At 33.3% G+C, this 71,613-nt stretch overlaps 8 protein-coding genes across 13 annotated transcripts in view; 3 read left to right on the forward strand and 5 right to left on the reverse strand.

Annotated features, from left to right (window-relative positions):
• Nucleotides 1-1,221: 1,221 nt before the first annotated feature.
• LOC140880924 (allene oxide synthase 1, chloroplastic) lies at nucleotides 1,222-3,099 on the reverse strand. Its single transcript, XM_073285803.1, has one exon. It carries the CDS (start codon nucleotides 2,985-2,987, stop codon nucleotides 1,371-1,373), a length of 1,617 nt encoding a protein of 538 aa, XP_073141904.1. The 5' UTR covers nucleotides 2,988-3,099; the 3' UTR covers nucleotides 1,222-1,370.
• Nucleotides 3,100-20,523: 17,424 nt separating this feature from the next.
• On the forward strand, nucleotides 20,524-23,411 carry LOC140874924 (uncharacterized). Of its 4 annotated transcripts, XR_012148257.1 has the most exons (6): nucleotides 20,524-20,682; nucleotides 20,773-20,842; nucleotides 20,930-21,244; nucleotides 21,586-21,926; nucleotides 22,003-22,695; nucleotides 23,314-23,411. XR_012148257.1 is itself a non-coding variant. In XM_073278410.1 (5 exons), the coding sequence occupies exons 1-5, from the start codon at nucleotides 20,605-20,607 to the stop codon at nucleotides 22,222-22,224; spliced, it is 1,026 nt and encodes a 341-aa protein (XP_073134511.1). In that variant the 5' UTR covers nucleotides 20,524-20,604; the 3' UTR covers nucleotides 22,225-22,810. The 4 variants fall into 4 exon arrangements, 3 of the variants coding, with proteins under 3 accessions (XP_073134511.1, XP_073134512.1, XP_073134513.1); XM_073278410.1 differs by lacking the exon at nucleotides 23,314-23,411 and having other exon boundaries at nucleotides 22,003-22,810; XM_073278411.1 differs by lacking the exon at nucleotides 23,314-23,411 and having other exon boundaries at nucleotides 20,933-21,244; nucleotides 22,003-22,810.
• LOC140874925 (pterocarpan synthase 1) lies at nucleotides 22,945-24,040 on the reverse strand. Its single transcript, XM_073278414.1, has one exon. The coding sequence runs from the start codon at nucleotides 23,750-23,752 to the stop codon at nucleotides 23,243-23,245; it is 510 nt and encodes a 169-aa protein (XP_073134515.1). The 5' UTR covers nucleotides 23,753-24,040; the 3' UTR covers nucleotides 22,945-23,242.
• Nucleotides 24,041-24,369: 329 nt separating this feature from the next.
• On the reverse strand, nucleotides 24,370-27,822 carry LOC140874758 (probable hexosyltransferase MUCI70). Of its 2 annotated transcripts, none has more exons than XM_073278140.1 (6): nucleotides 27,395-27,822; nucleotides 26,625-26,842; nucleotides 26,299-26,475; nucleotides 26,061-26,216; nucleotides 25,157-25,433; nucleotides 24,370-24,997 (listed from the first exon to the last, which is right to left on the reverse strand). In XM_073278140.1, exons 1-6 carry the CDS (start codon nucleotides 27,741-27,743, stop codon nucleotides 24,765-24,767), a joined length of 1,410 nt encoding a protein of 469 aa, XP_073134241.1. In that variant the 5' UTR covers nucleotides 27,744-27,822; the 3' UTR covers nucleotides 24,370-24,764. The 2 variants fall into 2 exon arrangements, with proteins under 2 accessions (XP_073134241.1, XP_073134242.1); XM_073278141.1 differs by having other exon boundaries at nucleotides 24,955-25,080.
• Nucleotides 27,823-45,136: 17,314 nt separating this feature from the next.
• LOC140874651 (chaperone protein dnaJ C76, chloroplastic-like) lies at nucleotides 45,137-47,385 on the forward strand. The gene is made up of 4 exons (XM_073278006.1): nucleotides 45,137-45,585; nucleotides 46,033-46,289; nucleotides 46,439-46,607; nucleotides 46,696-47,385. The coding sequence occupies exons 1-4, from the start codon at nucleotides 45,214-45,216 to the stop codon at nucleotides 47,299-47,301; spliced, it is 1,404 nt and encodes a 467-aa protein (XP_073134107.1). The 5' UTR covers nucleotides 45,137-45,213; the 3' UTR covers nucleotides 47,302-47,385.
• A 1,204-nt stretch (nucleotides 47,386-48,589) lies between these two features.
• Nucleotides 48,590-50,073, forward strand: LOC140880549 (malonyl-coenzyme:anthocyanin 5-O-glucoside-6'''-O-malonyltransferase-like). The gene has a single exon (XM_073285104.1). It carries the CDS (start codon nucleotides 48,686-48,688, stop codon nucleotides 50,063-50,065), a length of 1,380 nt encoding a protein of 459 aa, XP_073141205.1. The 5' UTR covers nucleotides 48,590-48,685; the 3' UTR covers nucleotides 50,066-50,073.
• Nucleotides 50,074-50,174: 101 nt separating this feature from the next.
• On the reverse strand, nucleotides 50,175-54,586 carry LOC140880543 (protein DETOXIFICATION 33). The gene is made up of 9 exons (XM_073285090.1): nucleotides 54,007-54,586; nucleotides 53,076-53,271; nucleotides 52,612-52,957; nucleotides 52,427-52,513; nucleotides 52,276-52,332; nucleotides 51,932-52,170; nucleotides 50,840-50,958; nucleotides 50,539-50,625; nucleotides 50,175-50,393 (listed from the first exon to the last, which is right to left on the reverse strand). The coding sequence occupies exons 1-9, from the start codon at nucleotides 54,259-54,261 to the stop codon at nucleotides 50,337-50,339; spliced, it is 1,443 nt and encodes a 480-aa protein (XP_073141191.1). The 5' UTR covers nucleotides 54,262-54,586; the 3' UTR covers nucleotides 50,175-50,336.
• A 7,087-nt stretch (nucleotides 54,587-61,673) lies between these two features.
• The window catches only part of LOC140891008 (F-box/FBD/LRR-repeat protein At1g13570-like), an 11,515-nt gene continuing 1,575 nt past the window's right edge, over nucleotides 61,674-71,613 (reverse strand). The window contains exons 3-6 of one of the 2 annotated variants that reach the window (XM_073299222.1): nucleotides 70,428-71,273; nucleotides 69,991-70,146; nucleotides 69,537-69,826; nucleotides 61,674-61,834 (exon numbers count right to left, since the gene is read on the reverse strand). In XM_073299222.1, coding sequence (XP_073155323.1) covers nucleotides 69,551-69,826; nucleotides 69,991-70,146; nucleotides 70,428-71,273 — 1,278 coding nt within the window. In that variant the 3' untranslated portion in view covers nucleotides 61,674-61,834; nucleotides 69,537-69,550. Of the gene's footprint in view, nucleotides 61,835-69,342; nucleotides 69,827-69,990; nucleotides 70,147-70,427; nucleotides 71,274-71,613 lie in introns of those variants that run through there. The other variant, XM_073299215.1, reaches the window with a different exon arrangement.

Genomic DNA, 71,613 nt, shown 5'->3' on the forward strand with positions numbered 1-71,613 from the left:
GGTCGGTGAATGAAGTGGATCTATTAGCAATTTTTGGTTTTGCATCTTTTTGGACTCTTTGCAAGCCAGTTAACCATCATGTTGAGACTTAATTTGGGTCCAATCTTTAATTCTTATAAATTTGGATTTGGATTTGGATTTGGATTTGAGTTCGGGTGTACTACTGCTAGTGCTTGGCTTATGAGCATTATATCTCCTGATGTTAACTCTTAATTTATAATAAATGGTGATACCCTGAGAATATCCCAAATTATCATCGAACTCAAGTCGAGGTGAGAGGCTCGGATAGGGAGGAGGAAGAACCCGGATCGAGGTGAGAAACCCGAGTAGAGAGGATGGAGAATCCGGGCCACCAAGCAACCTGTGTAGGGGAGGCAAGGGCTAGAGGGTGGATACCTGATCTAAGGGATTTATAAACAGGGAAGGAGGTGATCAGACAGCCCACGGAGATCCTAAGACTTAGTCAAAATATCGTGAACAAGTATATCACCGATAATTCAAGAACATGTCCTCCCCACGTCGCCACGCTTCCAATCAATACAACTGTAGTACAAGCCAAGATCCACGATCGTGAACACTATCCAGGAATTTCAGAGGAGCCCTCCATTCCAGGATCTTATTAATACCGTACAGCCAGGTATAACAGGGCCCAGGGGGTATGTTCACTAATTCCAGAATTCATTATTACTCTCTACATTTTTCTTGATTTTCTCGCATACTCGTTCCAGAAAAATCTTCCGGTGTCCGACTAACATGCTTTTGTTTGAATGTGTGCATAATTCATATATACAAAAAATAGTCATCGTCCGATTGTTCGGTTATCATTTATCCAGATTCTCTTATTGTTTGCACGAGCAGTCGTTCACCCGACTACCCGATTGTTTCCGGGCATCGTCAAATGGTTTTTTTAAAAAATAAAATAAAATTACAAAGGATCTTATTTCATTGTCATTACATTAAATAATACCACTGTATATTTATTTAATTCAATGTAAAGAATATCTTAGTCAAAGCAACTTATTCAATGTCGATCACGATTCACGAAAGATGGGTTGTGCTTCCTACTCCGTGATGTTATGATGCATTCATGTTAGATTTTTATTTTAGAAATTTTTATTTATTAATGTTCGATTACTGCGAATAATATATTAATATCTCTCTTATTTATACATATATGAAAAAAATTTCTGATCTTTTTTTTTTTTTTTTCTAAAAAAAATATGGCTTAATAGATTATAAATTAAACCACGTGAAAATAGTGGGGCAGGTGATTCACCAATGGCAACAACCAAACAAATCAAAACATTTTGTACCTACCGTTAATATACAACAATAGTATGAAGACTGGAGAAGGAAGACCGAAAACCGGTCTAAAAAGTAGCCGGTTTCAACGACGTTACAGTGACGGAGGAGCCCAGCGGCGACACCGCCGCCTCAATACCAAACGAATCGTAACGGCGGAAGAGCTCCACCAGCAGCAACCTGGAGGCCAGAACGACGAAATTCTTCCCGGCGCACTGTTTGTTGTTGACCGTGGGGTTCTCCGTCTCCGGTCCATTAGACCACAGCACGTGTTTCAGCAGCTTCTCCCCTTCTTCTCCAACGAACCGGGTCGGAACAAACTCCTCCGGCCGGTCGAATATAACCGGGTCCCTGGTGGCGAAAGGCTGGTACCCGAACAGCATTTCTCCTTCTTTCACCTGAAACGCAGCGTCGTGTGACTCGATCACCAAGTCGCGCTTGGCCTTGCCGTACTGGAGCGAAACCGGCGGCTCGATGCGTAGCGCCTCGTAAACCACCGACTTCATCAGCGGCATGTTTTCCATCGCCGCCATCGTGACGTTTCCGCCGCTGGATTTGATCGCGGATCGGATTTCTCGAGCTAGTTCAGCATGGAGCTTGGCTCCAGCTCGGCCCACCCGTTTGAGAATGTTCGGGAAGAGGATTCTCATGCCGCCGAACGAATTGAAGCACGTGGAGTACAATAGATTGTGGCTAGCTTCGTCTTTGGTGAGGCCCAGCTTTTCTGCTTGGTCGAGAATTGGGGCAGAGTTCTGGTAGAAGAATTCGTACAATCTTTGATAATCTTTCTTGATCAAAAATGGCGGCAAGCGAAACGTGTGTAGAATACTGTCTTCTAAACCTTTAGGCAAACCTAAGGTCAGCAATGGGTGAAGCTGGAACAGAACCCATTTTCCGATGAGCGTTGGCCCGTCGGATCCGAGCTTGGTGTCGTTGGGGTTGGCGCCGAAGAACGATCTGGCCAAGAAATTGAACGCCGCCTGTTCATTGGCGGCTCCGAACTCTGCTTTCCCTTTGGTGGACAATTCCTTTTCCAATCCCTCAAAAGCTTCCGTGTAGCTGCTCTGGAATTCCGGGATCACATTCTCCCGCCGATGAGAGAGCATGAAAAACATCAAAGTTTTCAGCTTTGCGTGGTTGGGTTCGGAGGGGTCGAGGTACGAGAGGGTTCTGTACCCGCCGGAGAGATCGGTGGAAGGCATGTAAGTGCCGGTGAAAAGATCCCTCTTTTCCACCTTGTCGGTGTCGAAAAGCACCGGAAAACTCTTCCCATCCAGCAAGACCACGACTTTCGACGCCAATGAGATGAAGGGACCCGGCGGCATGTTGGTTCTGAACACCGTCGAATTATACTTCCGGATTCTTGATTTGAAGAACTCGTCCCGGCCTTGATTGTAGAAATAGTCTTGCCTGTCTTTCCACGGGCCGATCAACGGCAGCCCGTGGTCTCCGGGGATTTTCCGTGCCGGAAGTTTCGAGGGGGCCGCCGCCGCCGCCTCAGTGTGCGGAGGCGGCGGAGAAAGGGATGATTTCTCCGACAAGGCTGAAGCTACGATGCTCGGCTGATCAGGAAACGATCGCTGGATGGAGAGCTGCGATGGTGATTTGGCGGCCGATGAATACTGGAAAGAGAATGAAATTTGTGAAGAAGAGAAAGATGATCCATAATAAGTGGCAGAAGCCATAGCTGAGTGAAGAATCAAGCTTTTGACAGTGAATGAATTATTCGCAGTGGTGGAATGCAAATGTATAAATAGATCGATTATGGAGTGTGAATGTTTTGTACAGGATGCAAATAGATACTTGTCAACTACACAAAAGGAAATGAACTTGAGTGGGAAAATAAAAAATAAAAATGACCCCCTTTTCTTTTCTTAATTATTTCAATAATGTTACTCGAGTGCAAATAATTTTTTATAGAGTGATTGTTTGTTTCCAGTCCAATTTAAAGCCAGTAATAAAAAGAAAAAAAAAAAAGAGAAAGAAAGTTAATACAGAGTAGATTTTTTTTTTAAAATGGTAAAGAGTAGATTATTAATATAATCGCGCACACAAACTAGTGGAGGCATAATTAATGTGATGTACCCCTTATTTTTTAAACATATAATATAAAGCTGGCACGTGATGTAAATTATTAAGATAATTTAATACAGCTTCTCCGTGGTAGTATCCTAAAAATTTATCTAACGGTCAATATTAATTGAGACAATGGATAACATGAAGCATTACAATTTACCAATAACAAAGCTTAAAATTTATTTTTCTCACACCGATCAATATAACAATTTAAAAAATATAACCATTTAAAAACTCTTGTAAGATAGTTTTATTTGAGTCATATATAAAAAAATATTATTTTTATATTTTAAAAAATTAATTTTTATTATAAATATAAACAAGATTGATTCCTCGTAACGAAATACTTAATCATTGATTAATTAACTACTGTGTCGTGATATAAATTACATAGAAAACTTATTTTTATATTTAAAAAATGAATTTGATATATATTTTATCTTAGTTTTATGGTGCGTAAAACATTTCCGTCCAATGAAGGTGTTACACACTCCCCAATAATGTTGAATCGATTTGACCAAACAAAATTGGGCCCATTCGGGGCATTGTATTATTGTATATGCGAAGTTTGAATCTATATTTCCCTAGAAACTCTTCCAATAAAATGGTCGGAAATAAATAACGTCATAACCAAATTCGGAGGTCAAACAAAAGAACCTGTACAAATATATTAGCTTTATTTTACATATATATAAATAAATAAATATTGGTTATTAATAATGGATTTCCGACCAAATTCACACGACCGACCATCGTATCAACCCCGTGTGCATGGCTACTTTATTCGGTTCATACGAGGAGAGATTCTAATCATTTTTAATTACGTTCCGATAAAAATACTTATCAGCATCAAAAACTCCATGTTACAATTATAAAGAAAAATTGCAAATTTAGTTTTGTATGCTTGTTATTTTGCGATTTTTGTTCTCTATATTTTCACATTTCAGTTTTAGTCCTACATGTTCTGATTTTTGGCTATTTTGGTCTTTTTTATTCGAAAATGTTTACGTGACATTGTCCACGTCAGGTCCACATCAGCACTGAATTGATGTCACGTTAGCGCCACGTCGGAAAAATGACTAAAATTACCAAAAAAATAAAGATAGTAGACTACAATTAAAATCTAAAAATATAAAGGACTGAAATCGCAAATTGACAAACATACAGGACCAAAAAAACAATTTTTCCCAATTATAATTGTTGGGATATCAACCAAAGTCCCACATTGGTATATCAAGAAAATGACCATGGGTTAATAAATGGAATGATATCTTCATTGGTATGAGGTCTTTTGGGTGGTTCCAAAAGCAAAACCATGAGGGCTTGTGCCCAAAGTGGACAATATTATACCAATATGATATATCGGGTTCCGTTGTTCCAACAAGTGGTATCAGAGTTATGGTCTGATCAAGCCAATGTGGGTGGAATCCTCGAAATTAAACGAAGGAGGTGAGGCTCCTGGTGAGATCCGTGTTAAGCTCTCGAGGGGTGATGCTTCCGGGAATTCATGTAAGGTGTGTGCCTCAACGTAGTGAAGTGGAGTAAGCCTCGATTGGAGGACGAATTGGGAGGCTCGGACCATGTGAATAATGATGTGACTTCGTTTGAGAGGAGGATTGGTGGTCCCGGAAATTCATGTAAGGCGTGTGCCTCAACGCAGTGAAGTGGAGTAGCCTCGATTGGAGGACGGATTGGGAGGCCTGGACCATGTGAATAATGGTGTGACTTTGTTTGAGGGGAGGATTGTTGGGATATCAAACAAAGTCCCACATTGGTAGATCAAGAAAATGATCATGAGTTAATAAATAAAATGATATCTCCATTGATATGAGATCTTTTGGGTGATTCCAAAAGCAAAACAATGAGGGCTTTTGCTCAAATTGGACAATATTATACCAATGTGAGATATCGAGTTTCGTTGTTCCAACAATAATGTTACACACATGTATGCGCACACATATTAAATCTCTCATGCACTGGTATCACATATATAATATTTATGAAACAAGTCGATTTGATTTATATTTATAGTGAAAGAATATTTTTAACATAAAAATAATTTTTTTCATTCATATCGTCATATATTAAACAATATTTCTTCGTAATATGACTAACAAAAAAATGATGTTTTTGCGGTAAAAAATAATAATTTGAACATAAAAATAATCTTTTCATAAATCGAATCAGCATATATATATATATATATTAAATAATATTTGTTATAACATAAATAACAAAAATAATAATAATTTTGAAGTCAATAAAATAATATTTGGTAATAAAAATAATATTTTTCATTGATCGGATCATATATTTATCTTAAGAATCTCGTTCGTGAGATAAATTCACAAGAGTTTTTGTTATGTATGTGTTGCCAAATTGACTAATATTAATGGATTAATAGTGAAAGATAAGGCACAAATTAATGAGATTCGTAAGATAAATTCAAATCAGTTTTTGTTATGTGTGTGTTGCCAAATTGACTAATATTAATGGATTAATAGTGAAAGATAAGGCACAAATTAATTACGTATTATTGTTTTATTCAATGTTTCAGATTATTTAAAATATATTAAAATTACAAATCATTATATCATTCTCATAAGGATTTATCATTAATAAATTATGCAAAATTCATCCTTTGATTTTTTCAAAGTATTTTAAAGAACTTCGCACTTAACATTCAATAAATGGTACATCTAGCCCATAGGAGCATAGGCGAATTGACAATGCCTAAAGTGACGTGGAAAGAGATTCTCCAACGTTAAGTGTTCGATTCTCGTGTGGAGCATATTTTCTGCTGAAATATTATGGGGGTATGCTCTGAGGGTTGAGTCATGTTGCTATCTCCTTTAGGTTCCCGCCGTTTGTGCACATCCCTCGATTTAACCTATATATGAGCCAATAAACCTCTAACTCATATAAAATGAAATTTCTTTCGGAATCAACCCCTTTTCAAATAAATGGTACATCTACTGTGACCACAATGTCACTTCCACAAAAAGATCAATCGACCATCATGCCACTTGTTTTAGTAGTGCGGCCACACCAAACAAGTTCGATTTATCTAAATAGAAAATAAAAAATAAAAATAAAAAATTCCCAGTTTTCACTGAAATTTTTAGGTATAAAAAGGAAAAAATTCAGATCAATCATCAAGGTTGAAAAATACTTTGACGACAATTTGATTAAATTTGAATCAAATATGCATTTATATAAACTAATTTAAAGCTTTTATTTGTTTTCCAATGGAAAATGCCGAAAGATTCACAAAATAAAATAATTATAAGTATAGAATAATTTTCGCCATATCGCAAATGCTTTCATGTTTTTCTCAACAATTAGTTTCAAAGACGCAAATTATGATATAATGGAGCTTAAGGATATATAACTAACATAACAGAAATCGAAACCAACCAGCTTCGTTATGATTTTTTGTTAAAAATATTACGTTTTGCTTATGATTCTAGCTAACGTGTACTAAAATTGGAATTTCCGATTTTAAAGACTTGAGCAATTAACTTACATGTGACGTTCCAATTAATTGTTGTATATAACAATAAAGATGACCTTATTACTAACTTATGTGTATCTAAATTGATGAAGCAGTTTTGTGTTTGACCAATTACGAGTTCGATTTTTTTTACCAATCATTTTTTAAATAAGTTTGTGACATAAAATTTTTTTGATGTGGCTTATCTAATTATCATAGTCCGTAGTTTGCAGTTTGTAGTTCCAAGATTTATCTAATATGTATCGAATTGAAAGAGTCGCAGTTATGTGTGACGTCATGTCATAACAAATAATAATAATAAAGAAGGAGATAGTCTTGTGGTGGGTACTTTTATTGGGAAATTTGAGTTGATTTTCGGCCCGCAACTCACCTATCAAAGCCCCAAATCTAGATACGAGTTAAGTAAATATTGCTTTCATTGGAGTATCTTTTTCCCTTTCGTATCAAATTACGATCGGAAAGATTTAAAAATACGATGTAATGGTTATTTTTTGAGTCAATTATGAATAAATTCCCAAACCCAAACCTTTCTTTCTCCCAACTTTCTTCCTTAAAGATTCTTTCTTTGCACTCCCTAAAGACCACAAAACTTGATTATTTTAATATTTAATTCTTGTACTCAATATGGATTATTTTGTGCTTAGATCTGAAGGTTTTATACTTATATCTAAAGATCTCTGTGCTTATATCTCATGTTTTAATGCTTATTTTAGAACAAAGAACTATGTGCAAAAAATGGTATCAGAGCTTTAGGTTAAATATTCAGACTTAATATTATTCGTTAACTCATACTTTTCTTTGTTGAGGAGAAGATTTTTTACAAAAGATGACTTCAAACGAAGGTTTGAATCAAGAGGATTTTATTTATATGAAATCCTATAAACAAGTTAATCTGTTCATAATAGATTACTTACGACAGAAAGATGATTTCTAACTCTCAATTTTTAGAAATTACCCCAGATTCCTCTAAACTCTCCGGAGATCTTAGAGAAATTCAAAAGACGGTACAATATTACAGCAATCAGCTGTATGAAATATCTCGGCAGATTGAAGGAATCCTTAAGAAACAAGAAGAAATTCTTGTAACCCTAAAGGTTCTTCAAACTAAAATCACAAATCTAGAACAAACTTCAGGTTCTAGAAAAGGAAATACAGGAGGAAGGTTACCACTCTCGTTTGGTACCGAACCGTTGTTACATCAGAAAGGTAAAACCAAAATGGTTCAAAAACCTTTAACTGATGATGAAAGGATGATTAATCTTATAAAAGCAGTATCAGAGAAAAACACTATCTGATGACTACTTTAGAGAGATTAAATCTCGAGGATCTACAAGATCTCGCGGATTCTTTTGCGAATCTCAAAGTAGTAGATCTAAAAATAAACTCCCCTGAGGGTGAACAACCCATAGGGAATCCCCCAAGATATGTGGTTAAAACAAAAGAACCACATAATGAGTTTCAGGTTGGAGAAAATTCACATCCAGCAGGAACCAGATCAAGAAGGAGTAAAATCCCACTCCATCAAACTCCTTACGGAAAAATTGTTTTAGATCCAATACATCCTTACGGGGTTATGTTAAACCTTGATGTTTTGGACTTCAAAAATAGAGAAGATCTTATAGATGATTGGACGTCAGCTATGAGAATTGCAGCAGGGACATTAGATCTCAATAAAGAAGGATTCATTAAACTTCTAGAAATGAGTCTAATGGGATCTGTCAAGATTGCTTGGGAGATGACTATGCCAGATACAAAGGAATCAATCTTAGCAGGAGAATCCCTCAGCGAAATTGGAGAAAGAATGGCCACCCTATTTAAAGCACAATTCATAGGGGTACACTATTTCAACAATCAAGATACAGAGAAAAAGAGAAGATATACTCAAGCTCTGTATAGCCTCGAGTTACATGATATCTGTTTAGTTGATGAATACATTATGTTATTCACTAAATACAGATGGAATTCAGGAGTCGAGAAAAATGTATCTATTCAGCTATTTTTCACAAAAATGCCAAGTCCCTGGAGAGAAATGCTGATTAAAGAATACATTCCAGGTCATCTTGATACTTTGGAAAGACGCGTGTCCTTTTTGAAAGGAAAATTAGCAGAATGGTGCCATATGACAGCATTACAGAAGAACTACAAGAAAATAAGGAATATAAATAAACGTACACCTTTATGTTGTAAAGATAATAATCTTCCAACGATCATTGGAAACATATCACAGGGATTTAAAAGGAAGAAATTCAGAAGTAATCCCTACAATAAAAGAATGAGAAGTTCTTGAAAACCAAGAACATTTTGGTCCAAACAAAAGGCCAGATCTTATAGGTCAGGAAGAAGAAGTGGACCTACAAGAACATCCCTAGTAACAAGCTCATCACAAAGCAGGGAAAGAACATCATCAAGAAGAACTTTCAGAAGAACTCATACAAGAGAAAGTGAAAGTTTCAAGGATTGCAACTGCTGTACATGTGGAGCAAGAGGACATATATCTACAAATTGTCCAGAAAACGAAAAAAAAGGAGTTAAACTCTTTGAAGCAACACCAGATATGGATGATGCGGTCTTCTTTCAAGATCTAGTCCAAGTATATCAATTTGAGGATATCCCCTCAGATGAAAGCATATACGAAGAAAAGATATTGTTTAGTCAAGAAGATTCTGAGGATGGATCAGAATCAGAATCAGAATAAAAAAGAAGTGTTTCGGCATGAAACACATGAAAGTTTGGCTGGATTCTTTAGCCAAACCACGATATCTCATAATATGGTCCAAAGGATTATGAGAGAAAATCCAACGTTACAAAAGTACCAGGGATTTTCGGCAGGACAAGTAGAAAGAGTCTTAGGCAACCTAGGGCTTAGACAAAGAAGACATAATTTGATTTACAAAGTATCCAGAAGGGAAATGGCAATCCCCATGGAGTTAACAAGTAATCAAATAGAGATGCAGTTAATTCCTTTTGAAGAAATAAGAGAGGAATTTCAAAAGTTGAAAGGTGAGGTAGCAAGGACGATGTCTTGGATTCATATTGGAGCAATCCAAATAATGATCAAGGCAACTTTTAAAGAAGAAATAGATTCACCCATAGATATCGTAGTATGCGATAAAAAAATGGGGAATATTCAAGATGCTGTCCTGGGTACTATCTCGGGAAATCTTTGTGCAGGAAAAATTGTAGGAGTTATCTATCCAAGAATAGCCTACAATTTAGCTGACAGGGACTTTAGTCGAGCCTTGACGTTGCATCAAAACTTCAAGGAAAAGAGACTAATGAAGGAAGGTAATAGACCATATTCTATTACATATCAAATTTCATATGCTCTTTCTAATACTCATCATTCTGAATTATTTATTAGAAATGAGTTCATTGAAATTCCAGAGATCTTTGGGAAAGTTGCTCATGCAATATACCCAGAAAGAATCGAGTTTCCTTTAATTCAGGAAACAGACATTCAAATCCAAGACAGACCGGTTCTATACAAAGACCTTAAAATAGAACCTCGAAGGTTATCTTTTCAAGGAAACCGAATAACAAGTAGGAGATGGGACAAATCTCCTATTCAAAAAATTCCACCAAAAGAAAAAGAGTTTTCTATAATAGGAAAACTTAGATCTCCAGAAGGATGGAAAGAAGTGAAAATAGTATTTGATATTACAAGTCATCGGAACTAGTTCCCTTGTAACTCGATTTACTATTTGGAACAACATGAAAAAGGAACTTACCAAGGATTGATAAATATTGAAGAATTGGAAGTTCAAATATGTGGAATTTCAGGAAAAGAAGTGGATCAACTCATTTTTGGCCTAGAGTTTCTGGAGGACCATAAACCATGGAAACGCCTTGAAAAAGGAATAGAGTTCATGGCAAAAGAAAAGACTTGGAGGATTCAATAAGAATTCTACGAAATGGAAAACCAAGAGAATTGGATAAGAGACAATCCCTTAATCAGATTCGAGAACTCTGTTTACAAACAGAGGAAGAAGCAGCTGTTGAAATTAGTAAGTCATGAACATGATTTACTAGATCACATTGAAGAAGTAGAAAGGAGTAACCATACTCTACCTTCTGAAGCCTTAGGAAGACTAAAGGTGAATAGTCTTAATCGGATTAGTGAGTTACAACACAGTCTGTTAAAAATGACAGGGCCATTTAGTAATCCCTTTAAAAAATGACAACAAGTTCTTTCTCCATATACATTCCGATAGGGATGTTGTATGAACAATATAAGGCTGAATACTTTGCAGCTTATATTGATTCGGGAGCAGGAATTTGTACAGCAAAAAGAGGAGTCTTCCCTGAAAAATGTGAAGAATATTTGCCAAAAATTGCTGGACGAGATTTCTCTCGAAGAATTTTAATTCTTTGCAAAGGAATAAAACAAGCAGAGATCCTTATAGGAGGAGCAGGTCAGACACCTTGGTACAAGGTAAAGACACCACCAATCTATTTCCATGATACAGGAGCTGATATCCTGTTAGGAAATAACTTCTTACAAATGTTTAAGAAGTACACACAAGACAATGAGTCAAGAAGACTTATGTTCACTACAATTTGTGATCATAAAATTATCGTTCAAAGACTCAAAGTTGCTTTTTATCGACAATTGCCGATAATATTTCGTAGCCAGCGTGGTGATAAAGGACAACTTTTTCACCCAAAAATGAAAGATCCAAGAAGGTTTGGAGAAACCATGTTGAAAATAACAACAGAACAAGAACTCCAAACAGAGGATATGAAGCTTCTCAAGGTAACTCTAAATCATAGAGATATAGAGTTAGAAAATAAGGTATCTCTTGAAGATGTCAAAAAAAGGCTCAAAGAAAGTTATAATGAGCATCCTTTGGCATGGTGGGATAAAAATCAACTCAAAGCCAGTCTTACTCTAAAGGAAGGCAAAGAGTATGAATTCGTCAGATATAAGCCTATCCCGATGAACATAACAGATCAAAGGGATATGAGAATGATTATCAAGGAACATTTAGACCTTGGTCTAATCAAAGAAGGAGTTTCACCATATAGTAGCCCAGGTTTTCTGGTCAGAAATCATGGTGAAATAAAAAAAGGGAAACCCAGGTTAGTTATTAACTACCAAGGTATTAATAAAATCTTGGAGTTTGATGGGTACTTCATACCTAGTAGAGAACATCTAATTAGTTGTGTACGAAATGCTAGAGTGTTCTCAAAATTTGATTGTAAGTCTGGATTCTACCAGATAAGAATGGAAGAAGGCAGTAAAAAATTCACAACCTTCTCTACTCCACAAGGACACTATATTTGGGAAGTTATGCCTATGGGATTGGCTAATGCACCCCAGATATTTCAAAGAAAGATGGATAACATTTTTAAAGATTATTTCAACTTTATGTTTTTTTATATTGATGATATTCTTATAGCATCAAAAAATATAGACGAACACGTTAAACACTTAGAGATTTTCTCTAAAATTTGTAAACAAGAAGGACTGGTGTTATCTGAAAAGAAAGCAGTCATAGCAACAAGGAAAATTGAATTCCTCGGTATTGAGATTGATGAAACTAGAATAATTCTACAACCCCATATTGTGGAAAAGGTAAAGAATTTTCCAGATAAACTCAAAGATGTAAAACAACTCCAGAGTTTTCTTGGAGTAGTTAATTTTGCAGGGATGTTCATTAACAATCTAGCAATGTACAGAAAGGTGTTCAGTCCTTTGTTAAAAAAGGATGCTAGGTTTATATGGACCGATGACCATACTAAAGGGGTAAACCAATTAAAAGAGATATGTAAGAATCTCCCAAAAATGGCTATACTCGTAGATGAAGATGATCTGGTATTATTTACGGATGCCAGCGACGATTGGTGGGCGGCAGTCCTTACCAAAATCACTCCATGGGAAATACCATGCAAATACTGTAGCGGTATTTTTTCAGAATCTGAGGCCATTAGATGGCATATCAACGAGAAGGAATTTTATGCGGTTAAAAGGGCTTTTGAAAAATGGTCATTATTTTTACTTGCTAAAAAATTCACTCTGAAGGTTGATAACACCCAGGTAAAAGCTTTCCTAAAGAATAAGATTGAATCTAAACCTGAGAAAGCTAGGTTATTAAGATGGCAAGCATTATGTCAAAATTATATTTTTGATATTGTTATTATTAAATCTCATGAAAATATTCTTGCAGATTTTTTAACAAGAGATGGAAGGCAGTGACGTGAATTCCATCCTGAAAATGCAGAGGCATCTCAGGGAACACCTTGGGTTGCTTCAAAACGAGTTCAACCAGTTAGCCATTAATCCTGAAATGGCCGGCAGGTTACAACAAGCTGATCGGATCAAAGTATCTAATCGAATTACAGGATGTATGCAAGCTCAAACACAACTATGGGCTGCTATTCAAGGGCCAATTGTGAAGGCTATAGAGAAACCATTGGTTTCTCATAAACAAGATATACTAAAACCATTGGTTTTACAAGAACAAGAAATACAACCACCGATTATGAAACAAGATGTTGAGGAATCTAAAACTCAAGAAACAAGAGCTAATCTATCATCAGCCTTTGATGATCTGGATGAAGCAACAATTGATGAGGATAACTCATCAAGTCAACCCTCCGCCTCTGGGATAAAAGAGGAAGAGATCAATCTTAGGCCCAACACTGACAAGGGCAAATCTAAGATTGATACTAATCCATCTATTATTTCTCCATTCTAGGTTTATCAACAGAAGTGGGAGAAATTGAATACAAGGAATGAAATCAACCCGAACACTTGCAGGGTTGATGTTGCAGGAATATATCCAAGGGTTTGGCTAAAAAAACAATGTCAATCCTAAAGATTTAAAACTCTTGTATGAATTTGGGGCTTTGGCCTCAGTTTATACAACATCACCAAGCTTTCTGGAGATATCACAGTTACCAAAATAGATTCAGGAAACAGTCCAAGAAACATGGGCAAATAATGATCATTTGTCCAGAGGAGATGTGCTTGAGTTATATTTTTTCAGTGCAGCTCCAGAACCAACAGTGAAAGGATCACACGAACCCTTTTATTTTATCAAGCTGAGGAGACCTGATATAAACAGTCATAAATTTATCAAGGATCCTAAAACTGAAGAAATACCCTTGGTGTCCACTTTCGGGGAAAATGAGATCTCAACCAGAAGGGCATGGGGTATTTGGGTCTGTCTTACTGAGATGGACAAAGTCAAGTTTTCATTCAAATTTTATCAGAATTCTGTGAACGGATCGTTCCTGTTGAACACAATGATAGGAAAAACTACAGCATTTGCGGAAAACTCTTCGAAAAGAAGAGAAATCTTTTGTGAAACAACAAGCTGCCGGGGAGTAAAGAAACTCGCCAAAAATTTTGTAACATGGCTCATATTGGACGATGGTCAGAGAATATTTGCCCAGAATGCCCAAATCAGAAGGAGCCAGAATTTGAAAAAACCTTTAGACCCCGAACGGATCGAAAGGATTTTTCCGAGACAAGCAAAGGTGGACAAGGACCACCAAAGATGCGTTTTCACAGGGGTCTACTTCAAAAGCAAAAGATGCCCCGACAACAATAATGCAGGCATGTGAGGAGAATAAAGCCAAAAGAAAGTGGCATGCATGTGATTCCTCCACTAGTAAAAGATGCCATCAATAATGGCATAAAAAATTCAAGACAGCTGCCTCCTCCACTAGTAAAAGATGTCATCAATAATGGCATAAAGAAATACAAGACAGCTGTAAGATTCCCTGATATTTCTCGGTGAAACGAGTGGAACTACAGCTATAAATACAGGCATTTGAGGAAGCTGAAGACATCGACCATTTCCTTCAGTTTTCTTACGAATAAAATTGTTGTAATATTTCTCTTTCTATTGTAATAAGTTTTCGTTTATGTATTTCAAGAACGAGGCTACTATGAGTAGCTAAACAAGTTGTCTTCTCCTCTTCAAAGGAGTTGATTTATGTAATAATATTATGTCTGAATAATTTTTCTAAAGTCTCTTGTTCTTTCATGTTCATATTTTATAATTAAATTTATATATCATACGCCTTAAGGTAGAAAACGAATTAAGGCTGTGCTGGGTGTCGTTGAAGAAGCTTGCGCAGAAACCATATGTTGCGACTGCGTGGTTGGAGTGTGAGGAGCACTTCGTAAAACTCGGCAGGTATGACCCGACGACATTATGGTCAAAGAGGTATTTAAATTTGATTTATTTTACGGAAGCATGTTGGACCCTAATCTAAAGTATACAGGCTGGAAACCTTGCGCAACCAATAGTTCTTCACGACATAAACTGGTTCGATAGGTAAAACAAAGCCAAAGTACAAAAGATTAGTTGAATACTTGTTTAATCAAAATTGGGGACCACTAGGAAGTGCAAACTAAAAAATTTGAATGTAGGGAGTTAGGAAAAATTTATGTTTAGGTTTAGGGATTTTAAAATAATTACCCCTTATTTTTTTCTATCAATTTGGATCCATCATTTTTTATAATATCTTGGATCGATTATTTTTCATAAAATATCATGGAGTTTTTTAAAAATAATATAAAATATGATAAGATCTAGCAGTGTAAATTTTTTGACTGGAATCTAGCAGTGTAAATTATCATCAAACAAACACATATGATAGACAGGTAAAACTTCATTTTCCGTAAACATTAATAATAATGCCCATATTTTATTTTCCAAAAAAAATTTATATTTTATATTTGGATTTGGATCCGAAGAATTCCTCGGATTCTCATAGTTTTAAATTTTTTTTTGTCTATTTGTTATATTTGGTAATTTTTTTAAAATTTTATAATATTTTATTTAAAAAAACCCTAGAAATTTATTATTTAAAAACTCATTTATGGAATTTAGATGTTCGGAACCCCATCGTTATTTATAATTATCCTCAACGTAATAAGCATTTTTGAACTATTTTCAAACACGCATGTCCGTTATATTATATTTTATTGTGTATTGTTGGGTCCAAAAATGCAAATAGTTTTTATTTTGATTATAACAAAACTTATTATTATGTTTCTAACATATTTACTTAATTGTGTAGTTGATATATCAAAATTTAAAGTGCTGATATGTTAAAATATAATTTCAACACAACTTAGTGCAGCTGTTTGTTTCAAGCATATCTCACAACTCGATGATCCAAATGACCAGGCACCAACTGCCAAAACCATTGAACAACCAACTCAAAAATCTTCAAGTCATATTTCAGATCAATTGGGATCAAGTGGATCATAAATGGATCATTTTGAACATGATTCGTTAATATTTGAGCAAATAGATGAAAAAAAAATTGTAGCTCTTTGTTTTGGTTTTCTATAAAATCAAGAATAATTCGATTTCGAGTTTGTACGAGAGAGATGTGCTCAAAATACTCAGTTGTGCCAGAATTTCAACTCAACCGAATTTGAGTGCAAATAACTTCTATGAGACGGTCTCACAAGCCAATTTTATGAGAATAGTCTCTGAGGATTTCTGCACAACTGAGTATTTTGAGCACATCTCTCTCGTACGAACTCGAAATCGAATTATTCTTGATTCTATAGAAAACCAAAACAAAGAGCTACAATTTTTATTTCATCTATTTGCTCAAATATTAATGAATCGTGTTCAAAATGATCCATTTATGATCCACTTGAGTGCAAATAACTTCTATGAGACGGTCTCACGAGTCAATTTTATGAAAATAGTTTCTGACCGAGCTAACTAATAAAAAATATATTTATTTTATATAAAAAAATTTATTTTTTACTACATATATAAATTGATCGAGGAATCTCATAAGATATCTAATTCTTTGTTATAATATCAAAACTAGCTAGTATTTAAGTAGGGAAATATTAAGTAATTAACCTCCATTTGAGTCTCACTTAAAAAAATAACCTCCTGTTTTTTTATTACTTATTTTTACTGTTTTGTCCTTTTTTAAACATGACTCTCATTATTAAGTATTAGATTTTTGACCTCTCAATTTGATGACAATTTAAAATATATTAGATTTTTGACCTTCTTAATTTGATGGCAATTTAAATATGCCGATTTGCCAAAGTAAAGAGTTATAAAATTTAATGATTTGTGCTATAATTACATATATAATTAAAATTTAATAATTTTAATTTATTAATATGACTCTTCTCCTTACCAAATCCACTAATTAAGGTATTTCACCAACAATATTATTTTTAATTGAAAATGTTTAATTTATCGATAATTTATATACACATAAAAAAATTAATTAAAATTTTTTTTCTTATAATTTATGTCTGCGTTCTGGAAGAGTCTACATACAGCATTGGGGACTCGACTACTGTTCAGCACAGCTTTTCATCCCCAGACAGATGGTCAGTATGAGAGGGTGATACAGATTCTTGAGGACTTACTGAGAGCCCGTGTCATCGATTTTCAGGGCTCATGGGAGATGAGATTGCCATTAGTGGAGTTTACCTATAACAACAGCTTTCAGGCGTCTATAGGTATGGCTCCTTATGCAGCTTTGTATGGGAGGAGATGCAGATCTCCTATTCATTGGGATGATGTTGGAGAGAGGATTCTATTGGGTCCTGAGATTGTACAGCAGACTGCCGATATTGTGACACAGATACGGGATCGTATGAGGACAGCTCAGAGTAGGCAGAAAAGTTATGCTGATACCCGACGACGAGATCTTGAGTTTGCAGTGGGTGATCATGTGTTTCTGAAAGTATCACCTATGAAAGGGGTGATGAGATTTGGACGCAGAGGCAAGTTGAATCCTAGATATATAGGGTCATTTGAGATCTTAGAGAGAGTGGGCACGTTGGCCTACCGTATAGCTCTACCACCAGGGCTAGCGGCAGTGCACAATGTATTCTATGTATCCATGCTTCGAAGATACATCTCGAACCCGTCACATGTGTTGGATTTTGAGCCTCTTCAGTTGACATCGGAGTTAGCATTTGAGGAGAGGCCTATACGGATTTTGGCTAGGGAGGAGCGCAGATTGAGGATGCGGATCATACCGATGGTCAGAGTCCAGTGGCTGAATCACTCAGAGAAGAAAGCTACTTGGGAGACCGAGGCAGACATGAGGACTCGCTACCCGGAGTTGTTTGGGTAAGTACTTTAATTTCGAGGACGAAATTCAAATTAAGAGGGGGGGAGGGGGGGGAGGGGGAGACGGGTAAGGGGGGGATCGGGTTAGTGTTTAGGGTGGATCCGGGTCGGGTTTTTGGGTCCGGATCGAGTCTGGAAAGTCATGGGTTATGTTAGTTGGGTCCGGGTCCGAGTTAAGTGAGTCGGGCTCGGGTATTTTTATTTTTAAGTTTTAAGTTTAATTAAGTGTTAAATGGGCCTAATTAAATCCAAAAATTTAATTGGGTTTCATTTAATTATTTGAGTTGAATTTAATTGTTATTGGGCTTAATTAAGTTAAATTAAGTTAGCCCGATAATTTTTATGGGCTTGGGAGCCCATGGAAGTTATTGGGCCAGTCTTTGGGCTTTTGGGCACATTGGGCTAGATTAAGTTGTTATTGGGCCAAGTATGTGCTAATGGGCTTTAATTGATTTATTGGGCTTAGAAATGTGATAATGGGCTTAAGTATGTTAATGGTCCAGTCTCAGTGTTAATGAGCCAAAATGTAAGAAAATGGGCTTGAGTGTTAGGGCCAGCAGTTCAGTTAAAACCATGAGAAATTGCATGTGTCCTAATTATATATTTAATTATTTTATGCATGAAAGTTATTTTAGTATTTATATGTTAGTATAAAAATTAAATTAAATATATATGAAGGACACATATTTTTATTTAAGTACATGCATTTATGAAATAATTTTTATGGCATGATTTAATGTTTAAGGTTGAGCAAGAAAATAATTTTATGTTGGAAGTTGAAGTAGTGTGACAATTTAAGGGGGCAAACCCCCACATGTTAAGGACAGTTTACTGTCAATTTAAGGGTAGTTTACTACCAGCAAGAGGTGATTCGTCACCGCCGCGTACGTTGGTTTTAAGAGACTGATCAGTCGAACCTTTTAAGTTTAAGGTTACACTATGGATATGACCATGCGATGTTAGAAAAATGTTATGCTCAACAATGTTTATGTATGTATTATATGATTATATTTAAGATCAAGTTTAAGTAAGATTTTAAGTTATGATTCATGATTTTTAAGCATGCTCATTCATGTATATGTTATGTATTAGTATTTCAGTGATTTAAATTATTTTAAATCATTGTTATGTTAGCATGTTGGGCCTCTAGGCTCACTACACTTATATGGTACAGGTGAGTACGTAAAGGAAGATGTAGTACCTACCGACGGCGAGGACGTATGAGCAGACAGGCAGTGATCCCTCGCAGCCGTCGTTTGAGTCAATATGAATATTTTTAAGAATTTTTAAACCTTGTTATTTATTTATTTGTTTTAAGTCATTTCATTGGCGAATTTTTATACTATTTTTATTAAGTAATTTATTGCATGCAAACTTTTAAGTTAATTGTTTTGACAGTATTTTATTTAAGTTTGACTCAGATATTTAAGTATAAAATGTTGCATTTTATTTAAGTTATTTTTAAATCTGTTTATTGTTGTGCATATATGTATGGGCATGTATGTACATTTATTTTACTTAGGATAAAAAAAAAATTCCGCATATATTATTTTAGAAAATTTGGTCGTTTCATGAACTCACTAGCAGCAAGTAGCTAATGCATCTACCGAATCAGCTTCAAGACAGTAGCAGATACACATTTATTTTTTAAAATTATTTTATTGATTACAATTATAAACATAAATTTATATTATTTGAATTTTATATTATAATAAAGTGCTCGTACTAATTGTATGAATACATTATAAATATTAATTAATATAAACATACACACATGCATATAATAAATGATAACTTATATATTCATCAATAATATATATTAAAAATATTAATGATTATATAATAAAATAATGTTTTTTTTTCTTTATTTATGTTATAATATTATCATTTATATTAATAAAATTATAATTTATCAATAAATCAAAATATAAAGAGTAAAATATAATTTATTATATTTATAAAATATAATAAAATAAATATTTTTATATTTAACTATTTAATTAAAATAGAGTTAAAAATCATGTAATTCGTCAAAAGTGTCTAAACAACATATAAATTTTTTTGGAAATCATAATTGAACAAATCGAGATAATAAGCAAGATTCACATGATATTGTGTTGTTGCTTCAACCTTTATAGGATACCTTTTTTTCTAATGATATATGTATGTGTGTGTGCGTATGTGTTTTTTTTTTTTTTGTCCATTTATGATAACCAAATTTCATGTTAAATACTTTTTTATTGCATGATATACAACTTTCATTTAATAGTATAGTAAATATGAATTTATTTTTACAATTTAATCATTAAAATAATTTTAAAAAACTGGATATGTATTTAGTTGAATTTAATAAAAATATTTAACTTAAATGCAATTTAATAAAGAACAACATTGACTTTTGAGTTTGATCATGTATCAATTAAATTATTTTCAATAATTGTATTAATTTGATATTTTATAAATAGTGGTGTATCAATTTTTTTTTTAATATCAATTTCGAAAAAATAAAAGAGAATTGAGAAATGATATCAATGTGCTGAACATAAACCGAGTCGCGAATTAGGGGTTTAAGGATAACACAGGACTGTGTAAAACTAAAACCCCACTGAAATTTTGCTCAAACGCGAAATGGAGTTGCAATCTGCCTCTGTTTTCCTTCAAAATTGTCTTCCACGCACCCGTCTTTTGCTTCCACAGCTTCACGCTGTAAGATCTCTCTTTGAAATTTTCAATCTTGTTTACTGTTTTATCAATGTCTGAAATCTTGAATTATTCTTTGAAAAATGTGTTTATTAGGTCAAAAGACAGTTTAGAGACCACACTTCCGTTAAAAAATGGATGCCCAGATGTCAAATTGAGCTCAAATGTACGTTTTCTCGCTTTTTATCTTCCTATCTTGGTGTATCACTGGGAGTTCTCAGTTATTTCCTTGCCTTTATACCCCTATCTGTAGCAACTCTCTCGGTATCTTTAAGGAGTGGAGTGGTTGTGTGTGCTGCAGATAATAATTCGTCCAGGATTCCGGCTTTTCGAGTGTGTGCAATCAAAGGGTCGGAACCATTTCGTGGAAAACCAGGCTCTGTTTCTTTTGGTGGATTGAGTCACCAATCGGTTGAGGAAAGCAAATTGGTGTCAGCGCCCTTTGATGAGAATACTGGCTCCTTTTTGTGGATTTTGGCTCCTGTAGCTTTAATTTCCTCCTTGATTGTTCCACAGTTCTTTATCGTTGGCGCTATCGAGGATCTCTTCAAAAATGAGGTTCTTGCAGGTATTGGAACTTCTTCACGAGTTAAAAAATTTTGAGATTGAATTTGGTGTTCTGCCCTCCCGTTTCTGAATTTTTCATTTGCGTCTATGCTGGCTGTTTTTGTTGATGAACTGGCCGAATCTGAAAGGTATGCTATGATTTCGTTGTACATGACATAAAGAAGGGGTTTTGCATGGTGATGCTTCCATGATGTGCGAACGGGTCACCACTTCCATTAGTTTTTCTATTTGGAATTTCAACCTTTCATGTGATCTTGTGTTGGTTCTTATACACATTTTTTCCAGATAATTTTCTTCATTGTGTACTGGACAACCATTTATTTTTTCTTGATCTTGATGCAGAAATTGTTTCTTCATTTACTACTGAAATCATATTTTATGCGGGACTTGCCATATTTCTACTTGTTACTGAGCACATTCAAAGGCCATATCTGCAGTTTACCTCAAAGAGATGGAGTCTCATCACTGGCCTACGAGGATATTTATCGTCTGCCTTTTTCACCATGGGATTTAAAGTTTTTGCTCCGCTATTTGCCGTTTATGTCACCTGGCCTATTCTTGGTTTACCTGCATTGATTTCTGTTGCTCCTTTCTTATTTGGCTGCTTGGCTCAATTTGCATTTGAGAGACGCCTGGACCAGGATGGATCTTCTTGCTGGCCTCTTTTGCCAATTATCTTTGAGGTTAGAATCATGAAATTAGCTTTTGCCCCCCAGTTAAAAGGCAACATATGTTTTATGAGATTTGTACTTTCCGCAGATATATAGGATATATCAGTTGACCAGGGCTGCAGGATTTATTGAGAAGTTAATGTTTGCAATGAATGGTGTATCCATAACCCCTGCAGCAGCAGCAGATCGGATGGGGGCATATGTTTCGTTGGTAATAACATTTCGTATACTAGGCGTTGCTTGTCTATGGTCGTTACTAACGTTTCTTCTGAGGCTCTTTCCATCCAGACCAGTCGCCGAGAACTATTAATGTAAATAGAGGATTCCAGTACAATTGCTTGCCTCGTATTAATCCTTCTTGTTTTTCTTTGGCTCGCCTTAAAACGTTTTATTTATTCGGTTCTTGAAATCGTGCTCCATTTTCTGACATAACTGACACATTGAAAATTAGTGTGAAAAGGAACAATAGTGATATTCAACTCTTAATTGCTCGATCACATACAACCATCAGACCTTGGCTTCACAGAAGCTATACTATTATATGCTTAGTACAGAACATCATTCTACCAGAATCACTGCAGGAGCATTCTCCATCTCTTAGATGTTGAAAATCTGTTACTATCTCTTACAATACAATCTTGTTTATCCGAAAATGGGCAAGATTCAGATGAAATTGTGACATCCTCGACAGATTCTCAGTTTCCTGATGATTCTCAAATTCGGGTGCCTGGAGATGTGCTAATAAGCCTATTGCCATGGGGTAGTCTGTCACTGTGATAAGGTAAGGTCGTAAGGCCTTCTCTCTTGCTTGCTGATTCCAACCAGCCTTTCAACAAAAAGTGAGAATATTTTTTATTTGTGTGTACTTTATCGGTTATAAATGCTTCAAGTTTTATATATAGTATAGATTGTCCTGAACGAAGATTGATAGAGAAGAAGATTACCCAGTCTAATAAAATCATGAAATTTTTGGTGCAATGTGGGCATGACTATTTTGCATCGTTGTACTTGACCAAATTGCTAATCCAAGTTGAAAAGGTATTATTTTAGTCATTACATATTTGTGTATACAAAATATGTATGTCATACACTACTGTCATATATATTGTTACAACATTGAGCTACTTCGAGCTATTCATGAACACCAATTGGAGTTTATAACTTACAATCAGTGAAAACCAAAAGTCAGAAGATTGATCTCTTTGACTGAAATTATTATTCAAGAGATACTATTCTTATAAATCCTGTCAAAGCTGTAAAATTAGAGGGAAAGAGTCGAGAAAAACGGGGCACTTTTCCGCAATAACTTTTGCCTTATCCAAGATTGCTTAGGAGCCATTAGAAAATTTCAAGTGCAATTTTATATGATAAATTGCCTCATCCATTTGCGCAAACACAGCTAGGCCACGCACAAAAGCAAAGGACCCTATGCCACCCACAATACTCAAAACTTCTGTTTCTTTGTGGGATAAGCTCTTGCCCTGGACACTGATGCTACCGGAATACTCATTTGTATGTATGGTAAGATAAATGATGTTGAATGCCGAATGCGCAAAGCTCTCCACAGGGATTATAAAACCTTGTGCTTTCCCGACCACTTGAGACGTGTTTTCGGGTCCTTCTGTTAGTGTGTGGTTGAATATGAGAGCTACGGCAGCTGGTGGTGGTGCCACCGGATGGGCGTCGGGGCCAGCGACTTGAGGTTGTCGAATGTAGAATGACAGGGCTACAAAGGGTGTCGGGTTCTTTCTATAGGGCTGTGGTGAGAATAAAGCAAGTAGTATGACTGCGATTGTGGCTAAAAGGACAGCAGTGCAATATATGATTCTTGACAGCATTATGGTGGTTATGAATTGGGTTCAAATCTTTTAGGGTTCTTTTAAAACAATATCTCTTAGTGTGTTTGTTCATGTCTAAGTTCTGGCAACTTAATCCACCTTTAGATCTTTACCTAATCCTCTATTCGTTCTTTGCGTATTTTAGTTCTTTCAAGAATGATCAAGAATGGTCCCTAACATCGTTCGGACCCAAGTCACCCAACTCAGTGACTTCAAATATAGCATGTGCTGGCCAACAGACTTGTGTAACTTTTGGTACCACAATATGTGTCCCCTCCTATAATTATTAGCACAGATAATTTTATGTGGAGTTGTTATTTTGTGTCATTATTGTGGAGCTGTTGGTATGTTAAAGTAATTAAACCGTCTCTATTTGTGAACTTTCAATAAGCATACGAGATGTTATTCTATGAACATTGTTTTAAGAGTGCATCAAAAGATTAATATATATCGATACACGTGGGTCCATAGTTTTCAGTGGACTTCATAATTGAGAAGAAGTATCTCCCTTCTGATGCATCATCGAGATATTACTCAAAGAACATCAAATTTCCCCTTTGAATATAAGAACACACTTTCAAATCTTTGGCAAATTCAACTTTAAATGAAGATAACCGTGAAAAATTCTTCAGTAAAAACATTACAATAGCGCAGATCAAAATGGGGACTCACAGGAGATACAACTCCTGGAGTTGATAATCAAAAAATACATTTAAACATTTAGTCTGGTTCCCAAGGGATCTAATGAACAATTTACAACCAAGTGAACTCTAATATCCTATCCTAAACCACCCGCACATCAAATAAAAAACTTGCCTTCATGTGTAACACACAAAGGAAGAACGGAGAAGTATTCATCCCGACAAAATTCGGCACAAAATTTATGGTAGAAAGCGCTGATTTGATGAAGGAATTTTGAGTTCTACTCGAGCAACTCAGTAGCCGTCATTCATGAACACATGTAGAAGCCAGATTAGGTTGGCGAACATTTGCAGCGAAAAATGCATAGAAATCAATTTGTGAGAGGCTTTGCCTTGCGTATATGACCCATGCTATTCACAAGATCCTTTCTAGTGCAGACAGGGAACAAATTGATCTTCAATAACCCTTTGAGCCGCCAGAGAACATATGGAAAACTTAGTTGATCACGTGAAGTGAAGCGAACAACCTCATTAAACCAAAGGCACATGAACAAATTAGTGGCCGGAGTGTGCTTCCTCACAATTATGGATGCCTCAGCTAGAGCTGCTTGCCAATTACAAGGATTGTAGACATTAATATCTCATTCTCATTGTATCCCATATTTGTGCAAATTCAATAATTCATAACTGCAATGAGATAGTATCCATCACATTGTTTAACAGTACAATTTCAGAACAGGTTGCATGGGAAATGCAAGCATACCTTTCTTTCCGTCAAACCTCTTATCCTCTGGAAGCCTATCCCGGCGATACTGTGTCAATTGGACCTCTACTTCCTCTGGAGTTGCTTTATTTTTCCTGACGACGGCCTTTGCCTCATCATACACACTACTGCGTGCCCCATGTTCAGAAATTGCAAGCTCATAATTCGAACGCCAAAGCAAGGTTTCCCACACACCAAGAGGATCCCTCCTTAGTTGAGACTTGGAATCCACCCAAATAGAAAATCTAGCATTTGGAAAAAGACGATGGGGAAGCATCTGCCAAAAACTTAAAAAAATGTCAGCACTCAGCATGCATATGTGGCATATGTAGAAGAATATAGAACATGTATGTGCCTGATTAACAACCTTCCCATGATAGGTAAATTCAATAACCGCCATTCAGGTATATTAAGATAGTGGCCTGGTTTTGTCATTTTTCCAGTTATATACTCGTGGGAAAAAGCAGATCAACACATCCAAGTATAAAAAGTAATCATGCATGCCAAAAAAACGGGGGCGCGGGTGCAATCTGTGACAAAATCAAGCTAACCAGGAATACTGCTATAAAACAACTTATGCAATTGGAAAACAATTGTGATGTATCTAAGAGCTTGGGAAATAGGTAAACAACTTGGTTAGTAATGCTGAATGCAAAATTCACTCATGATATATTCAATATTTTTCCGGATTAAGAAAATAAGAATACTTAATGGACACCAAGCAAGATATAAATGTTGTATCTAAATTAAAAATTGAAAACTTTTATCCTATTAAGTATATATATTAAAGATAGCAATATCTGCATCTGCATTCTTCCAGTTACAATGCACCAGCCACGTGAGTTATTCTTGTTCCAAAATAATTTGCACAGAAAATGAATGAGGGAAACTGAGAGTTCTATACCTTGGGTATTTTACCATTTAATCTCTGATCTCTGAAAGGTAAATGCCTGACTACTATAACACGCCATTTTCCAATAAAATGGTTTTCATTGATTTTTTTCCCCTCTGATTCCTGAGTTGCAAGTGTAATCTCATCCCAGAATGCCACATAGCAAACCTGCAGGAACTTTTAATACCATAAACTCAAGGCAAAAAATTACAATTTCCACAAGATTTACATATTGATAACAATGGACGACCTTCTGAAGTGATGTCTCTGACATTCCTATAGGTTGATAAAGATCATCTCCACCACCAAATGCACAGGTGGAAACCACAGCTTTGCAAGTATCCATATAACTTTTATCTTCATCAGAAATTCTAAACCCTCCGTCTTCACTGTAGAAACCACAGTGGACCTCAGGTGTTTCAGTCACCTATGACATTATAAAACTTGTGCCTCATTGTTTCCATGTAAAGTGGGAAATAAACAACAACAAAGCATTAGCATGCCAACTAACGGCATACAATAGTTCAATGTTAGTGAAAAATTGAAATTTAAGGACAACAAGAAGGACCTAATTACCTTAAAACTTTGCTCTCTTTGTTCAAGAGTCTGGTTCCCAGTGAATAAATTAAATCTTGTTCCCTCCAAATATCCTACAGATAAGTTTGATTTATCTTCTTTATTGGTTCTATCGATCTCTGTAAAGTATATCAACTTTTTGACTGGATTACTATAGTCTGCATCTTTCGGAAGATCTAAAAGCTCGAGTTCTTCAGGAGGTAGGAGACTCAAACACCCTAACATAATTCAAAAGAGAGAATCACAAACTCGAAACATGATCTGTCATAACTCATAAGCTAGCCCCCCGGATCGAAAAAATCAGTGACAATAACCCCTTGGTTCAACCGAAAACTGCTAAAGGTGCATGGATATTTTAAGAGAATCAATTTATTGCATGTTACCAAATGCTCAAGGGTATCTAACTTCTCAAACATGCAAGAAGTCAAATGAAAATTCCTAGGCCAAAATAACTTACCAACCAAGTCCAATCATGTTTTTTGACACAAAGTAACCAAAATGGTGTATATCAATTCTTTCCCAATAAAACTAACACAAGAAATATGGAAACAGGAGATTCTTCATACAAAAACAATGAGTAAATAACTCAGGAAAAGCTGGTAGAAGAAAAAGGGACAGTTCCCACTAACCAACCAACCAAATCAATCAGGATTCAGTAACATTTCTACACCCGTGCCAACACCAAAACCAATGCATACAAAACCAGCCAATCAAGATTCAAATTATGCCAAAAGAAAAATCCTTGAAAAGGAAAAGAAGAAGCAACTTACGCTGTCGAGCGCCCCCAACAATCCGGGTTGTGGGATCGAGCCTGTTGAAGTTCCCCCGAGAGTTATTACTACTCCGATGAGTTACATTTCCCGGATTCCTGAGCCGATGAGGATCCGTGTCCGGGACTCTACCGATTTTAAGAGCTTCGTAAATGAGAAGCACGACGGCGAATAGGAGGACAACGGCGGGCCACCACCTGAGGAGTATAGAGATGAATTTTCGAGTGAAATCGGGTCTCGCCCTCGGACCCGGTTTCTTGCGCTTACGGTGGACCCGGACCCGCAAGCGACCCGAGGGCTCGTCGGGTTCCTCGTCGGAGACGGCAATGGAGACGCTGCTGTTCAGCATTCCAAAGATTGCATCGAAATCCTTACGACGTCGTTCAATTTTCCTCGCATAAAGCGCTAAAGACAGAAAATCGTGTATTCAATTCATGCGACTTATCAAAAGGAATAAACGCCAATTCAGTGAGGATTTTTTTTTTTGGACAAGAATAAGATATTTAAGGGTCGAGCTTGAGCACAATCTGATAAAGTCATTCGCTTTAGGACTCAAGATTGAAAGGTGTCTAAAAATCAGTTCTATTATATATATTATATATATATATAGATATATAAAGGTACTGTTAGGTTTAAAATCACATTAATATTTTGAATGTTCTAATTTTTTTGAATATTATATACAAATAATGACCCCTAAAATTTGTATGTTTTATTTTATATTTTATAGTTTTAATTGATAAAATTCACAGTTCATTTTAAAGAGATCTATGTTCAAAAAATTTGATTCAAGCCAAAAAAATCTCAAATAAGACATTGGGATATTTGTATTAAACTACCACGGATACAATCGTACATATACATCAATAAATGACAAACTTTTGAATTCGGAAAAATGTGTATTTTAAGAGTAAAAGCTATTGTTCAAAGTATTTCATTTCACATAAATGACAAACTTTTGAATTCGGAAAAATGTGTATTTTAAGAGTAAAAGCTATTGTTCAAAGTATTTCATTTCACGAAAACTTCTATGAGACATTTTATGGTTAATTTTATAAAGCAGATATCTCATCCGATAATCAGAGACGGATCTAAGAATTAGAGTTGAGATGAGCTTGAATTTAATGTGATAAATTATATATTTTTTTTTTTTGAAGAAGATAAATTATATATTTTTACAAGAAAATGTCACATATATATGACTAAAAAAATCACAACATTATACTATTAAAAAAATGAAAAATTTGTTTTTGATCTTATATGTTTGTCTCTTTATAATTTTAGTCATCTATGTTGTCATATTTTAATTTAATCTGATAGCTTTTTTTTTTTTTTTTTGCAATTTTAGTCATTTTTTGACTTTGTCATGACATTAAAACAACACAGTGTTATGTGTATAGTGTCTCATCAACACTTTCCATAAAAAAAAACTAAAATTGCCAAAAAAAAACTCTCATATAAAAAGGTGAAATTTAATAACATGAGGACCAAAATCGCAAATGACAAATTTACAAGATTACCAATACAATTTTTTCTCCCAAAAAAATGAAATTGTACGCTAGAATTAAGATGGGCCGGGCTTCGGGTGTGGAAATGGTGAGTTTTTGTGGACTAAGTAAAAAACATACATAGTTAACAACAAAAATTTGGGTTGGCCTTCAGCCTAGGACCAGCCTAAGCTAAATCCGTCCTTGCCAATAATGAAAAATGTATTAATTTTTTACGTCAAAACTATTATTTTTCACTGCAAATATAGATCGAATCGACCTACCTTGTGTATATAAATCAATAAGACCATATCACAAAATATTTACTCAAAACCTAGTTTACACGCGAAAATAATATTTATTGTCCCAATGAAAAAAAAAACACACACACATAACTCTTTATAATACTAAATAGATTATCTTTTAAAATATAGGCTCTGCTTGGACAAGTATTTACAAAATATTTTTATAAAAATGTTTTTTAAAAAATTTTTATTTTAAAAGTTGTTTTAAAAATAAATATGTGTTTAAAAAATTATTCTATAAAAATATTTTAACATTTCAAAAGTAATGTTGTTCATTTTTGCCTAGTTGTCTTCCACAGTTTCATTTCTAAAAAATCTCTCATTTGTTTTTTAAAAACTATACTTGGAGAACATTTTTTTAAAAAAAATATCAAAAATATTTTACAAAATTCTTATCCAAACACATATTTTAAGTTTTTTTTTTATTTATAAAACACTAAAAATATTTTTAGAGTACATATACAAATGAAACCCTAGTATTTTAAAAAATCGACGGCATCTCGATGATGAAAAATGTATTTGATTCTTGACACGAGATTGTAAAAGACATTTTATTTTATATGGAGTTTTCTATTCACATGATATTCTATGTTACATTAGCAATTAATGTTAACATGTTGAGTTTTCATTGAGGTGTCCGTCTTTTAAATGCATTAAATAAATTAAGGGGAAATTGGAGAAAATCCCTACACACAAACTAAACTTGAAGATCAGTACCCATGTAAAAGATTTTTATTCTGCACTCCCTGCTGCACATAAACACTTTTTTCTCACTCCCTATTTCATATTTTTATTCATTTTTTAAATTTATTTTTTATCCATTATTATATAATACTATTTTTCCATTAAACGTTATTTTATATCCCCTTCGTTTCTCTTTCCTCTCCCCTTCCTCATTCTCACGCTCTTCCCCTCCTCTTTCGCCGTCGAAGACAGACAGAAATCCCTACCCCAAATCATTCACCGCCCGACTTTGCCAAATTTGCTCCATTTGATTTCCTTTGTGTCGCTTCAAACTCAGCATAGATTCTCCCTTCTCTCCTCCTACCTGCACTGCTCTCGATCCGATCCCTAACAGCTAACATAGCTCATCGCCGGCGCCGCCGTATTCAATCGCCATTAATCGCTTTCAACCCGGTTTTCTCTATTTCTGATTTTTTATGTTGTTATGTGCTTTGTGTGCTTATTAATTTGTAAAGTAGGATTTTGGATATTGAAATTTGGTGTAGAAAATGGGATCTAGGGTTACGATATTGGATTTTGAAATATGTGTGTGTATAGTTGTGCATATGGATATGTGGCTTGTTTTGGGATTATTATTCCCTGCTGATTCTTCTTGCTTGAATAAGTACGATGTTTTATCGAAATGACTCAAAACAAAGAACTTTGACTGATGCAAACAATAAAAAAAAATTACCAGAAAACAAAACTGCCAAATTAAGGACAAAAGAAGCTTGGAAAATATTGGAGGGGGAGTTGAGGATAAACGCCTACAACCAATCTTACCTTTATTTTTCTTCATGAAGCCGATTTTGTTTTTCCTTTTCCCTTCTTCTAATAGTTAATATTAATGCTGCAATTTTTAATGGGTTCTTGTTATTTTTTTTTGAAATCGACTACGATGGCGTGTGTTTTATGGTTACTGCTATATAGATAATCGCGTTGCTCATTGGGGCGGTGATTTGCATTTTAATTGATTGGTATTTGGCGAATATGACTGTAATTTTTGAATCAAATTGGGGGTTTGCGCCATTGAAGATGAGCACTTATTTAATGAAGGGGATGAAAGAAGTTTGAATTTTCATTAAACAGTGTATTATATATACTCGGATGAAATCTAAATTATTCCTTGAAATTAGAATCAAAATCATATAAATAAAATATTTGTCAAAATTTTGTTTGTTTTTGCGCTTGTTCGTTCACTTTGTGCCGAATTCTATTCGGCATATGTTGGTTTCTTCTATTTATGGCGGGGTTTTCCTCAGATATTTATTGTTTTTAATGAAATTGTGATGATCTGTTTTCGAAACGTACTGATTTTGTTTTTTGAATTATGCTGATTTTTTTTAATTATGCTGATTTTGAAGCAGTGCATGATAATCCGATGAAATCTATTAAATTATGTTGCTTTTTATTATGACTTATTGCACACTGTTTTATCTTTTTTTTTTCGAAATGGTTCGAAAACGAGTAGGATCTTAGGTGAAAGCTAGTACCCGGATGCCATAGGAGACACCAAGTCGTTGCTCTGCTTCAGTATTTCGGGAAGGACTAAGGGAAATGAGAATGGAGTGAACAATTTTGTTGGTGTATTTTGTACTGTACTTTGATCGTATGGATAACTATGTTGATGAAGTTAGTACTGTATTTTGGTAGAATTGATGTTTAATTTTTATTTATAACTATGTTAATGAAGTTGGATGTTTAATTATGGTAGAATGAACTTTTAATTCTCATACTACAATTAGATGTATCATTATACTTCATTTTCAAGCAAATATACTGCGTATCATTATAAATGGTACTGCGTTTCTGACCAAGCACCAACACCACAATGTAAAATATGTATGAAAGATGTACCAAATTTAACAAATTCTCATACCACAATTAGACGTTATTATACTTTATTTTCAAGCAAAAGTACTACGTTTCGTTACAAATAGTACTGTGTTTTTTATCACGCACCAACACCACAATGTAAAATATGTATGAAAGATGTACCAAATTTAACAACTTCTCATATCACAATTAGACGTTATTATACTTAATTTTCAAGCAAAATTACTACGCATCCTTACAAATGGTACTGTGTTTCTGATCACGCACCAACACCACGATGTAAAACATGTATGAAAGATGTACCAAATTTAACAAATTTTCATACCACAATTAGATGTTATTATACTTCATTTTCAAGAAAAAGTACTATGTATCGTTACAAATGGTACTACATTTCTGATCACGCACCAACACCACAATGTAAAACGTGTACGGAAGATATACCAAATTTAACAGATTCTCATACCACGATTAGAGTTTATTATACTTCATTTTCAAATAAACGTACTACGTATCAATACAAATGATACTGCGTTTTTAACCACGCACCAACACCACAATGTAAAACATGTATGGAGATGTTGAAAATTTAACAAATTTTCATACCACAATTAGAGGTTGTTATACTTCATTTTCAAGCAATGGTACTATGTATTAATACAAATGGTACTTCATTTCTGAACACGCAACAATACCAAAATGTAAAACATGTATGGAAAATGTACCAAATATAACAAAATCTCATACCACCATTTGACGTTATTATACTTTATTTGATAGCTAAAGTACTACGTATAGATATAAATGGTACTGCGTTTCTGACCACGCACCAACACCACAATGTAAAACATGTATGGAATATGTACCAAATATAACAAATACGCATACCACAATTAGACGTTATTATACTTTATTTTTAAGCAAAGGTACTAAGTATCAATACAAATGGTACTGTATTTCTGACCACACACCAACACCACGATATAAAATATGTATGGAAGATGTACTAAATTTAACACATTATCGTACCACAATTAGACGTTATTATACTTTATTTGCTAGCTAAAGTACTACGTATAGATATAAATGGTACTGCGTTGATGACCACTTCATTTTCAAGCTAAAGTATTTTGATTTATACTACAAAATTAGACATTTGATGTGTAAATATGTGTTAATCACCATCGATGATACAAAATTAGGACATTGGATGCATATATAGAGTTGTTTTAACCATATATGTTTAAACAAACACATGTATATGTATCCATTGTATATGTTTGTAACATATATGGTTAAACAACTCTATCCATGCATCCAATGTCCTAATTTTGTATCATCAATGGTGATTAACACATGTTTACACATCAAATGCATAAACATGTTAATCATGATTGATTAACATATTTATGAATTCTAATATCTAATTTAGTAGCAACTATGGTGATTAACAAACACATGTATATGTATCCATTGTATATGTTTGTAATATATATGGTTAAAACAACTCTATCTATGCATCCAATGTCCTAATTTTGTATCATCAATGGTGATTAACACATGTTTACACATCAAATGTCTAATTTTGTAGTATAAATCAAAATACTTTAGCTTGAAAATGAAGTGGTCATCAACGCAGTACCATTTATATCTATACATAGTACTTTAGCTAGCAAATAAAGTATAATAACTTCTAATTGTGGTTTGAGAATGTTTTAAATTTGGTACATATTTCATACATATTTTAGATTGTGGTGTTGGTGCGTGGTCAGAAACACAGTACCATTTGTATTGATACTTAGTACTTTTGCTTAAAAATAAAGTATAATGATGTCTAATTGTGGTATGAAAATTTTTTATATTTGGTACATCTTCCATACATGTTGTTAGAACCTAATTTGGGGGGAATTAGGGGGGGGGGGGGGGGGAGAATTTAGGTTCTATTGGCAACTTTAGCAATTTAAAGCGATTATGCAAATACGCAAGCGGAAGACTTAAAGCAATTAATAATAAGTGCGGTAAATAAATGCGTAATGTAAATAAAGCAGTAAAAGGGATAAGAGATGTTTATGGAAGTTCGACGATAAATCGTCTATGTCTCCCCTTCTTGGTTAAGATCGATTAACCAAGGATCCCCTAGCACTTCGAACGACTTGACTTTGATGGCTCCAAGGATAGCCTTACAACTTGACACGATCACCGCGCCGATACAACTCAACACTTGGCCTTAAGGGCTCCAAGGACAGCCTCAACAATCACACAACACTTGGCTTCATACTCAAGTGTTTACACCAACGATTTTCACAACCCCGGATACAACTCGATATATTAATATATTTTGAAAGCTCAAATGGGCTACAAATTGCTCAACAAATAGCTCAAATAATATTTAAGAGGATTGAGAGACTTGAAGATATTGAGATACTTGAAATGGTCTCAGAATGCCTCTATTTATAGCTGAAAATTCGGCATCGATCGGAACTTCTGTTCCCAGCATCGAAGCTTCCGAAATTTGAATTCTGAGTCACGCGGTTTGTACAGGATCGGAACTTCCGATCCCACTTCAGAGCTTCCGATCGGCGCATTAAATATGTTGTCGGGCAAAAGTCTTTCGGACAAGATTATCAGGCCACCGTTGCAGATCGGAACTTCCGATCTATGATCGGTGCTTCCGATCTCGTCACTTCGTAGCTTCCTTTCTGCTTTCGAACAATATAAAATTCCTTGAAAATAGATCGGAGCTTTCGAAACTTGATCGGAACGTCCGATCGTCCCTTAGCTTCCGAAGGTCCTTCTGATCCTGATCGGAGGTTCCGAACTCCAATCGGAGCTTCCGAACTCATAGCAGTATAAGTCTTTGAATTTTGTTTCTGATCTTGAATAAACTTGTACGCAATTGAGCCTTGAAAATTTTAACTCTGTAATAAGCTCATTGTAAACATTAGTAACATTTTAACCTAGTTTTGTTAATCATCAAAACATAGACAAAAGGGCCTTGTTAATGTATTAAAAACATTAATCTCACAATCGAGATTTATATGCGTTTAAGGCGTAACAATCTTCCTCTTTTTGATGATAACAAAACTTGGTTAAAAATAGAAAATAAAAATAGACAGTAAAAAGCATATAAGTATTTAAATTGCATTTAAAAACTCCCCCTGAAATAAGCAACAAAGTTTTTAACAAATAAATAGTTTTTACTCAATTTAACTGATTAACCAATTAATTCTCCCCCTTTTTGTGATAAGCAAAAAGTAATAATAAGTGAATAAAAGAGAATGAATATAAACTATTTTATTCCAATAGAATTTAAATTTTACATAAGACCAAATACAACTTAAAATGCAAAATAAAAATCTAAGAGTCATCATCGCGAGTCGGCGGAGGATAGCGAGAGGTGAACTCATCAAATCGGGTCTCCAAATAAGCAACTCTAGCAGTCAACTCGGAAAAGTTAGTGTGCATGCTCGTCTCCATACGATGAAGTGTCTCGAATAGACGGTCGCTAGGGAATTGGTTTGCTGGGGTTGCAGGGACCTCAGGAGTTTGGAAAGGAACATCTTCAAGGTTGGCCGCAAAGGCCTCAAAACCGGAAGAGGATGGAATATCAGAGTTAGGAGGACCATTCGGAAAATCTTTGATTTGGATAGAGTGGGGAAGAGAGGAATATGGTAAATGAAAGGCAGAAATAGGTGAAAATATAGAAAATACTCTTTCTCGATCTTCAACCCATCGAGAGTACACAGGATTCCAGGATAAATCCATCCTGGTGATAGACTGATGGTTAAAGATGTGACTTGGTGGGATTTCAATAGAAGGTATCCCCTCAAATTCAACATCAAAATGACTCAAAATCCGGTTGATAAACCGGGCATAAGGAAAAGAAACCTTTTTCACCGTCTTTGCCGTGTGATGCATAGTCTGCATAACAAGGCGCGGAAGGTTAAAAGGTCGAAATGAAATGATATGAAATAGAATGTATAAATCTAAATATTTGCAAGTGGAGAGGTCTCCACTGCGAGGAACGATAAAAGTGGTAATGAGTTTTTGAATGATTTGAAAATCAGGACAAAGACTCTTGAGGTGGATACGATCATCAGCAGCAGTAGCTGGACGACCAAGAATGGTAGAAAGTAACAACTCGCGATCAAAAGAAGGATCATTTTGAGGCCAGTTTTGCGAGAAGTATTCACCGGGTCCATTCCTGGAAAGATCAAACCAAGAGAACAAATCAGCAGAAGAAAAACGAATATGCCTGTTTTGAACAATCGTGGCAATGGTGATCTCACCATGACCTAATTCGAGTTCAAGATTGACATAGAACTCGTGAATGAGAGAAATGTAGATGGAGTCAGGGACAGATGGAAGAAAAAAAGATTCCCACTGTTGAGCCTTGATAAGGTCCAACAGAAGGAGATGAGACTGGGCCAAATAGACGGAATCTAAGATACGACCAAGATGAATAGTACGGTCCTGATAGTCTTCGGGAATGGGCCTAGAGATAGCAGGCTGGGTCGGATCATGGGATTGGGCTTGGCTTGTAGTGGCTAAAAGCACGACGGTGTTTGGATGCCATTTAGAGAGGTTTGGATCGGATTAAAGGGAGAAAAGAAGATGATTTCTAGGTGTGAAAAATCGGAATGAGCGATCTGATATTTATAGGGACGGAATCGATCGGAAGCTCCGATCTGCGATCGGACGTTTCGTTCGTGCGGTCGACTTAAATCAAGACACGTGTCGATCGGAAGCTCCGAACGTTCTTCGGACGTTCCGATCCTGAAGCGGTAATTAATTTTAAGGTGGTGAAAATAATTCAAAAAGCCGGATAAGATGTGGATCGGAAGTTCCGATTTGTGATCGGAGGTTCCGATCTATGTCTTGGAGGGAAAAATTACCGCGTAGAATAGGAAATGGCGGGATAGGGATCGGAAGTTCCGATTCTCAATCGGTGTTTCCGATCCGGAATCGGTGGTTCCGATCCACCTGAGGTAAAATTGCGATTTTTGACTCTTTAATTTTAAATTTTGCAAATTAATTCTTAAACAGATAAACCATAAAAAATGTGAGCTTTATAATATTGAAAAATACAATTAATTTGTATTATCCAACATTAATTTGCTCGAATTTTAATATTAAGCTCCCCCTTAATATGACATTAATTTTAACTTATGTCTACAAGCGATTACAACTCAATCATGTCAAGTTCACCACGCAAATGAATAAAAGTTTTTCATCTAGTGGTTTTGTAAAAATATCAGCAATTTGATTTGATGTGTCAACATATTGAAGTTCAACTTCATTTTGTTCGATGTGGTCACGAATAAAATGATGACGAATGTCAATATGTTTGGTGCGCGAATGTTGAATCGGATTCTTTGTAAGACATATGGCGATAGTGTTGTCACAGAAAATAGGGATTTTTGAAAAAGATACACCATAGTCAAGCAATTGATGCTTCATCCAAAGAATTTGCGCACAAAAACTACCAGCAGCCATATATTCGGCTTCGGTAGTTGACAACGCAACACAGTTTTGCTTTTTGGAAAACCAAGAAACTAAACAGTTTCCTAAAAAGAAACAGGTTCCACTAGTGCTTTTCCTGTCCAACTTATATCCACCAAAGTCAGCATCACAGTATGCTTTTAAATCAAAGAAAGAATTTTTTGAATACCACAAGCCGAGATTTGGAGTATTTGAAAGATATTTGAAAATGCGTTTTAAGGCGAACAAATGTGATTCCTTTGGACATGATTGAAATCGTGCACACAAGCAAACACTAAACATAATGTCCGGTCTACTAGCAGTAGCATAAAGTAAGGAGCCAATCATACTACGAAAGGAAGATTGATCTACAGTTTTACCATTTTCATCCTTGTCGAGTCTGATTGCTGTCCTCATCGGTGTGGATGATGATTTTGTGTTCTCCATCCCAAACTTCTTTAGAATCTCCTTGATGTATTTGCTTTGGTTCACAAAGAACCCATCCTTGCACTGTTTGATTTGCAATCCGAGGAAATAGTTAAGTTCCCCCATCATGCTCATCTCAAAGTGTTCCTGCATAAGCTTGGAGAAATCTTGACAGAGAGTTTCGTCAGTAGAACCAAATATTATATCATCAACATAAATTTGCACAATCAAAAGATCATTTTTGACATTCTTAGTGAATAAAGTAATGTCGATCTTTCCTCTTGAAAAACCATTTGAAAGCAAGAAAGTAGACAGTTTATCATACCAAGATCTAGGAGCTTGTTTCAATCCATACAAAGCTTTGTTTAATCTATACACATGATCAGGCAGTAAAGCATCAACAAAGCCATCAGGTTGTTCAATATAAACTTTTTCTTTCAATTCACCATTCAGGAAAGCACTCTTAACATCCATTTTAAATAACTTAAAATTTCTATAGCAAGCAAAAGCAAGTAGCATGCGAATGGATTCTAGTCTAGCAAAAGACGCATATGTCTTATCATAATCAATGCCTTCTTCTTGACTATAACTTTTCGCTACAAGCCTAGCTTTATTTCTAGTGATAGTGCCATGCTCATCAAGTTTATTCCTAAACACCCATTTAGTTCCAATAATAGATCTATCATGCGGCCTAGGAACAAGATTCCAAACATCATTACGTTTAAACTCATTCAATTCATCTTGCATAGCAATAATCCAAGAATCATCTAATAAAGCATCATCAATGCACTTAGGTTCAACATGTGAAACAAAAGCAAGATGATTGCAAATATTATTAAAAGAAGAACGAGTGGTTACTCCATTCGAAGGACTACCAATGATAAGATCTATAGGATGATCTTTGTGAAGCGTCCAATCCTTTGAAAGTGGTGTTTCCTCAACAGAAACATCTAAATCATTTAGACTTGATGAAGTCATCTCTTCTTCAAGTAATTCTACATCATCGTTAGTAGTACGAGAAACTATAGATTCATCAAAGATAACATGCATGGATTCTTCAACAAGTAAAGTGCGTTTATTAAATACTCGAAAAGCCTTACTTGTGGTAGAATATCCGAGAAAAATACCTTTGTCGGATTTGGCATCAAATTTGCCAAGGTTGTCCTTACCGTTATTATGAATATAGCATTTGGAACCGAAAGCTCGAAAGTATGAAATGTTAGGTTTTTTCCCTCTCCATAATTCATATGGAGTTTTCTTGAGAATTGGCCTTATTGATACACGATTGATGATGTAACAAGCAGTGTTCATTGCTTCAGCCCAAAAATATTTTGGTAGAGAATGCTCACATATCATGGTCCTCGCAATCTCCACAAGTGTTCTATTTTTCCTCTCAACGACCCCGTTTTGTTGAGGAGTCCTAAGACAAGAAAAATTGTGACCGATGCCTTTCTCTTCACAAAAGTTTGAAAAACTCTCATTTTGAAATTCAGTTTCGTGGTCACTACGGATCTGTTTTATAGAAAGATTTTTCTCATTCTCAACTCGTTTGACAAAAGTTTTAAAATAATCAAAGACATCATTTTTGTGGGCTAAAAACAATGTCCACGTGTAACGTGAAAAATCATCCACAATGACAAATGCATAAAGCTTCCCTCCTAGGCTAGCGTTCCTCGAGGGACCACATAGATCTAGGTGGAGAAGTTCAAGGGGCATAGAAGTTGATACAAAATTTTTGCTTTTAAAAGATTCTCTTGTATGTTTGCCAAGTTGACATGCATCACAAACAGAATCTAATTTTAAATTGAGTTTTGGCATACCAACAACTAAATCAAGTTTAAAAAGTTTTTCTATGGTACTAGGACCAACATGACCTAGTCGTCTATGCCAAAGAATGTTGTCATCAACATTCAAGGATACAAGGCTTTTAATATTTGATAAAGATAAATTATTTAAAGAAACCTTGTATACATTTTCACCTCTATATCCTTTGAAATTTATGGATTTGTCAGTCATGAGTGATATAGTGCAGTGTTGGGGAGTGAATTTGACTTCATAACCTCTATCGCACAATTGACTTATGCTTAGTAAGTTATGCTTAAGCCCTTTCACTAGGAGTACATCATCAATCAAGCAGGATTCAGATATACCTATTGAGCCGATTCCTTCGATAACTCCTTTGTTGCTGTCTCCAAATGTGACAGTTCCTTTCTCCTTTGGTTTGATGGATTGGAGTAGCTCCTTGTTCCCGGTCATATGTCTAGAACATCCACTGTCTAGATACCATATGCTTGGAAGAACAGCTTTCCTATTTCCCTGCAAAAATTTATTTTGGTACCCTTTAGTTCTTTTGGGTCCACAGAGTTAGAAAAGAGAAATACAAAATAGATTTCTAAGAGTTCAGTCTCTCATAGCGACATCATCGCCACTTTCCAAGAGTGCTCCCAGTAATAGGTAGGGCTATGGCCTCTTTAAAAACCTATTTTCTTGGACAGAGCAGCGTTCATCAGGAAGACCAGTCGCAAGTCAAGGCAGTTTAAACTGGTCTATGATGAACTCCCTTGGATCATGATCTCATAATGCCGACTAATGAGTTGTTAAGTACTCTTAGGCCTCCATTTCATATAGCTCTTTTGATCATATTGAAATTTTAAAGATCTACATTTATGTCTAACATGACCTATTTTACAACAATAAGAACATGTAGGGGGTAATCTCATTTTTGCCTTAGCAATTAGACTAGTAAAGTCAATTAATTTATTACCATACCCTAGTCCACCTTTATCAAAACTACATTTCTGCATGCTAAGTAAATTATTCAAATTATTACTACTAACATTGAACTTATCAAAAGATTTTTCTAAGTGAGTAATGTCATCCTTTAATCATAGGTTTTCATGTTCCTTAGTCTCTAATTCATGTTTGAGCTTTCTATTTTTTTTTCTAAGAGATTTAGCCATATCAAACATGTTTTTATATGCATGTAGTAGTTCGTCATAGGAAGGTACCTCGTCATCTTCGTCGGAGACGATGTCATCACTTTTAGCCATGAGGCATATGTTTGATGTCTCCTCGTCATCGTCGCTATCACTCCAAGTGGCTATGAGTGCTTTCTTCTTTCCTTTGTCAACTTTCTTCTTGAGAGGACACTCATTTGCATAGTGGCCTTGTTGTTGATAGTTGTAGCAGGTAACTTCTTTGTCCGTCTTCTTTTTGAAGTTGTTTCCTCGCATAAATCTTTTGAATTTTCTTGCAAAGAGTGCCATATCATCATCTTCATCTTCTTTGGATTGGCTAGATAGAGCAATCCCCTTTGCCTTGATATCTTTTTTTCTTTATTTCCTTCCTTGTTGACAGTTCCAACTCATGGGTTTTTAGAGTCCCATGAAGTTGATCAAGGTCATAGGAAGAGGTGTCGCCTTTGTTGGATTCTATGATAGCCGTCCTCTTGGCATCCCACTCCTTGGGTAAGGCGCGTAAAGCTCTCCTCCACACTTGTTTGGTTGGATATTGTTCCTCGAGTTGGGCTAGCTCATTGATAATTTGAGTAAGCCTTCGGAACATAGTATCTACATCTTCATTTGATTCCATCTCGAATGTTTCGTATTTGAGTTGAATTAGATCGATCTTCGTTTCTTTGACTTGATTAGTCCCTTCATGACATATCTCCAACTTGTCCCATATCTCTTTAGCGGATGAGCACATTGAGATCCGCTTGTACTCATTCATATCTAAGGAACAATGAAGAATATTCATGGCTTTAGCATTTTGAGATATAAGTTTCATGGCTTCCGATTGGCGCATTAAATATGTTGTCGAGCAAAACTCTTCCGGACAAGATTATCAGGCCGCCGTTGCAGATCAGAACTTCCGATCTATGATCGGTGCTTCCGATCTCGTCACTTCGTAGCTTCCGTTCTGCTTCCGAACAATATAAAATTCCTTGAAAATAGATCGGAGCTTCTGAACCTTGATCGGAACGTCCGATCGTCCCTTAGCTTCCGAAGCTCCTTCTGATCCTGATCGGAGGTTCCGAACTCCAATCGAAGCTTCCGAACTCGTAGCAGTATAAGTCTTTGAATTTTGTTTCTGATCTTGAATAAACTTGTACGCAATTGAGTCTTGAAAATTTTAACTCTGTAATAAGCTCATTGTAAACATTAGTAACATTTTAACCTAGTTTTGTTAATCATCAAAACATAGACAAAAGGGCCTTGTTAATGCATTAAAAACATTAATCTCACAATCGAGATTTATATGCGTTTAAGACGTAACACATGTTTTACATTGTGGTGTTGGTGCGTGGTCAGAAACGCGGTACTGTTTCGTTTCGGGTCAATCCCTTGGTTTCGGGATACGTAGTACTTTAACTAGAAAATAAAGTATAATAACTTCAAATTGTGGTATGATAATTTTTTATATTTGGTATATCTTCCATACATGTTTTACATTGTGGTATTGGTGTGTGGTCAAAAACACAGTACCATTTATATCTATACGTAGTCATTTAGCTAGCAAATAAAGTATAATAAGGTCAAATGGTGGTATGTGATTTTGTTATATTTGGTACATCTTTCAGACATGTTTTACATTTTGGTATTTTTGCGTGGTCAGAAATGTAGTACCATTTGTATTGATACGTAGTACCTTTGCTTGAAAATAAAGTATAACAACCTCTGATTATGGTATGAGAATATGTTAAATTTGGTACATCTTTCATACATGTTTTACATTGTGGTGTTGGTACGTGGTTCAAAAACGTAGTATCATTTGTATTGATACGTAGTACGTTTACTTGAAAATGAAGTATAATAACCTCTAATCGCGGTATGAGAATCTGTTAAATTTGGTATATCTTTCGTACATGTTTTACATTGTGGTGTTGGTGCGTGATCAGAAACGTAGTACCATTTATAACGAAACATAGTACTTTTTCTTGAAAATGAAGTTTAATAACGTTTAATTGTGGTATGAGAATATGTTAAATTTGGTACATCTTCCATACATGTTTTACATTGTGGCATTGGTGCGTGATCAGAAACACAGTACTATTTGTAACGATGCGTAGTACTTTTGCTTGAAAATGAAGTATAATAACGTCTAATTATGGTATGAGAATTTGTTAAATTTGGTACATCTTCCATACATATTTTACATTGTGGTGTTGGTGCGTGATAAAAAATACAGTACCATTTGTAACGATACGTAATACTTTTGCTTGAAAATAAAGTATAATAACGTCTAATTGTGGTATGAGAATTTGTTAAATTTGGTACATCTTCCATACATATTTTACATTGTGGTGTTGGTGCTTGGTCAGAAACGCAGTACCATTTATAATGATACGCAGTACATTTGCTTGAAAATGAAGTATAACGATACGACTAATTGTAGTATAAGAATTAAAAATCCATTCTACCAAAATTAAACATCCAACTTCATCAACATAGTTATAAATAAAAATTAAACACCCATTTCACCAAAATACAGTACCACCTTCATTAACATAGTTATAAATAGAAATTAAACATCAATTCTACCAAAATACAGTACCAACTTCATCAACATAGTTATCCATACGATCAAAGTACAGTATAAAATACACCAACAAAATTGTTCACTCCATTCTTATTTCCCTTAGTCCTTCCCAAAATACTGAGGCAGAGCAATGACTTGTTGTCTCATATGGCCTCCGGGTACTATCTTTCATCTCAGATCCTACTCGTTTTCGAACCATTCCTAAATAAAAAGATAAAACAGTGCGCAATAAGTCATAACGAAAAGAAACATAATTTAATAGATTTCATCGGATTATCATGCAATGCTTCAAAATAAGCAAAATTAAAAAAAAATCAGCATGATTCAAAAAACAAAATCAGTACGTGTCGAAAACAGATCATCACAATTTCATTAAAAACAATAAATATCTGAGGAAGTAACCAGCATAAATAGAAGAAACCAACATATGCAAAATAGAATTCGGCACAAAGTGCACGAACAAGTGCAAAAAAAAAATAAAAAAAATTGACAAATATTTTATTTATATGATTTTGATTCTAATTTCAAGGAAAATTTTAGATTTCATCCAAGTATATATAATACACTTTTTTAATGGAAATTCAAACTTCTTTCATCACCTTCATTAAATAAGTGCTCATCTTCAATAGCGCAACCCCCAATTTGATTCAAAAATCACAGTCACATTCGCCAAACACCAATCAACTAAAATTCAAATCACCGCCCCAATGACCAACACGACTATCAATATAGCAGTACCATAAAAAACACGCCGTCGTAGTCGATTTCAAACAAAAATAACAAGAACCCATTAAAAATTGCAGCAATAATAACTGTCAGAATAAGGGAAAAAGAAAAACAAAATGAATTTCATGAAGGAAAATAAAGGTAAGATTGGTTTATCCCCAACTCCCCCTCCAATATTTTCCAAGCTTTTTTTGTCCTTAATTTGACAGTTTTGTTTTCTGGAAATTTTTGTTTATTGTTTGCATCAGTCAAAGTTCCTTGTTTTGAGCCATTTCGATAAAACATCGTACTCATTCAAGCAAGAAGAATCAGCAGTGCATAATAATCCCAAAGCAAGACACATATCCATATGCACAACTATACACACACATATTTCAAAATCCAATATCGTAACCCTAGATCCCATTTTCTCACCAAATTTCAATATCCAAATCATATTTTACAAATTAATAAGCACACAAAGCACATAACAACATAAAAAATCAGAAATAGAGCAAACCGTGTTGAAAGCGATTAATGGCGATTGAATACGGCGGCGCTGGCGAGGAGCTATGGTAGCTGTTAGGGATCAAATCGAGAGCAGTGCAGGTAGGAAGAGAGAAGGGAGAATCTATGCTGAGTTTGAAGCAACGCAAAGGAAATCAAATGGAGCAGATTTGGCAAAGTCGGGCGGTGGATGATTTGGGAGAGGGATTTCTATCTGTCTTCGACGGCGAAAGAGGAGGGGAAGAGCGTGAGAATGAGGAAAGGGAGATGAAAGAGAAACGAAGGAGATATAAAATAACGTTTAATGGGAAAAATAGTACATTATATTTAAAATATGAATAAAAGTATGAAATAGGGAGTGAGAAAAAAATGTTTATATGCAGCAGGGAGTGCAGAATAAAAATTTCTTACATGGGTACTGATCTTCAAGATTAATTTGTGTGCAGAGATTTTTTCCCAATTTCCCCTTAAATTAACCATACGTTGATTAATTTAAAATCAAATGCGACATAGATTGTTGCGACTTGCGCCGATGGATTGGACAAAGTTTTGCTCATATGGACATTATCATGGAATTCCAAATCAAATTGAAAATTAACTCAAAGTAGAAGAATATATTATCTATTTTCCACGATTATTAAAAAACTCAAAGCCAAACTTTAATATTAAATAAAAAAAATCAAATTTCAGAAAAATCTCCCAGTCTTCATAAATATCTTCCCCGAAGTAGGGAAGAAAAGTGAGATACGTGTAGCATTGGCCATTTCACCTCCCGCTTCTCTCATCTTCTTCCTCCTTCCTCTGCCGAAATATGCAGGCAGCTGCGGCACTTCTCTCTTTGCACGCACCTTCACTGACCATCACAAAATCAACAGCGTTAGCCTCCAACTACCCGCCAAGCGCCAAGCGATCATCCCACCAGAAAGCCAGTAGAAACAATGTTTCGGCTTGCAGAGCTTCTGGGTCTTCGCAGTCTGGTTCCGCGATCACCGATTTCAATCTTTACGAGCTTCTTGGGGTAGAAGATTTTTCCGATCGGTCTCAGATCAAGGAAGCGTACCGGGCGCTGCAGAAGCGGTGTCACCCGGATATAGCGGGGCCGGCGGGGCATGACATGGCTATTGTTCTTAATGAAGCTTATGCTCTTCTTTCTGACCCTCTTTCACGCGTTGCTTACGATAAGGTTGATGATTATGAGTTCCCCGTGTTCCTTTGTTGTTTGTTTGCTTCTGAAATTATGGCTCCTTGCTTTCGTATTTATTGTATTGGAGCTTTTTACTTGCCGAATCGACGGGTGCTATCATGCGTATTATCTGTTTGATGAATAATTTGTTTATGATATGAGGATATTTTTCCTCAGTAAATATCCAAAAACGGATTATCCATTTTCTGGTTCTTCAGGACAACTAATGAAGAAACAATCCTGAAAGTGATTAAAAGATTAGTTCTTGCTAATTGTTAATTTTGCTATTATGAAATTAACGCACTCGTCAAACTGTCGTGCAGTAGTGGAATCCCCATCAAACAAAAAACTTTCAACATCCTGATGAACTAACATAGTTGAATAGTTGAAGAGGACTATCATTTGTGTATTCTTCTCATTCGGTGCTTTTAATGCATGATTTTTCAGGAGTTATCAAAAGTTGCAGATTTGCGAGGGTACACAGGCAAGCCTATATATTCGGTGTGGCTTGGATCAGAGAGTGAACAAAGGGCTGTTTTTGTTGATGAAGTCAAGTGCGTGGGTTGCTTGAAATGTGCCTTATTTGCAACTAAAACATTTGCTGTCGAATCTGTATATGGAAGAGCTCGAGTTGTGGCTCAATGGGCTGATCACGAAGACAAGATTCAAGAAGCTATTGGCGCTTGCCCAGTTGACTGCATCTCGTAAGAATGCAATCCATACCACTTGATTATATTTACTCTGGTTTAATTAGTAGCATTTTTTCTTGTTCTGATACATTTTTCTTGATTTATATGAACTAATATCTGGTTTCGGTTCATCCTGAATAATAATTTTCCCATCTAAACAAAAGGTTTGTGGAGAGGTCTGACCTGCCAGCCTTAGAATTTATCATGTCGAAGCAGCCGCGGGGCAGGGTCAGAATAGGTGTAGGCAATACAGTGGGAGTTCGTGCTTCCGACGTTTTTAACGAGGTGGAGAAATTCCAGGCCAGATATGCCCATCATAAAGCTTACTCCAAGGTGAACATTCTATGTCCTAGTAAGAATAACTGCATTTGAAAACTGCGGTACATAAACATGTCCAATGAGCAAAACTTTTGATTTGAAGGGATCAGAGAGCCCCAACGCATCAAGGGCCTCTGCCATTCAGGCGATTCAAATGATATCGAATTGGTTGTACTGGCAATCTCCCCTTACAGACGCTATGCCACCAGCGACGCAGGATTCTTCAACCGCGACATCAAAACGTGCTAGACCTAGTAGCATTAAGATGCTGAAAGCCGCTGTTGCAGCCAGAAAAGAAGCAGGGGCAACCGCTACTCGACCTGATCAAGGGTCGTCATCTGAGTATTGGGTGCCATCTACGCGTGGGCTTCCGGACGCAACCACCCCAGATTGTGGCTCAAAACCTGCCTTCAATCCTTCTCCAACCCAGAAAACGAGCCGGCCAAGAACCAATGAATCCTTGAACCCCAAAGGCGAATTCAGCTACACTTTACGTTTGGGTGTACCGATAGCAACCGCCATAGTTGCTGCAACAGTGGCTGCGTCACAGATTGGAGAACCGGTGGGAGGCTTAAAGGACCACATTGGTGGTCCTTTAGCTCTAGCCATTGTGAATAGTTCTTGGTTCCAAGTTTCTTTAGCAGGTGTTACCTGGTATATCATTGCTATGTACTTGGTCGAATTAGTTGAAGCCATTCGAAGAAAGTAAGGAAATTATAGCAAGTTATTTCTTTAATTTTAGAACTCGGTTGGCATGTATATGGTTAATTTATTGCACTGCATTTGTAAATCATATCATAGGATTGAACAAATTTTATACTGTTTTTAACAATAAAGGGAAATATCATTAAGATAATAGGTAATTTCTGTATTTTTTTATTAAAGAGTTATGTTTTAGTTAGATAATTAGATTAATCACACGAAACATTACAAAATATTTTTTAGAATATCTACCTAATAAGATTTTTTTCCCCGACGTGTTGTTTATTTACAATAAAAATATTACTGTATAACATGTTAGTTAGAGGGGTACTTCACAGAAAAATAGATTTTTTTGACATGCTAAATTTTTTGGTATGAGATGTGGGGTTTTTCACATACTCCAAATTAACTCTCCAACGAAAAAAAACTGAAACAAAAAACATTGCATATTAATTGACTGAAAACAAAATTAAAAATGTCCATTTTCCCCCAAACTTTTAACTACACTGTTGAATTTAATTATTATTGGGGATTTTGGTAATATTGTACATATTCCAAGTTTTAATGGTTACGTAATAGTCAAATCATGTATCTGATAGTTTATATCTACGGAACACACCACATATCTACCTAATACATGAATATAACTAATGTTATATGTTGATGTAATAAATCATGAATTATTGAATCTACAGTTAAAAAAAAAATAAATAAACATGTCCTGAAAAACAACAAATGACTAAATTTGACTAAATTTGACTGCCCAATAACCACGTTCATTTTCCTCCAATTATTTGAAAATTTAAATATGTGATGCACTTCAAATTTCTTCCCATCTCATCCGAGATTTTCTCTGTTGCTATATTTGTTCCGTTTTTTCCTCTATCAATATTTGTTAAACCCCACATCTATTTCATCATATTTCATTTAACAGAGATAAAAACTTGAAACCATGATGATTTATTGAATTGTTCTCTTCCGTTGCAATATCGGGTGAGAAAATCTCCATTTCTACCTATTATTTTTTCTTCATTCATCTACTACTTTTGGATTGCCTTTTTTTTTAATGCTTTTCCCCCTACAATTTTTCATTTACTCCTTTGAATGTAAAACAAGCTGCATGTTTTTTTATTTTTTTAATGCATTGTTGTTTTAACTTTTAACTTGAAGAAATTATATTCATTTTCGGACTAACACATTAGATTACGAAACACACCACAATATGAGAAGACTTTGTGCGACAGACAGACGATCATTTCTCAAATATAGTACTGATTTTATAATAATTCTAACAAATAATTATGCATGGGATACCTGATAATTTCATAATCACGTAAAAACCACCTTCGATTTTCACAGCTAGAAGTGTTGAAAGTAGAAGCATATGCACCATGACAACCCAAATCGAAAGCCACCGAATTACACCGCCGCACGGCGAGTTGCCGCCGGAGATATCATTTCCGCTGGCATACTTGGATATCCCGTGGTTGCTTTTACTCCCCATCCGACTCCTCCTTTTCTACGATTCCTCTGTTTCAAAATCCAGTTTCTTGGAAACCCACGTCCCCAAACTCAAACGATCACTCTCCCTCACTCTCAAGCATTACGTCCGATTTGCAGGCAATATCATACACCCTTTGATCGACGCCGGAAAGCCGAGCTTTCGTTACGTTGCGGGGGACTCTGTTTCTCTTACGGTCTCCGAGTCAAGTAAAGATTTCAGTAGCCTGGTTGGATGTGGCCCGCGTGATGCAGACCAGTTCTACGATTACGTGCCTCAGTTTCCGCCTATAAAAGATGAGCCCGAGTTTAAAATAGTCCCTGGTTTGGCTATCCAAGTCACGTTATTCCCAGGAAGCGGGATATGCATTGGTATAGCCAGTAATCACGCTATTGGCGATGGTGTTTCGATAGTGAGCTTTATAAAGGCGTGGGCTTCAACCAGCAAATTTGAAGGATCATCGGACGAAGATTTGCTGATTCGAACTGGTAAAGACACGCCTTGTTTCGATGGAAAGCTTATCAGGGATCCTCTTGGAATCGACGATATTTTTTGGAACCAAATCAAACATGTTCCGATTCATTCTTCAACTTTCCCATTACCCACGAAAAGGGTTCGCGCAACGTACATCCTGCATGAAGCTGATATCAAGAAACTCAAGGATTCGGCTGTGAGAAAGATACCAGGGCTGATTTACGTATCATCTTTTGTGGTTGTGGCTGCTTATATGTGGTGTATGATGGTGAAATCCGGGGATTCGATGGGCGAGGAAGTGGAAGAAAGCAGAGATGAATATTTCATTTTCGCCGTTGATCTGCGCCGGGGAAGAGTGGATCCCCCGTTGCCTGGAAATTACTTGGGGAACTGTATTGCTCCCGGGAGGCTCAAAATGGGGCATGGTTCGTTGGCAGGGGATGAAGGATTCTTCTTGGCTGTGGAAGCCATGGCTGATTACATACAAAACTGGGCGAACAACAAGGAACGAGTGCTGGAAGGTGCTGAGAAATGGCTGTGGGATTTCAAGAAAATGGAAGGTGGGGGTACTCTTGCGGTGTCGGGATCGCCGAAATTCGACTTGTACGATGTGGATTTTGGATGGGGAAAGGCGAGGAAGGTGGAGTTTGCCTCCATCGATGGGGAGAATCATTCCATGTCTATGTGTAAGCCGAGGGATTCTGACAGGGGAATAGAGGTTGGCTTGTCTCTGCCCACACAAAGAATGGAAGCTTTCGCAGCTCTCTTTGCTGATGGATTTGCACAATTAAGATGAGCTTCACATTATCTATCTATCTATCATGTAATATCACCCTATCATTCTATGATCTATGTATGTCTATGATGGATGGATACGTGTGGCTTTGTAATTTGCTAACCAAGACAAAAAAAAAAAGCAAATTCTTCGATTCAAGCATGAGCTTTATCATTTTTCGTCAAGCCGAATCCTTGGCCCAGACAAATTACGGATGAACCAAATCAGAAGTTCAATAGCATTGGAATCACGAGTTTTTTTAGCCTCGTCTCTTTCTTGATTCTAATCGCGATCAATGATTTGCAGTCGATCCACCCCATCTCTTGACACGGCTTTCTGCTTCGTCCGCCTGCAAGAAGCAATATTTGAACTGAATTGATCGAGGTTTTACTTACAAAAATACCATCTTTCAATCTTTCTGTGCATGAAATATTGTGTGTGTATGTGTGTGTGTGTGGTGTATATGGAAAGGCGAAGCAAGCTAAAATTAATACTTCTTTCTCCCAGTTTCTTCTTGCAACGATCCATATTAAGATAATCGTCTGCAAACCAACTCCTCCAATCAATCCACCCCAAATTCCCTGCAAAATAAATAAGAAAATAATGGACATGAAGTTCTTGAGTTGCACTTTTTCATATAGTTTGCATGCCTTATGCACGACTCAAAACCAATATATAAGTTCACAACCTATGTAAATAAACAATTTTATTTCATTTTCTTGGTTAGAATGGATTACATCGGTATTCAGAACGTAAATCATTAAAAATTACGAAGGAAAGTTTGTTGAGTTTTACCATTGCGCCCAAGTGAAGTGGGAAACCCAAGCCTATGCCAATGGGAAGTCCTACGATGTAATAGCAACCGATGTTGATGTATGCAACAATAGCCTGCCATCCAGCGCCAACCGCAACCCCTAAACAAAATACATTTGAACATGGGAATCCGTGAGCAACTCAAGCTATAGTCGCCCCAATAGCAGGAGTCAGAACTTATGTTTAGGTGGTGACACGATCTTCGTTTAGGGCAATGGTATCATATTTTTATATATCTGGATTAAAGAATTTAGGAGGGGAGGGGCGACCACTCTTTCTGGCCTCCTTCCGCATGTCGCCCCATGAGCCTAATATGACGTAAGTCTGACATAAGCTATGGTTAAAGAGCTCATGGTCACCATCGGACACTTATATGTCAGTAGTAGTTGAATATTAGACTGCAGTCGGTAGATTCAAATACAATTCACAAACCTATTGAGCTTTGAATCTCAAAGATGTAAATGACATGTAAAGGAGAATGCAAATGGACAGCATATTTTCAACTGCTGCTTTAAATCACAAACTTACTAAGGTAGTGTTTCTAGGAAACACTTTTCAGCTTTTTCTTGACTAAATTTCAAATTTTTGTGAAGGAAAAGCTGAGAAGTGCTTCCTAGAAGCTTTCCCAAACACTACCTAAGAATCATTTCAGAAAAAGAACCCATCAAGAATGTCATTCAATGACTTTGTGAGAGGTGCACTGATACCTCTGTCCTAAATCGGTTTCTGCTTTAAAAAGGTTAATCGGATTTCACAATAGATATTAAGGGAACTTTGATCGATCATTTTCATTTTCATAAAATGGAAATGAATATAATATAGTGGGGGATCCCTGAGTGATGAAGAATGTAAGCCAACTTTGACAAAAATCTGCATTTTTGGACAAGGAATATGTTTGGGTTATGCAAGCATTAACTTCTTCTTTAGGAAACACGGTAAAATAAATCCAGCTCAATTATGTTCTGCAATGAGCCGCGAATGCATCTGTATAAAAAATTTCCTAGCAACCAAGTTAGTGCACTTAAACATAATACACGCAGATTTAATATCTTGAATGTGATGTTGCATCATTACCGGATAAAACAGGTTGAAGGCCGCTTAGTAGAACTGTAACTGCAAGCAAAGTCGACAATCTAGTAGTCTCCTTAGCTACAGCATCACTACTGGTGAAAAGAAATGGGTAAATATCTCGGGTTGCTAAAACGACTGCAGTACAAACTATTGCAATCAACATAGTCGTGGTTGAAACCACAACCACAGAGAATTTCGCAGCTCTAGCATTCCCGGCTCCAAGCTCATTTGATACTCGTACACTGGATAAATAAATGGTCGCGGTTCTTTAGCAAATACATATAGATCTGAATGTATATGCCCAAAATCATACATTAATGTACGCATAGATAACGGTTAAATATTACCTTATTGCAGCGTTAAATCCAATTGCTATCATTGCATTCCATCCTTGAATGTTCATACTGCAAAAAATGTTTTGGTTTGAGTGATCCTAAGCAATACAGGTGATCGTATCACGGGGATTTTTGTTATTCAAATACGAGAAGAAAAGAATACCATATAGAAACCGCATCAACTGGTATCACAGGGTTATCCAGGCGGCCTACTATGACCACTAATATCATCAGGTACCAAAACTCTAAGCTGCAATATCGAATCTTACGGAATGAGAATCAAGAATTCAACAAATAGTTTTCCAACTCCAGGGAAAAAAAATCAGCTAATAATTAATAATCTCTCACCATAACATTACAGCAGAGGCCAAGGACAGCTTAACAAAGCCGTATAAATCATGGAATGCTAACCATGAAAATCCTGTCCATGCACCATCTGATTTGGTTATGAAAATGTAAATCAACTGCAAAATACAAATGAGCCACCACGATGCATTTAGAGTAATGGCTGCTCCAATTAACCCCCATCCGAGTTTCAAGATCAGAAGCCAGCTGAAGACAATATGCAGAACCAACACGAGAGCGGAAATCCAAGCCATTGCCATTAGCTTCCCTTGCGATTGCAAGAATTTCTGTATCGGGAAATTCACGGCATATGCAAATAGTTGTGGTATCATCCAGATGGCAAATTTACCTGCAATACAAATATCAGGTTTAAGCATACAACATTAATACGTAAGAAGAATCGTTTTTTTTTTTTTAAGATGAGAAGAATCGTTTTGATTTGGACAAGAAAGGAGAAGAATAGGGACCTGCAGCTCGAGAAATTTCAGGAGCTTCCCCAAAGAGAGTGAGGATTGGAGGAGCAAAGAGGTAAATGGGAAGCAATGCAACAGCGGTAGTTAACAAAATCACCCATGATCTTTGCATGTATATGCCCAACATTCTGATCTGCCCCGCACCATATGCTTGCCCACATAACGTCTCCAATGCACTTCCCATTCCCAGCTGCAAATTTTTATCACCAATTTAATACAGTTTGTCCGAGTGTTTCCGTTGAACTATAATCTTGGTGCAAGATATAAATACAAGAGAAATGATACATGTCCAACACTTCAATGTCGGGCTAAAGTGCGCAAGCAGGGCAACCCCTTAAATGAAAGTTCTTCAAAGTTCATTGGCATTTTATTTTTAACACAGATACATATGTTAACCTCCCAAAATACACTACTCCACACTTATCTAAGCATATAAATCTGCCACTTCCTTTAACTAAGATTTAACTGGTAAACGCCAGAGAACCAACTTGTTTGTGTTTACATAAATCAAAACCGAAAAATTAAGATTAAACCACGTGTACAAGCCATGTGCCTATTAGAACTGTGTATCGTATCCTCTTCAACGAGGAACAGAAACAACCCCTCAAGTGAAGTTTTTAAAGTTTGAATGTTGTAGTTCTCTAAAACTTTTTTATTTCCTCAGCTCCAATCTCCAACCCGCCCACAAACCATATCACCATTTACGCATAAAAATAGAAAAAAAGCTTCAATATTCTTCTAACTTTAGTTCTTGAAAACAATTGATCCAAGATACACCAAAATCATACAGAGAAAAAGTGCTCACAATGGTCCAAGAAAAGGCAAACGCCAAAAGAACCCCAAAAAGAGGTAGGGTCCCTGATTAACACAGAACTTACTTGAACAAAAAAACTTTGAATGAAAGTAGCAAAAAAAAGGATCATACCATGAACCCATAAGCAAGACCAGCAATGACAGAATTCTCCACAGAAACCGCAGCCAAATCCAGCTCGTTCAACTGGCCAGAAAAAGTTTGAGTCAATGCACCCAATGAATACTGAAATATATACGTGATAATCGCAGGCCCCGCGAGTCTCCACAGTCTCTTCGATTCCCCACCAAACTCCTTCGCCAAGCTCCCAACTTTTCCTCCGCCCGGCCGCTTTTCAAGAAGCGACTCCTCCACGCCGCCGCTGTTCATGGCTAAACGGCGCAAAAAAGATACACCTGTGTGTGATTTTAATAAAAAAGGGCCAATAAAAAACAAATAAACTTCACCTAAAAAAAGCGGAGAAAGAACATTTATTTATGGACTCCCAGCCAACTTTATTACGGCAAGAACACTGTTTTATTTATTTTTTAAAAAACAAAACACAATAATACAGTATTTGGACACAAATCGTTTTCTAAAAAAAAATTATGAATCCATTGGTTTGAACTTTGAAATGATAATTCACGACCAAGAAACAGAATTAAACGGATTTTTATTTTGCCGGGAAAAAAGAGAGAAAAATAAAACAAAGAACAGACCAGAATTGAAATAGATGCGAATAGTGAGTGATGAAACTCATTTGTAGACCACTTTATAAATATTGTGCGAGACAAAAATTTAATTTAATTCCCTATGCGGAAAGGTAAACAATATTATTTTCCGCAAATAAAAAGTGGTTGCATGAAATAAATTATAGACCACATAAAAATAACACGATTTCATTTTAAAAGTTTAATCTTTAAAAGTAAAGTATATATATACATGCAAATTGCAATGCATGTGTAAAATAATCATCATCATGTATGATCATACTACCTAAAGTGATAATATGATTTTTTTTTTTTAATTTAAGCAAAGGCATAATTTTGTCTCTTTTTCCCCCCTAATTTGCACTTGCGAATTATGTAAAACTTTGTGTGTATAATTTAATAATAATAATAATAATAATAATAATAGATAAATTTGACATTGTAAAAAAAAAAAAAATTGACAAATAACTTTAAGAGAAAAGAAGATATGGATGTTAGAGAAAAAATTAGAGATAACATAATCATTTAGGATTTGATTTAAAGAAACTGTGGGTTCAACTTTGAGGTAAAAGACAGAAGAAATTTTAGTGTGCTTGACACATCAAATGGTTATATGTTATTTTTAAAAAAAACGATTATATGTGATCTGCAAGTTGCAACTATTATATAATAATATAGTGTAGATTTAGATATAGTAAATTTTAGCTAATTTCCAAAATTATCTCTATATTTACACTCCAAATCTTAGTTGATTTAACAAAATTGTTATAAATGTTTTTACTAATTACAAGTTACAACTCTAATGATTATATTTGAAAAACCAATCATATTTTTTCATATATACAATAATAATGAATGAACGTTTTTATTCTTTAACATACGGATTTCACATCCATCTCCCATTTTTAGTCGATGTAGAAATTTGATTTGACAACAATAACAACAACAATATTATTATTATTATTATTATTATTATTATTATTATTATTATTATTATTATTATTATTATTATTATTATTATTATTATTATTATTATTATTATTATTTTCGTAACACTATACTTAAATTATTAGTTACTACATTAAATCTGAAAGAATTTTAAATTTGGTATGTTAGTCTTATTATTTTACCAGTTAAAAGAAAATCCATGTTTTTTTATGTCGCAGAATCTAGAAAAAGAAAGAAAAACCCAAGGAAACAAACAATTAATTATCCAACTGGTGAAATAAAGAAAGACGTATATTTTATTTAAAAATATATAAATATAATGCGGAATAATATAATCCAATAAAATTTAATTATCGTCTCTCATATGATGTTGACGAAAAGAAAATTTAATTATCGTCTCTCATATGATGTTGACGAAAAGAAAGATTGACATTATTTAGCAATTATTATTTGAATAAAACAATAACTACTAATATAGATACGTACGTGTCTGGCCGAATGAATGATGTACAAAGAGCCAAAAATACAGATCCAATAAATAAATGGTTTGGAAATAAATTCTACCACTCTCGATTGTGGATTGAAGTTAGGTGAGATAATGAATTTGACTTCAAAAAATATATATAGATTTCGAACCCAAATAAAAATTTATTAAAACAAATCCCGTTAGACGATCTTACGGATCAATTTGGAAAAACGGATCTCATGTTGAGGTTACTCATGATAAAATATTACATTTTATAACAAAAGTATTACTTTTTTTTGTAAATATGGACAGTGTTGACCTAGACTTATGGAAAAAGATCTATGAGACTGTATCACAAGAGATCTACTCAAATTTGATTTTGAGTGCACTCCATCAGGTTATTTTTACAAACTATTTTGTATATATTTTAGATATTCGTAATAACAAATAAATATATATATTGTTAGGATCGGATGAGTGTATAGACAATGATGAACAAACAATTTCAAAAAATTTCTCTACAACACTATTCGGTCTTGATAGATTAGCTAAATCAACCAAATTTATCAACTCTTAAAAATGGTCGGACCACAAATAGTGCAGAAAATGGTCTGAGAGATTTTTTAAACTTTATACTCAAGTGCAGAAAATGGTCTGAGAGATTTTTGAAACTTTATATTCAACTCAAGGAAACAACAAGAAGATAATAAGATGCAGCAAGGTAAGTAACACAATATATATGAAAGTTCGAAGTCAAAATCTTTTTAAGTCTCTCATTCTTTCATTGAAAAAAAAATACAACAGAAGACTTTAGTTTATACAACATTTGTATACAACACACGACAATCTTATGATTATCCACTACCTAATTGGAACTACTAGTAAACCACTTAATAAAACTGCACATCTTAAATCCAAACAACACAAAGAGACAAAAATGTTTGAATCCGTGGACTCAGATTATCAAACAACTCCTCGAGTTATTCTTGGCAGAAGCGGTCGAGTAGTTGAAATAACCCTAATTGATTGTTAGAGATCTGTTATATATTTTTTATAGTGTTTTTCATTTTCTTATTTAATGTTCGACTATAACCTCATTAATGCAAAAGTATTGTTGTTTTCGTCTTTTCTTGAATAATAGTATAGTTCAATAAATGACCAGTTTATCATTTTCCAAACGCAGAAAGTTTCGGTCGCAGATAGCAACTGCAAGCAAACTCTGCACTGCGTCTTTCTCTGAAAATTTTTTGATCTTCTTATTTCTTATATGTTGAGCATTATCAGTCAACCAACTTATCTTGATAAAGTAGGTGAGATCCTTGTGAAGAGTGTTGCTTGTATCAAAAGACAACTATACAGTCAGGGGCGGATCCAAAAAGTTTTCTCAGGGGGCGCAATTAAGAGCGGAGCCACGTGTTGCTCCGTCGGGTGGTAGCTTAAGTGACCACTTTGTTTTTTCTATTTTTTATACATTAAATTTAGTTCATTTTGTCAATATATGTGTTAAAAATTTTTAGAATAAAAAGATACAAGCTAAACACATTAAAAAAAAGAAAAATGCAAATTTGATCTTGTATGTTTGTCACGTTGCGATTTTAGTCCTCTATGTTTTCATATTTCAGTTTTAGTCCTGCATATTCTAATTTTTAGCAATTTCGGTTCTTTTTATTCGAAAATGTTTACGTGGCACTGTACAAATCAGCGCCACATCAGCACTAAATTAGTGCCACATCAGCGCCACGTCGGAAAAAGGACCAAAATTGCCAAAAAAATAAAGATAGCGGACTAAAACTGAAATTTGAAAATATAAAGGACTGAAATCGCAAAGCGACAGACATACAAGACCAAAAAAGCAATTTTCCCTTAAAAAATTGAGATATCAAAAAAATACAGTTCAGGCAAAAATAAAAATCTGTTCAACGATACAATTCATAAAAAAATCACCAATACATAATTTATATAATTAAATGACAAGCAAAAAATTTAAAATAGTATCATCAATACGTAATAATTTATTATATTATTTGATAAGTTTCTAAATAATTTTATTTTCAATATATGACACAAATATGAATTAAAATTGATATGTATTATATTATATTTTATTAAATAAATAATACAAATATATAATAAAAAAATTTTATGAAAAATTGAGGGGCACCCTATTTGGGTCCGCCTATGACTATACTCGATAGTATTCAATATGATTCAAAATAGTGAACGGTTGAATAACACTTGTTAAGCTGTCTGTTTAGAACAATCGAGTAGATCTTCTTTAAGTCTTAAGCGATTGACTAGCTTATCCTTCCGAGACCGGTTGAAAAACTTACTCTGAATCTTCAAAGAAAAAGTTGAGTGTCTGAAATACATATAAAAAATAGCTTAATTTATTACAACGAGTTATTATTTGTTATCATCAAACTAAAAGATTCAAAATATACATGATATCCACAAGACCATAACAAAATGAAATATTTATAGATTATAAAATATAAACTAGAAATAAAGTAAAAGTTTATTCAAAATTAACGATTGTACATGCACATGGTGTGTGTGTACTGTCATGTAGTGTAATACATGAATATTATGTATTACACATATTTTATTCCTAAAGTTTTAATTAAGTAATTATTGTTATAAAATGAGATCTAGTTATTTGATTTTTCTATAATTATGACATATGAAATTGAAACATACTCTATAAGTTATTATATTGTACTAAATAAAATATAAATAAATAATTATTTAATAACTAAAAAAAACATCAGTTTTTATAAAAGATTCCAATTAGGAACAATTTGTGAGGGGTGTTTCAAAATTTTAAAAAATCACCAAACAATAATTTCCTATTGGAAACTTGAGCAATATATTTTTTAATACATAAACTTCCGTGAGATCATCTCTCGGATTAATCTCGTGAAATGGAGATCCAACTTGATGACCCGATCAATATCATGAATAATATTTTTTTTATTACATGTATAAACTGATTCGACTTATTTCATAAGAGACCTGTTGCTTTTTCTAATGTGTTTTATAAACGAAAAAAATTTCACTTTTCTTTTTTTTTTTAATAAATGACATTTTTTCCATTTTCCTAGAACCCGAACCTGTAATCGCGAAGCTCCTAACCCGGAGGTGAAATTGTAATCCATAAAGGTAAATATAAAATTCATAAAATATATGAGATATTTGAATACAAATGACTCGTTTTAAAACAAATTGTTTTAGATTCTGAAATATTATTCATGATATGAGTTGATCCGATCCATATTTAAAATAAAAATAATATCGATTTAAAAAATCATATAAATTGATATATAAAACGATTATACTAAAATTCAAATTTAGGGAAGCATCCACCACCAACCCTTCCAAGCATTCCCTATGTATCAAGCAGACGCTCCGTCCCATCACGTCTATCAGATTACAACTTACCTCACAGCGGCCACATTTAATTTCTAATTCCCAAAAATACCAATCCACAGTGACAGCAGTACTTGAACAATTTCTAATTACCTTAAATTAACAACTAATTATTCAACAATCACTATATTATACATTGTTCCATAAAATATACATAACTAAATACAATATATATCAATCAACTTTGGGGCCTTATAATTTATATGTTTTTTTAAAAAAAAAATGAGTCGAAATCATATTAGTTCATCATTTCTATGTTTTATATACAAAACATACATATACAAAGGGGTGGTTCGGTACGGTATACCGCATACCATACCGAATACCGCATATCGCACCGAAAATTTCGATATCGAAATTTTCGATACCAATACCGTACCGAAAATGTTGGTATACCAAAATTTTGGTATGCCATAAATCCATACCGATACCGTACCGAATTTACCGTACCGAATACCGAAATTCGGTACGGTATCGGTATGATACCGTGTATATCGATTTTTTATACTGTTTTTTTTTAAAAAAAATATCGGTATACACGGTATCATACCGATACCGTGTATATTGATTTTTTTTTTGGTATACCGAAATATCAAAAACTCGAAAATCTTATAATACCGATACCGATACCGAAAATTTCGGTAAGGTATCATACCGTACCGAAATTTAAGGTATACCGAAATTTTCGATATTTTTGATTTTTTTCGGTACGGTAAAGACGGTATGACGGTATTTCGGTATTTTTTGCCAGCCCTACATATACAAACAATATCCTACGAAATAAAGTACGCGTATGATTAATAATATAATTGTTAACTTATCTATATAGAAATAGACATAATTAAAGTAAATCGCAAATATTTTTAATATATTACCATTTTCCAAATGATGATATTACCAGTGAGATCATAATAAGTTAGTAATGTTCCACTCGTGTTGAATTTGACAAAATTAAGTTATTGTATCTATCTAATTTTTGGTCATGCAACTCGTTATATATATATATATATATATATATATATATATATAAACGCAGAAGAATAAACAAATCAATAAGTTAATACATTTGTTGGAAAATGCAGTGTACATGTTTTCTGAAGTTGAATCTCCAAACTCCATAGTTTAGTGCTACCTAACCGGATTCATTCTACAGTCATTAAGTTGAATTTAATGTATGTCTCAACGACTTTCTGTTGACAGTATTAAAGTTTTAACATTTCTAGAAGACCAATAGATGTTGAACATATTCCTCAAAATTGAAATTTAATGCCAGCTTGATTAGGCTACATCTCCCAAGCAGACAGAAGTTGATACCTCCTTAATTTCATTTACGAACATTCGAAATTAAAGACAATTACTAATTGTACTAAAAATGTGTCATGTCATGTCGTTATCATCGGTGTCACTCGATGTTATCGTGGTTGTCATTTGGTAACGTGACATAAATATCTTCCATTTTAAATGAGAAAGCTGAGTTTTATAACTTAGCAAAAAGTGGAAAAAAAAATTCGCCCCACGCCAACCCACCCCGATGTTATAATAAAATTTTTGAAGTAAACACACCAATTCCTAGTTGGTATATATAGTAAGGCACCGTTTGATTTGGTGTATGGTATAAGTAATACATAGATAAGTAATATAATGTAATAAATAATAAATAAAAAATGATAGTTAAAATAGTATTGGATTTGATTGATTAAATTTTATATAAAAATGTTAAATGACTATTTTGTCCTTTTAACAATAAATAAAATAAAAATTATATTATTTATAAGGTATAATATAGTAATTTAAATTCAATTATTTGATTGATGCAAGATAAATAATTAATGATTTGATTGATGTAAAATAAATAGTTAATATATAGATAAATAATATAACGAGAAGAACGCGAGATGAGATAAGTTATACATATATTGGTAATATGGTGAACAGAACGGTGCTTAAGATAAGATTTTTTGGAGATCATAAATCTAAACATTTGTATTAAAGAGTAAAAAGGATACTAGTGCAGCGAAATATTTGACAAACAACTGATTGTGTTGAAGTTATCAAGATTTATAGATATTTTTGTTAATATAATTATAACCTCAAACATTCAACTTCAGAATATTCGACATCCTCGAATTATCGTCATACCAATAAGATCCCTTCGGTTCTTGATGTGCCTATGGCTTTTCAGTACCATAATCATGCTTTTTAGAAGCTCTTTCAAACACTACCTAAATCACTTTAAGTTGCTTAATATTCGGAAATGAAACAGGCTAATACAATGTATTTCCTTTTACGGTAGGATAAAAAAACCAAAACACAGAGATAACCCCATTGTTTTTTATTTTCTTCCCCCATGTTCCAGCACTTGGTAACAAACACGATTCCCAACTAAAATCCCAAAAATTAAAGTAGAGATCATCTATTATTATTATTATTATTATTATTACTTTTATAAATAAATGAGTTTCAATTGTAAATTTTTTAATTTGCCCTTCTTTATCTTACATACTATTAATTAAATAATTTTGTCATTTCCAATATTTATTTATGTTTTCCATTTCATTTTATTGATTAGTGAAGAGTAATTATTTTTTGTTCATTTATTTATTCAAGATATATTAATTGTTAATATTTAATTCATGTCTTAAATTAAAAAGTTATTAATTGAAATTTATCTTAATTTTGTGTCCATTGATTTATTATTCAAAGAATATTAATTGTTAAATTTAATTCATTTCTTAAAATAAAAAATTATTATATTAATTGAAATATGTCTTAATTTATTTATTTGCCCTTCTTTATCTTACATACTATTAATTAAATATTTTTGTCATTTCCAATGTTTATTTATGTTTTCCATTTCATTTTATATATTAGTCAAGAGTAATTAATTTTTGTCCATTTATTTATTCAAGATATATTAATTGTTAATATTTAATTCATGTCTTAAATTAAAAGTTATTAATTGAAATTTATCTTAATTTTGTGTCCATTGATTTATTATTTAAATTAGATTAATTGTTAAATTTAATTCAATTCTTAAACTAAAAAATTATTATATTAATTGAAATATGTCTTAATTTATTTATTTGCCTATATCTATATATATATATATATATATCTATAAAATTGACGTTTTAGTTATTATCATTTTTTATTTAATAATTAATATTTTTTGTTATATTTATGAAAATTTTAGGGACAACAAATGTAATCAACAACATCAATATTTTCTTGTTCAAAGTAAAAAATATACTCATTTCTTCCCACTTATTTAGATTTGTGTGTATTTTTACACATATATTAAGAAAGTGTTTGAAAAAATAAATTTTATAAAGAAATTTCTCATTTTACCTTTATTTAATAAAATTTTAATAAAAATAAAATAATTATACAATTAGTTAATAATATGAATTTAATAGACATAAATTGATAAAAGAATATGACATATGATATTTAATATGAAATAAAAGTGACAATTTAGTTATTATCATTTTTCATTAATAATTAATATTTTTGTCTAATATTTTTGAAAATTTTAAGGACTACTAATGTAATAAAAAAACATTAATATTTTCTTGTCCAAGGTAAAAAATATACTCATTGCATCCCACGTATTTAGACTTATGTGTATTTTCATATATATATTAAGAAAGTGTTTGAAAAAGTAAATTTTGTAAATAAATTTCTCATTTTACCCTTATTTAATGAAATTTTAATAAAATAAAATAATTATACAAGTAGTTAATAATATGAATTTAATAGAGATAAATTGTCAAAAGATTATAAAATATGATATTTAATTTTAAAATTAGACTGTATAATTGAGATCGATAAAAAAATAAATATAGTTTAAATAAGTGAGGCATAAAGAGAATGATTATAATTAAGTTTTATGTTGATATTTGTACTACAGTATAATATTTGGCTAATAGAATCAATTAATACTAATAAAATAAAATAATTATACAAGTAGTTAATAATATGAACTTATAGGGATAAACTGGTAAAAGAATATGACATATGATATTTAATATGAAATAAAAGTGACATTTTAGTTATTATCATTTTTTATTTAATAATTAATATTTTTGTATAATATTTTTGGAAATTTTAGGGACTACAAATGTAATCAACAACATCAATATTTTCTCATCCAACGTAAAATATATACTCATTTCGTCCTACATATTAGGCCTGTTTGTATTTTCACATATATATTAAGAAAGTGTTTGAAAAAGTAAATTTTGTGAAAAAATTTCTCATTTTGCCCTTATTTAATGAAATAAAATAATTATATAATTAGTTAATAATATGAATTTAATATGGATAAATTGTTAAAATAGTAGGATATATGATATTTAATATGAAAACTAGACTTGTAATTGAGATAAATAAAAAAATTAATGTAATCTATATATATATAATAACTGAGTTTTTGCCATTTTTAGCAAATTTCCGCCAAAAATATATTGCCAAAAACGGAAATAAAAAATTCCATACTTAAATTGCAATATTAACTTAATTAAAAATTGCATAATCTTTGCATATTTATATATACATATATATAAATTAAAACTTCCATAATCTTTGCATCTTTTATATACATATACATATACATATATTTACAATATTTTTTTTCCAAACAATATTTATGTATATTTACGTAATCTTTGTCTATATATATAATTTGTAAATAAAATAAAAACTATAAAAAAATCACTAATTATTTCTAAACCCGTAAAAAATAGAAAAAATTTCAGATTTTAATTACTAAATTAAATCACAATATTAATATAACTAAACATTCCATAATATTTGCATCTATATATATATATATATATATATATATATATAAAATTAAAATTACACAAAATTATTTACATTATTTCCTAATTTCAGCATTCTTTTTTATAATATTTGCTTTTAAAAAAAATAAAAAATAAAAAATAAATATTTAAAATAAAATCCAACATAAGATTCGGAAATAAAAAATTTTCAGAACAAAAATGGGAAAAAATAGTTTTAAAAAATCATACTTTTTAAAATTATATTAAATCAATTATTCTAAATTAAGCATATTTTGATTATGGAGGATTTTCAAAAATTTAAATTTCAGGCTTAATCAAAATATTACGTAATGAAAAATTGCATAATATTTTAATTTTTAATTTTGTATAAAAAAAAACTATACAAAATCATAACTATAATTAAAACTATAAAAAATCACTATCTATAATTGCGAATTAGAAGCATACAAAATCATTACCTTAATTAAAACTATAAAAAATCACTACTAACTTCTCGGTCATTCTTAAATACAACAAAATCTAAAAATTAAGAAAAATATAGAATAACTTAGGTTTAACCAAAATATAAAGCATTTCATATATTGATTACGAAATTAAATCAAAATATTCATATAATTAAACATACATAAATATAAGTAGAATTTTTTTCATTTTGGCAAAATTCTGACAAAAATGTGTTGCTAAAAACGAAAATAAAAAATTTCATAATTAAATTGCAATATTCATGTAATTAAAAATTCCATAATATTTGCAACTATTTATATACATATATATATACATGTAAAATTACACATGATTATTTTCATTATTCTTTGATTTCAGCATTCCCTTTCTAATATTTATTTAATTTTCTTTTTGTCATTTTTAGTAAAATTCCGCCAAAACTTGGTTTCTAAACAAAAATTTTGTGAAAATCGGAAAATAAATTGTTTTAAAAAATTATATCTTTTCAAATTATAATTCTTCATATTTGGCATATTTGGATTACGAAAAAATATTTACAAACTATTATATTTCTAAATTGAATCGTATTATTCATATAATTAAAAATTTTATAATATTTACATATATTTATATACATATATTCATTTAAATTACACAGAAATATTTAAAATATTTTATTATTTCAACATTTCATTCATAATATTTGCTTTCCAAAATATATAAAATTCATCAATTAAATTTTTTAAAAAATCCAACATAAGATTCGAAAAATATTTAATATAAATTTATACATAGACATATATATATATATATACACACACAGAATTCGGTAATATAATTTATATACATACACCTTTAAGATCTATAAATGTTATTATTAAATATAAATGTAATTTCTTTATATTTGCATAAATTAATATACATAAATATCATCCCGTAATATTTGCTTTCTAAAACATCAACAATTCTTCATCTAATCACAATATTCATGTATAAAATTAAAAATTTGTAATATTTACATTTATTTATATACATATATATTCATTTTAAATACGAAAAATATTTACAAACAATTAAAATTCCACATTTCTAATAAATATATAATATTTCAATTTGAAAACACTTATAATTACAATTAAAGTGCACTTTTAAAATATATATTAAATAATATTGCTAATTTACCATGTATGTGTGAATATATTTATAAACATATGTATCATAATATCAATAAACATTTAAAATACCAGATAAATTTTAAATATACATGTATATATGAATTAGATAATGGTTCTAATGTGAAAAAACAATACTAAGAAATACAGAATGTTTCATATTTACCATATATGAATAAATATATTTATATATAAAATATATATCATAATATTAATAAAACATTTAAAATACCCAATAAATATTAAATATACATGTATATATAGATTACACAATGTTGTTAATTTATCATATATGTATACATCTTAACCAAGATTTCAGCATTCCGTATACGATAATTGATTTCTTTTTTAAAAAAATTAAAATCATATTTTAAGATTCGAAAAAAAATCACATTTAATACATTCATATATTTATATGCACATACAATATTTTCTTTCCAAAAAATTGAAAATTCCACCTCTAATTTTTTAAAAAAAACAATCATGATTTTCCTAGGGGTGGAGTTTCGGTATATCGTATAAAAATATTTGTATAAAAAAATTCATACCGGTACAGATATCGAAATTCTAAAATTTTGGTATGAAAAAAATCCATACTAATACCGTAGAGATAACGAAAAAAATTTGATATATCAAAAAAATGTTTATATATCGAAAAAATTTTGGTACGGTATCTCGAAAAGTCGATATTTTGGTTCGATATCGCATCCCTAGATTTTTCTGCACACAATTAAAAATTTTAAAATTTAACAAAACTGACCGAGCATTTCCAATATTGGTTTGAATAAACTTAATGTATAAATATATTTATGTGCAAAACATATTATTTAACATGATCAACTACTTCAATAAAACAGTCACCAATCAATTGCAAACCAAATGACACATTTGCTTAATGTTATTCGTGAACTATGCCCTTCAGACTAGCATTGATCGTTGAAACACAGTTAGTATGTTGTTAAGATCTACTAGATCTCACACGATAAAACCATATTTTAAGATGTTGATGTATACATAAATTTTTTTGATTTATTTTTATGTTTTATTTATGTTCGTTCAAATGTTTAATGTTACTATTTTTTTTATCATTAATTGTATAAAATAACATCATGTGCATCGCACGACACATTTTTTAAAGATTTTTTTTAAAGTTTTTAAAAGTATTTTTTAACATTATTATTATTACTTATTGTAGAATTAAATTTTTTTATATTTTAATTTCATATTCAAAATTTTTATATTATCCAATTTAACCATATTATACATGATATATAGTCCGTGCATCGCACGGGTGAAATACTAGTTTAATTAATAAGTGAGACATAGAGAGTATGATTATAACTAAGTTTTATGTTCATATTTGTATTACAATATAATATTTGGCTAATAGAATCAATTAATACTAATAAAATAAAATAATTATACAAGTTGTTAATAATATAAATTTAATAGGGATAAATCGGTAAAAAAATATGAAAATTTAAAAGAATTAATAAACCATAAATATTTTCTTGTTCAAGGTAAAAAAAATATATTCATTTCGTCCCATTTATTTAGGCTTATGTGTATTTTCACACACACGCACACACACACACACACACACACACATATATATATATATATATATTAAAAAAGTGTTTGTAAAAATAATTTTTGTAAAATAATTTATTATTTTGCCGTTATTTAATTAAATTTTAATAAAATAAAATAATTATACAAGTAGTTAATAATATGAATTTAATAGGGATAAATTGTTAAAAGTGTAGGACATATGATATTTAATATAAGAACTAAACTATATAATTGATACAAATAAAAAATAAATGTAGCTTAAATAAGTGAGACATAGAGAATATGATTATAACTAAATTTCATGTTGATATTTGTATTACAGTATAATACTTGACTAATAAAATTAATTAATGTTAATTCTTATGACATCGTAAAAAATTGCGTGATAAAAAGTAGAAAATCACACTACATTCAAATCGATTTTAAGTCAGACAAGTTATTCTTATATTTATGTTACTTAAATCCTAGAAATGATAGATTATACAAGTTTTAGCTTGTTTAAAATATGGTTGTTCATCCTCTAAAAAATATTTTTTCTACAAATTGTTTTTATACTCAAATTTTTATTGTAAATAATATATTTATATATTAATTATCACACTCCATATAAATGTTTTTATGACATGTACAACAACATGTGCTTTATATGTATATCAAATTTAAAACAACTCAATTGGATTATTATTGAAGAAAAATAAGAATAAAAACATATTCAAGTCAAAAATTAAGATCGAACATTGTTGAATCGTCAAAAATCACGTAAGCAATTGGACTAACAATAGTCGAAAATTAAATGTTAGTGCACCAAAATCAAATTTGACAACTCAATGGACTAAAACTCAAATTTGGACAAGTTAATGAATTAAAAAATCATTTATATTAAAGAAATTACTGTAGCAAGTCAAGCTACAACAATTGTCTAATGATTAACATGGTTTATCAGAGAAAAAATAATACGTGATTTATATTTACTTTATCAATAGAAAATCAAAATTCATCTCTAAATAAAGCTTTTAAATAAAAGAAAAATAGTTTTTTTTGTTCATTAACTTATTTAATATTATGATTTGGTCCATTAAGTTTACAAAGTTTATTTGTGATACGCTAAATTTTAATTCGGCTACTTTTGGTCTAATTGGGGACGTGACACTGAAAAATATTGATTTATAATAAAAAAATACTGACACGAAGTAAAATTGCTGAAGTGAGATCGAACATTGTTGAATTGTCAAATATCACATCAGCAATTAGACTAACAATAATTGAAAATTAAATGTTTGTGCACCATAACCAAATTTGACAACTCAATGGATTAAAACTCAAATTTGGACAAGTCAATGAATCAAAAAACCATTTCTCATAAAAAAATTACTGTTTTTTCTTAAAAATCAATATAAGTAAAATTATCATTTAACATAAACTGTTTATGATGTGGTGCAATAATAGTCTCTGAGAGCATTAATCGAAACATGACGCTTAAGATTTTGTATTATTTAAAATTTTGAGTCGTATTGTTATCATTAACTATAAATTTTGGTAAAGCGTGACACAGTCATACAATTAATATCATAGTCAAGCTCGTGGTTTTGAGTCATATTGATTGAAAGCACAATTCTTGATAAGATGATTGTTTGGATGAAATAATTGTTTCATTGAGCTGAACAATTGAAACATGTGTTTGTTTGAACTGCGTTACGATCTAAAAGATTTGCGTTACACAATTACCACTAACTATAGCTTTTAGTAAAACACAAATCTCTTGATTCTACAGTTTGTAACAAATATATATATTTTACGTTTTTCAATAAATATATAACATATGTTATTGTTTTAAAATTGTTAGCTAAAAAATAAATCAAACTCAATGCATAACATATAATATTACTACAAAAAACCGTAGATCAGAAACCGACAAATATAACAAAAAATAAAGTTAAATAGGTCATATGACCATTTCAGTAGCTAATTAGATATTGAATCATGGTGACTGAAGTTTGAACTTGCCCGTAAAAAAGTATAACACTTGATTTTAATAAAGCTAAACATTCGAAATTTGATAACTTCGTTCTCAATCAAATAAAATTGTTGTTACGTGCAACACACGTACATTTTTCTAGTTTACATAAATAAACCAAGTTATGGATCAAGATGGATGATTTCTGCAAGGACAGAAGCTCGTCGGAACCGGAGCAACTCCTTTAATAAATCCCACCCGCCGTCGTTCGAGGCAGGCTTGACAGTCATCCTTTCAAGAAAAGGTGAATTTGCCAGTAAAAAGTTGATGAAATTCAGTTCTTGTTTGATCCCAGATATCCCAACAATCTTGATGAACTTCAGGTGATTAAAAGTAAAGCTTTCAAATTTCTCCGAAGTACGATAAATGGTCCTTACATGTTGCTCCTCTGCACGAGCCTGTATGTAATAACGGAGATGATTGAGAATCAACAGAAAGCATAACAAAAAAAGGGAAATCGCAAAACACGAATTTAAGAATAACAAGACATGTTTAATATATGGTTGAATCATGAATGAGATACAGTAAAATTAATGAGCGTAAAAAAAAGTAAAAAACTAACCAACATCTCAAGCTCCTGAAGATGAGGTGAACTCCTTAGAAGGCAAACTGCTGCCTGAATCTCTTCCATGTCATTGAAATTGATTCGAATTGAAAGAAAGCTAAGATCAACACAAGGTTTCGGTAGCTTTGCTGGTATGGTTCCGGCCGCCAAATACTGGAGAGAAAAGTCAGAAAGAAGGGAGAAAATTGACTAGAAAGTTGAGACTTGAGAGAAAAAACAAAAGTATTGATTCATAACTGAGCGCCTAGCTAACTATAGCAAGGAGGAATGTAGTAAAATATTGCAAATTAAGCTGGCTAGCAAGTTACGTGACAATTCCAATATAAGACCAAATAACTCTATTATCTAATTAATACAAATTTTCAATTAAAGCACTCGTGGATGTCAACGTTTTCAAATCTTGGAATTTAAGTTATGATGAGAACTGATGGCACCTTCAAGAAATAGCTCTGAACTTCAAGCCTTTGAATATGCGGTAGACAAGCAAAAAACTTGATCAAATTGCCGGTGCTGCCAAAAGCTAGGTTTCGGTCACTTTCAGCGTTAGCATACAGTCCGATGGAGACAATAGCCAAATGGAACGTGTCCTGGAAACTTACATCTTCAAAAATGCCTCCGATGTCAAAGAAAAGAAGATTTGGAGCATTTATATTAAGAAGGGCAAAACCATCAAAGTTCATCAAAGTCAGCCGCTCAAGTAAAGGGCAGCTAGATATCATGTACTCAAATGCACTTTGGTCCATGGTAATGTGCTGAAGATCAAGGCTTTTCAAAATTTTAAAACCAGCAAATGAAGATGGAGGCATTAAAAGGCAGTTAAAAAGTTCCAAATGGACCAGCTTTTGGCAAGAGTATATGGAAGAAGGGAGCTTGTAACGATGGCCTTTCCATATCTCAAGTATAAATTCCTTGACAGAGCCTCGAGACAGGAAAAGAATCCACTTATCAATATCACTTACACCTTGAAGATCTCGATGAGAAAGTTTAAATTTATGAATAGGGCCATTGTGAAGCAATAGAACGTGGTCAACAATACTCACAAGCTTGTTTTTAATGAGGGTTTGATCTTGGGTAGAGACTAAAACTGATTGACTATCAAATACAAGATATGGAAGTGTAACCCATTTGTATCTCCATTTCGTCGACAAAACACTTGTTCGCACAGCATCCCTGAGGGGTAAATATGACAAAATTTTATCTATAATATGCCCTGGTAAGTGGCCAATTTTGTCCACCTCTGTTTTCACATTGCTGGGTACATCCGGTGGTTCTCTTTGCTTCTGTAAATCAAAACATTTGCAAACCAAATTAGAATGCCAAACAGAAAAATTAGGCCATGCATGTTATTGAAAAATTGGCAAGAAATAAAGATCGAGATAGAAAATTATGCAGGGCTGCAGAAAGATAAAATTAAACTCGATTAATGGGGAAAAACAATTATCAAAACATAAATGCCAACTAACAAATTTTAAAAATATCCGGCTTAATACCTAAAGCTAACTATTCCAGCAATTTGGATTGGGTATTTGTAGACTAAAGCCTGCACACATAGAGAGTCTACAAATACAAACATATTTTTCTCACAGTAATTCCCTTTGTTTGGTTAAGTTCACAGTTTAT

The sequence above is a fragment of the Henckelia pumila genome, chromosome 1 (assembly GCF_033568475.1).
Source record: "Henckelia pumila isolate YLH828 chromosome 1, ASM3356847v2, whole genome shotgun sequence".
NCBI classification, from domain to species: Eukaryota; Viridiplantae; Streptophyta; class Magnoliopsida; order Lamiales; family Gesneriaceae; genus Henckelia; species Henckelia pumila.

What these genes read in the sequence shown, in the direction of transcription:
- LOC140880924 (XM_073285803.1), bottom strand. Translation starts at nt 2,987, where the DNA reads ATGGCTTCTGCCACTTATTATGGATCATCTTTCTCTTCTTCACAAATT.
- LOC140874924 (XM_073278410.1), top strand. Translation starts at nt 20,605, where the DNA reads ATGGAGTTGCAATCTGCCTCTGTTTTCCTTCAAAATTGTCTTCCACGC. An exon ending in ATGTCAAATTGAGCTCAAAT is followed by an intron (nt 20,843 to 20,929) that starts GTACGTTTTCTC and finishes CCCTATCTGTAG; the next exon opens with CAACTCTCTCGGTATCTTTA. An exon ending in TTTTGCCAATTATCTTTGAG is followed by an intron (nt 21,927 to 22,002) that starts GTTAGAATCATG and finishes TACTTTCCGCAG; the next exon opens with ATATATAGGATATATCAGTT.
- LOC140874925 (XM_073278414.1), bottom strand. Translation starts at nt 23,752, where the DNA reads ATGCTGTCAAGAATCATATATTGCACTGCTGTCCTTTTAGCCACAATC.
- LOC140874758 (XM_073278140.1), bottom strand. Translation starts at nt 27,743, where the DNA reads ATGCTGAACAGCAGCGTCTCCATTGCCGTCTCCGACGAGGAACCCGAC. An exon ending in TGTTGGGGGCGCTCGACAGC is followed by an intron (nt 26,843 to 27,394) that starts GTAAGTTGCTTC and finishes GAATTATGTTAG; the next exon opens with GGTGTTTGAGTCTCCTACCT. An exon ending in TAAATGGTAAAATACCCAAG is followed by an intron (nt 25,434 to 26,060) that starts GTATAGAACTCT and finishes AGTTTTTGGCAG; the next exon opens with ATGCTTCCCCATCGTCTTTT.
- LOC140874651 (XM_073278006.1), top strand. Translation starts at nt 45,214, where the DNA reads ATGCAGGCAGCTGCGGCACTTCTCTCTTTGCACGCACCTTCACTGACC. An exon ending in CACGCGTTGCTTACGATAAG is followed by an intron (nt 45,586 to 46,032) that starts GTTGATGATTAT and finishes ATGATTTTTCAG; the next exon opens with GAGTTATCAAAAGTTGCAGA. An exon ending in ATCATAAAGCTTACTCCAAG is followed by an intron (nt 46,608 to 46,695) that starts GTGAACATTCTA and finishes TTTGATTTGAAG; the next exon opens with GGATCAGAGAGCCCCAACGC.
- LOC140880549 (XM_073285104.1), top strand. Translation starts at nt 48,686, where the DNA reads ATGACAACCCAAATCGAAAGCCACCGAATTACACCGCCGCACGGCGAG.
- LOC140880543 (XM_073285090.1), bottom strand. Translation starts at nt 54,261, where the DNA reads ATGAACAGCGGCGGCGTGGAGGAGTCGCTTCTTGAAAAGCGGCCGGGC. An exon ending in GGATTTAACGCTGCAATAAG is followed by an intron (nt 52,171 to 52,275) that starts GTAATATTTAAC and finishes TTATTTATCCAG; the next exon opens with TGTACGAGTATCAAATGAGC. An exon ending in CACTTCACTTGGGCGCAATG is followed by an intron (nt 50,626 to 50,839) that starts GTAAAACTCAAC and finishes TTTATTTTGCAG; the next exon opens with GGAATTTGGGGTGGATTGAT.